The sequence below is a fragment of the Gastrolobium bilobum genome, unplaced genomic scaffold, assembly GCF_033153095.1.
Source record: "Gastrolobium bilobum isolate Gb01-03AN ecotype WA unplaced genomic scaffold, APGP_CSIRO_Gbil_v1 utg34205, whole genome shotgun sequence".
Lineage (NCBI taxonomy): Eukaryota > Viridiplantae > Streptophyta > Magnoliopsida > Fabales > Fabaceae > Gastrolobium > Gastrolobium bilobum.
Window position 1 is genome coordinate 15,990 of NW_026899975.1, and position 57,921 is coordinate 73,910.

At 36.7% G+C, this 57,921-nt stretch overlaps 1 protein-coding gene across 3 annotated transcripts; it reads right to left on the reverse strand.

The window, feature by feature from the left end:
- Window positions 1–6,026: 6,026 nt before the first annotated feature.
- LOC133294602 (GPI ethanolamine phosphate transferase 1) lies at window positions 6,027–45,010 on the reverse strand. 3 transcript variants are annotated; one of them, XM_061493304.1, is made up of 18 exons: window positions 44,583–45,010; window positions 44,105–44,296; window positions 43,858–44,013; window positions 42,631–42,924; window positions 36,136–36,353; window positions 35,952–36,026; window positions 35,667–35,733; window positions 34,797–35,119; window positions 34,111–34,344; window positions 33,851–34,038; window positions 27,714–27,855; window positions 27,511–27,619; window positions 9,847–9,949; window positions 9,556–9,745; window positions 8,729–8,827; window positions 8,587–8,645; window positions 8,004–8,045; window positions 6,027–6,614 (listed from the first exon to the last, which is right to left on the reverse strand). In XM_061493304.1, exons 1-18 carry the CDS (start codon window positions 44,824–44,826, stop codon window positions 6,554–6,556), a joined length of 2,796 nt encoding a protein of 931 aa, XP_061349288.1. In that variant the 5' UTR covers window positions 44,827–45,010; the 3' UTR covers window positions 6,027–6,553. The 3 variants fall into 3 exon arrangements, with proteins under 3 accessions (XP_061349288.1, XP_061349287.1, XP_061349289.1); XM_061493303.1 differs by having other exon boundaries at window positions 7,940–8,045; XM_061493305.1 differs by lacking the exon at window positions 42,631–42,924 and having other exon boundaries at window positions 7,940–8,045.
- Window positions 45,011–57,921: the final 12,911 nt, after the last annotated feature.

A 57,921-nucleotide genomic window follows, 5' to 3' on the forward strand; every position in this document is an offset into this window, starting at 1 on the left:
GTTGTTTTATAAGTGGTGTCCTTTGTTAAACAAGCTTAGATATAGTTCTTGTGAATGAACAACAAAAGAAATCACCACTTAGCTCACTTTGGAAAATTAGTCATGAAAAATTATAAAGTCATATGATATTTGAGGCTTGAAATGATGTTTGATGATGGATTTTTATGTCGTTTCATGATGTAGTGTTGTACCTTGTGACGTGGTGGTTGAGGAACACTCATTGTATAACACCTCGTATTTTGTAAACGTATTATTATATATGAAAATGTGGTTTAAAGGGTAGGATTAGTGAAAATTCTGAAATTAGGGTCAAATTGCATAAGAAGGGTAAAATGGTAAATTGCCAAACACGTAAACCTAGGAAAGGAAATTTGAGTGGGAGGTCTCAAATGGGTAAAATAACATCGGAAATGGATTCAGAACGAAAAATTAAGTGGGTAAGCAAGTTTCAGGAAAATGATGAATATTGATTTTATCGGTGTAAAATACTGCGGCATAATTATTCTGATAAATGAAAAAATATGATCAGTATTTTTAGGAAGTAAAAATATGATGTGAATGGGAAAAATATGTAGGTTATGAATTTATGGATTAAAATAGATGATTTAAGAAAATTAATTGACATGTGGGACCCACTTAAGTGACTTAAGTGAGAGAATAGGAAAAAAATGTCACAAAATCTAAACACTATCTCTCCTCTTTCTCTCCTTCATCGTGGAGCTTCCATGGAAGCATAGGGCAAGCTTTTCATGGCTTAATTTTACCCACTTCCACTCCTCAAATCACAAAACCTTAAACAACAAATCCACTCCAAATCATCTAGTGAACAACTTTCTAGTTGTGGGTTTTCCTTAAAGGTGATTGTGGGGAGAGTTCTTCCTCCATGAGCATTTCAAAAATTTGAGTAGATGAGTAACTTTGGCGTTCTTTTGGGTTGATTAATTGGTGGAAAACCTATCCTAGGATCATTTGAAGACCATTGGTGCTATGTTTGTACACCCTCTTTGAATTTTCATTGAAATCATAAAATGGTTGAGGGTTTGATTATGTGTTGATGAGTTGTGATGGTTAGTTAGGAGCATTAAATGGTATGTCTCCTATGGAATTAAATGCTTAGAATGATAAATGATAATGATTGATACAATAAAAATTATTGGTGAAATGGATTCATAACTTAGGCAAATTTTGATGTGAGAATGCATGATTTTAAGAAATTGGCATGTGATAGGATTGTATGATTAAATTGTGTAGTAGTTACATTGGTTAATTATAGGTTGTATGGTGTGTGTAAGGATTGAATTGAATTGAAAACCTTGGAGGATACTCCCTTGAGGAATTCGACCTATATGGAGGTTTAAGAAAAACAAAATGATGTGATGAATGTTGTGAAATCAATGGTTGATACCTTAGTGCATAAATGGTTAAGTGGTGAGTTAGTTCAATGGTTAAAATAATTGAGATAGTTGAAATAAAGGTGAGAAGCCTTTAGGCCTAAATTGTTAGGTGGGGTATTATTGTGGTAAAAATTGCATTGATCTTTATGCAAGTGTTGATCATCATGATTATTTGATCAATATAGGTTACCTCGCACGGATTCGATAGAGGTGGATTAAGTTTGGAGCTTACGTTGGAGAGCATTGCTTTCGGAGTTAAGGTAAATTCTTGGTACCGGGGTTTATCCCCTTGTGTGTTCCGCCACACCTAGTGGTTGGATTATGTGCTCTTTGACTTTGTATGAAATGTATGTTCATGCATTATTGCCATGATTGTGTGAGATGCTTGGAGCATGTTGTGTAACATATTTGTGATCTCTGGCCAGTACATGTGTGTGGTTTGGACTTCCGCTGGAGATATGCCTTTGGGGGATTCCGGTCGAGTTTTATCGTGGGGCCGTCTCTGGGAGCGGTACCAGGATGATCCAAATGTGGGACTTAAGGAGTTCCAGTTGGGTTTTGCCATGGAGTCGTCTCAACCATGGGAGAGGCACCAGGAAGCTTCCCGAGAGTTATATGATGGGGTCCTTGAATGGAATCCTTGTGTGGATGTTATTGGATGTGAGTCCAGTAAGATGTGATTTTGTATGTTATGCATTTTATATGATGATAATTGTATGTACTTTGAGTGATCCATGGGATGGAGTGATCCTCTAGTACCCTTGGTTTACTGAGATATATTTGTATATCTCACCCCACGTTTGGGGACATCATTTCAGGTTATATTCAGCATGGAGGATCTTCGGGCAAGAGGCCTGCTTAGAGGAGGAGTTGATCATGGTGTGCATATGGTGAGCATAGCATTTTGGAGGATTACATTTGATGCACATAGCATAGGGTTTAGCATTTTAGACTTAGGTTATGAACATATTGCATGTTTATATTGCCATGCTTTTGAGTGTTCATGACTACATTCTAAGTCTTTTGTAATTGAGGTATATTCTATGCCTTTTGCTTATATTGGTATTCTGGTGAGCATGAGACTTGTCCATAGCCACACATTATGTTTTGAGGCATTTGGAGACTTAATGTTGTAAATGAGCCATATGATGTTTAAATGGTAAAGGAAATGGTGAATATTGTAATTGATGCATTGTTTAATGATTATGCAAGATGGAAGGGCCTAGAGCCTACATTAGTAATGGAACTTGTTGTGTAATTAGTACTAAAGTGTTGGAGTAGAATACCTGGTTTATTTTCAAGAGAAAAAGTTGTCATCTGTGATTTTTACAGTAGGGTAATCGATTACCTTCAGTGTGGTAATCGATTACCTGAAACAAGGGACGCAAAAATTGAGCCACTGTGAATAAAAGTAATCGATTACTTTTGCATAGGTAATCGATTACCTAGTTCAGTAATCGATTACCTATGGCAAGGTAATCCATTACCAAAAACAGGGGAGCCAAAAATTAGCTATTGTCTGTTACTGTAGCTTCCGATAATCGATTACCTCAAGAATGGTAATCGATTACCACTGTGCAAATTTTGAAAATGAGTGATTTATAATCATGAGTTAATGGTATTGCTTGGAGGGGTTATAATGAATAAGTTTTATACTTCTACGAGTTTTGCATTTATAATTACGGTGTTGTTTTAATTGATTACGGAAATGATTAATGTTTAACAATAATGATTTATAAAAGAAAAAAGTTTATCCGTAATTTAATTAACTCAATTACTGTGATTATAATTGCGCTTAACACCACATGCAATGTTAACACTACTGGTATGTAATGGGATGTTACACATTACAGGCAACACTTAGTCAGGACTAGAGCTTCTTGAATTATTGACAAGAGGGTAAGTTACGTTTCATGAGAATATGATGAAGTCTAGCCAATAAACTTGATATTTATGTGTTGTATAGTGTATGTGTTGTATAGTGTATGTTTTAATCATAATTCCATATGTTGCTATAGGTTGGTCTTGTGCGGTTGATTGTGATTGAGAGCTCTTACAATAGAGAAAAGCATTAGGCAGAATTATATAACAAGTAAACTTCTGGACCTTGGGGTTAGTCTCCTGGTGTGTTCCACTATACTCTATTGGAGTAATGGTTTCAGTGATATGTTGTGCATAGTAGTAGTATTAGAGCATAATGTATTTCAGTGAACAGTTTATCAGTTGTGCAGTGTACAATTTATCAGTAATGCAGTGAACAGTTTAATGGTATGTATGTAAGTTTAGTTGTCTCTCTGGCCAGTAGAGTTATATATGTAGTTATTTTCCTAGGACATAGCCCTAGTTAACCTCCTTGGAATACACACACACACACACACACACACACACACACACACACACACACACACACACACACACACATATATATATAGTTACTTTCCTTAGACACAGACTGCAGAACCTCCTTGGGGCTTAATGCCTATGAGACATAGCCTTCGCGACCTCCTTGGGGTACAGATACCTAAGAGGCATAGCCCTTTTGGACCTCTCTTAGAAGTTCCATATGACAATAGAACAATTTATTACACTACAATAGTATATCTCCGTATAGCAGCATAAGACAGAATATGATAGTATAACAAAATATGTAACAGTTATGATGTATGCATGTTATGTTTATTTTATTACTTTTGCATAGTAAAAGAACTATAGGGTGGAGTGATCCTCTAAGGACCCTTAGTTTATTGAGATTTTTATCTCACCCTGCGTTGTGGGGGATACATTTCAGGTACCTTCACAGATGGAGTAGGAGCCTCACGTGGAAAGGGGCCAGAAATAGCATGATAGCATATGTTTAGAGATTGATTACTATTTTTTTGTGATGTAATCAAATTATGCAGACAGACCATGTTATATGTATTTTTATCAGTTTATTGTTCAGTTACACTTTTGTATCGGTCCTTTGTATATTTGGTAGAAAACTTTGTATAGGACTTTCGTAATCTTAATTATTATGACATGTATGGAATTGAGGTTATTCGTAGGTGTAATGAAGTTTATGTAATGTTTAAGACATTGCTTGAATGTCAAGTTATGTATTTTGATGGATATATGTATATGTTATGCATTTCTTGAAGCATAAGTCATGTAGTAGGAAAAGAACATGTGTATTGAGACATTACATAAGTTCAAGTCATGTAACATGTAAGATTTAAGGCCTTGAAATGTCTAGGAATGTCACGAGTTATGTAAGAAAAGTCAATTTGGTGAAGAAATGGACTTGGAAGGGGGTTAAACCCCCCTCCCCCCATTAAGCAACAAAACAGGGCTGATATGCCCTCTGTGTAGAGAGTAATCGAATAGGTAATCGATCACTACCCTGGTAGAAATGAACTTATAGCCTCTGTCTTGAAAGTAATCGATTACTTTCAGGAAGTAATTGATTACTTTTCGGGCAGTACTCGATTAATCTACCTGAAGTAATCAATTACTACCTGTGATAGTGGAGTAGTTTGTTACTCCTCGTGTGGTAATTGATTATTCCTGCAGTTTGAGGCATAAGTCCACTTTGAATTAATAATGGTGCCTAAATCAAGGATGATGGACCTTAGGGAAGTTATATAAGCTTGTCCCAACATAATATGAGGTCTTAGAATGATTAGCCATGTCACTTAGGAAAAGACTATGTCACTTAAATGTGAGATGCTTAAGAAAGATAGACAAGGAGTTAAATGCCATATTTGCTTATGGGGGAAATGTGGTTATTAATATTAAGTTAATTAATTATGTTTTCGCATAATGTATGGTTTATAATTAAAGAATTAGAATTATGTGATTACAAAGTTTATGTTTAAAAGAAAAAAAAAACTAAAAAGTTAATTCGTAATTTTAATTCAATAATTTTGATTGTAACTGCGCTTAATATCATATGCAATGCTAACAAACCAGTTTTAGAACAATACATTAGTCTAGTCGAATTGACTAATGCTCTTTCTTGGTGACTTTAGACTAGAAACATATTTGGCAAATAATCAAATAACATACTCAAGTCCTCATGATCATGATACCTAAATATAAATAAGTTTGAACTAATTAAATACTTTCAATGAGATATGATATAATGCCTATATTTTTTTATGTTTATCCTTTTTTAATACCGTTAAATCAAAATCTTAATAGGAGAGAAAAAAAAATATTAATTGAGATTCTAATTTTATTTTATTTTTTTGGTGAGGGAATTGAGATTCTAATCTAACGGTGTCGAAGAAAAATAGAGTAAACACACACAAAAAAAAAATAGATAAAATATCTTTATCTCTACTTTCAATACGCTAACTTAGTCGTACAAAGTACTAACAATATTTTGTGATTTCAAAATTAAATGAGTCCAACTACACTGATACTGAACTTTAGTTTTTTTTTTTAAATATGCTTTTCTTTTATACCAAACGTTTAAATTTATTGAAGTGTGAACGAGAAAGTAATATCTCATTATATAACCTCACTGACAAATCCCGCAAAGAAAAAGGTATGTCAAAGTTGCGTTAACTGCAGTAAACAAGACATTAAACAAAAATTCCATTTTTAGTTGCTTTTAAGACAGGTGAAGCAAGTATATTGAAATCACCCAGACCTGGACTGAACTCAAAGCTCAGCTCTGTACAACTCAAATACAAAGGGGAAGCATATAAAGAAAAAAAATGTTATATGAAAGTTCTTTGTTCATGGGTTGGTGAGGCACAATGATTGATTGGCTTGACCTGAGTTCCTCAGCACTATCCCTCAATCTCAATCTTGAATAATATAGTTGTAGATGATTACAAATATTGAAATACTGTTAATGTGCCAAAATTTCAGCACCAGTTCTATGAAGGTCAGCGAGCACAGGGAAGTCCTTCGAGTCTGGAGCTCATACACAAATAAGAGTTGGCCAGGGTAGAAACATAATACCAGGTTGGTCATAAAACCATCAAAGCCACCACCGAGAATGTGTAGTGTCATTTCAATGATGACAAAGTAGCTCGTTTAGAACGATAAATCCCAGTTTGATGAAACCTAATTTGCCTTACGTGCAGAGGGTACTGCTGAATTACAGTGCATGTCTTTTGTGTATGTATTTGTGAGGGCAAATAGTAACAGAACAAAAACAACTTGGGCACTCATGATACCAAAATGACTGATACTGTTTCCAATTTCCATCCAACTTCCCGTATTCCGAACCTACCAACCAACAAACACAGTGTTAGGGTACCTGCTCTCAAATATATATCCTCGGGTATTAAAATTAGCAAATGACAAAGAACATGTTTACATTAGAAGTTGCATTCTAAAGCGAATAAATCAACAAAGTTTAGACTAGAGGCCGTGTACACACCAAAAAAAAAATGAAATAAAACAGGCATTCAATTAGGTAAACTGATCAATATAAAATAATCAATAACAACCATGTTAATCTCACGTTAAAGTAATTTCAATATGCAATAGCATTAAACATGCACCACAATACCTGTCCTCGCACAACCTTTAATATAAATATAGCTTTCATATTGTGTATTGAGTTTCCTATAAGACACCATCCTCGTTTTCAATTTCAATTTGTTTTAGGCATTCCAAGTTTTCTCGTGATTTGAAGCTTCCAAATACTTGGAGAAGAAATTTCAGTTATTGGTTATGCAACATTTTAATCAGCTATTCAGGCTGACGATCATTCCAACCATCTTGAAAAGTTTCCTTAGGAGTAATACTAGTCTCTCTGAAATCCCCAACATTCCTTAGTCTATTTTCCAGCATGTTTTGTGGAGCCCAGATTGTATTGTCTGCTTATTTTTCTTTTTAAATGGTTTATTTGCAACAACTTAAAAGTTAGAAAGCTTTAACTTGCTGGGAAACGTTAAAATATCTAGAAGATATCTCATAATATCATTACTATATCTTAAAATAGTTTAAAGTATCTTAAATAATCTCTTAGGATCGGTTTCCATATTTTCTTATATTTCATGATTTGTTTTTGTATTTAATTATGATTAGGAGTATACGATTGGTATAAAGGAATTATTGCTTTGTATTTTATAACACAGTTTTCATATCAAATCAATATCCATTCTAGATTATTCAATCTCTTTTCTTCCTTCCCCACTTAAATCCCTATAATTTCAACACTTACCATTCTGTATCACGAAACATTAACAGAAATTTGGTTAACAAAATAGATCATTAGTTAAAGTGAGAGAAAATCATAAAAGACACATCTATTTTCATTAATCCTTCCTTGAATCATAAACAGATATTCACAATTATCAAAAACAGTGGAGCTAGGAACCCAACAAAAAAGAACCGAGGGAAAAAAGACATAAGCTAATGATAATGGAAGAAAAGCATTGCGGCATCTTGGGCATTTCTAACTGTTGAGTGTCACAGTTGATCGGTTGCATTTACTATAATGAAATGAAGGCAACCGTACAGTTTAAAAATCAAGAACTGGATCATAAAAATTTACAGAAGACTATAGAAATCAAATGAAATTACGAAGAATAGGGTGAGTATACCAGGAAGAAGAAGTGAATGGTCATTACGTCTGACAATAATATAACAAGAAAATAGCATCCCAACCTTGGAACTTGGTTCAGTTTGGTTATTGCACTGAATACACATCTGCAGTTCCATCATTTGCAAGTATATAAGATGAAAAATTGTACAAAAGATTCAGAACAAATACAATTGTTAATTGGTAACAATATATTAATATATCAGTATGAAACAGAAGCTGTAATGCCAAAAGCATTATTTATGAAATAATAGAATTTGGAATCTACAGACTATACCAGTGAAACATTGTTTTCTCCTCCTACTCAATTTTAGGAAACAGAAAAAGTTATCATAAGATTTATAAAGTTTTATTCTATATGATTAAATGCAAGAACCAAACATATTCAAGAAGAACAATGTGTAGCACTTAGTCACTTAGCAACTGATCTGACAACTAACATTCAGTCCTTATTTGGATGAATAAATCTATCCTTGAGCAAAAAATTTACCATTCATGTGTAATACAGCTTTAGAAGTCATATTGTTTAGTTGGGATGAATCATCAGACAGAAAGGACTTTTCCCATCTATCTTAGGTGAGTCTCAAAGAAGTAATATTGTGTAACAGTTATAAATGGCGTCACAAGAAAATTTGCAAGTGCACTTACATTACAAGCATGAAGGGTATAAATAACTTGAAGATAAGTAGCGCTGCCATCAGAAATGGCTGCAATTAGGAGGAAACATATCATTCAAAAGCTTATTAAAGAGAGATAAGATAGATATCTAAAAAATTTCAACTTTACTTACACTGAAGATAGTAATGAACCGGTAGACAGATGAAATCTCAAAACTAGCAATACTTGCGAAATTTCCCGTTCCAAAGAAGGCAATGTTGAATAAAACCATCTGCAAGATACAGTGGTTTCTTTACATATCAAATTAAGGACCAATTATGTTAATAGACTTGGAGCTTATCTGAGCATAATCTAGATGTTTTGGTTGGCCTTGAATCATAACAAACACTTTGGCTATCAGAGGAAATCTATTTCATTAAATAGTCTTTTGATGATCTGTATCTTCCATTATACCAATTGTGGAGACAACTTAAACATTCGACCATTGTCAAATCTACATATTCAGCACTACGCCATCCAAACCTCTTTGCACTTCCCTGATCATATACTTAATCAAGCCTACCATTTGTCTTTCTGAGTGAAGATTATCTTATTTTAATTACAAAATTTCACATTTTTAAATATTATAAAAATCCAAATAGATTGACTCTGAAAAACATAGTCATTTCACCAAATCTGTTAGTCCATCATAATATGTCTTGAAAGTAACCAGGAAGAATTGTTGTCTGCGTTTCTTTTTTTGCTCTTGCTTCTTGGATATCTTTTCTTTTGTGCAAAAACCTGCTTAAGGGAGGTGAATATGTAGGTTGTTTGAGGAAATTATACAATCCCATTTTACAGATTCTATCAGTCTAAAGAGGTTAATGGGGAAATCGTAATTTTGACTCTCATTTGTGAAAGCTCAAAATTTAATGTAATTTACTTTACTCAAAATAAAAAAGATGTTCAAATTTAACCCAGTAATGAAGGAAAAAAGAAAATAAAAAGAATAAGACTTACAAAGACCAATGGGATTCTCACATCAGATAGCTGCAAAGATCTATTATCATATCCAAGGATGAGATGATTCGTAACATTTTTAATGGAATCTGATGACGTATTCACAATATTTAACTTGAGAAGTGTATTTTCAAATAGTATCCATGCCATAAGTACAAGAGCAAGAGCAGCATAGAACATCGCTTCATACCTGCACAGGTTTCAAGAAGGAAATGGTAAAAATATATGCATCATTCCATCAAGAAAATTCAAAGAACAGCTGAAAAAATAGTCTAGTGAATAAGTTAATACCCAATGGAGAGAAGAAGGAATGGAGGTGCAAAGCCAAGAAATATGGAAGTAAGTCGGGATAAGAGGCTATTTTCTGAAAACAGTGGGAGTACCATGGAAAAACCTAAAGAAGAGGTGTCAATATCAATATTGAATCTACAATTTTAAACTCTTCATGCCCATGTAATTTAGAAGTAAGCAATGATGTGTATATATATTGTTACAAATATAATAAAACCATTCACGTACCTTTCCCCAACAACATCATATTCATATGCTTTTACACAATAGTTTAAGCTTTCGGGAGACTTGATTCATCATATATAAAATATATAATATATGGGTCAAGATCATTTTACATCAATGTTAATTACACTTTCAATTTTGGTTGTTGATTTCACTTATATCTAATGACTTTCGAGTCATTGGATATAAAGGGATCAATGACCAAGAATGAGTTTAAGACATTTTATTCTTACATCAATTTAAGAATAAGAAATTGATTTTCATACATCTGATGGCTACAATTTATTGAGTTATATCTATTAATTAATTATTAATTACAAATAAGCTACAAGCGTCAAAATGGACAGAAATCAATGGCTGAGATGAGGAGTAAAATTTCTTAATCTCACACTGTAGTCAAAAGATCCTACCTCGTATGATAGAAATCAACAGCTGAGATGAGGAGTAAAACTTTTTAATCTTACACTGGAGTCAAAAAATCTTCTCTATGTGTGTGTAATCAAATCATAGACTATATTAAGGGCAAACCTCAGTGCAGAAAGGCTCCCCAGCTGTGCGAGGCTATGGGTGAGGGTCGATTGTACTCAACCTTAACTTTGCATTTTTGCATATAAGCTGTTCCCTAGATTCAAACCATGAATTTTTGGTCACAAAAGAGAAGTCTTACCACTTGCTTCAAGGCTTGATGATACATCCCCTCCTAAAATGCAAGTCTACTGTAGGCAGAGGTGTAGGAAAAAAACATCCACATGTTGATTTAGGCAAGAGGGCAAGTCTGTTAGAGAAACAGTTAGACACATGATGGTATTTAGGTGAAGGTGTGAGGGGTGGAAAAAGTCAGAAAGGACTTGGGACTTGGTCTTGGAGAGACCAGAAGCTCTCTTAATTCTTCTAGGTGTTACTTGTTCAGGGACTTTATTTCATCCATTGTTCTTGTTTATTTGTTACTTTATGTATTTTCCATTCCATTAAACATCGGTGTAATAGTTGAAACTTTCAATTTCTTGTTTGAATCAATACAAATGTTTCTTTTTGTATTGGAGTTTGAATTCTGAGGTTGAGTTGTTACAGTTTCCCTCAAATCACAAACCATATAGCGTATACAAATAATAACAGGTAAACTAATAGAAAATCCAAATTAATTAAGCTAACCAAATACATAGTTCATATCTAAAAATCCCTATTCCCCATCCATAGTTAGTTTATATAAAAAGAAAAGTGGAGCAAGAAGCTGAATAGGAAAATACTAAATATTAATATTTGAATTGTATTTTACATGGATTCATTCTAATATACAGACCTAACTAAGTGCCTGTTTGGATCCTCTCTTTTTTAAGCTAGAAGCTACTTATAAGCATAAGCTAGGCCAAACATGTTTTGAAAAAAGCTCTTATAATGAAAAGCTCTTTTTTTATAATGAAGAAAAAAGCTAAAACCTAAAAGCTCCTAGGAGAAGCTTTTTTTAAGCTCTTATCTTCTTTTCTTGAATTGTGTGCTTTTTTTATAATGAATAGTTATAAAGATAGAGAGAGAGATAATTTTCTTGAAATATGTGCTTTTAAGTAATTTTTAAGCTAAAAATTTTATGTGATTACCAAATAGCTTTTAACTTTTCTTTTTAAGCTCTTTTTTTTAGCTTTAGCTTATAAGTAGCTTCTAGCTTAAAAAAAAGAGGATTCAAATAGGCTCTAAATAATTACTTCCATAATATAATGACTAAACTATGGTAACAAAATATTTTACAATGATTTACATAGAATATTATGCGATGAAGTACGCAAGAACAGATGTGGAACAATTACAAAGCTTCCCTTCAAGCCGGTGAATGAATATTTATCATACTCATCTTGTAGGTAAGACTTTGTAACCTCTCTGTAGGAAGTCAGTTAACACATTTCTGTAGGAAGTCAGTTAACACATTTGTGAGCCGAACCTCTAAAGAAACATAAGCTATGTTGATCAATCCACTATTTAGTTTCTCTTTTATGAAATGCTGGTCTATTTGAATTTATTTAGTTGTCATGTTCAACCGGATAACGGGATGCTAATGGTTGATTTGCTATCATATTATAACTTCATAGGAGTTTCATACTTTATCCTCAAATCATCCAACATAATCTTCGGTCATAATAGCTCAGAAACTCCTTGAGCCATAACCCAAAACTCAAGCTTCTTCATTTGTTTAGGCAACAATACTTTTTCTTACTCCTCCATATAACCAAATTTAAATCCAAGAACTTACAATAACCACAAGTTTCCTACCAACAACCAATCCTACACTGTCAGCATCTATATACACTTCCATGGACAGATTTTCACTTATTAAGAATGATAATCCTTTGCTAGTTGTCGTGGCTTTAAGATATTGTAGGATCTTGTCCACTATATGTGTCTCAATCTTGAGCCATGCATGAATTGGCGAACAACACTAGCAACGTATAACAGATTTGGACTAGTATGGGCAAGGCATATCATCTTACCAACCAAACTCTAATTTTGAGCTTTATCAACTATGGGACTTTCTTCATTATTTCCCATTCTGTTATTCTGCTCAATAGGATCATCTACAACCTTAAAACCTAGCTTCTCGAATACCCTAAGGAGGTCAAGAACATTCTTCCTTTGAGAATAAATATAAATTGTTTAGAGCAAGCAACTTCAAACCCACAAAAATATTTGAGTCTTCCAAGATTATTTATTTCAAATTTAGCTTCAAGTTTGTCTTTTAGACATTTCCCAACTGAGTCATTACCTGATTTAATAATGTCATCAACAAACTCAAGTAAGACAGTGAGTTTACCTTCCTCTGAAAGCTTGAAGAAAGGAATGCGATCACCTTACGATAGAAACCAACACATATTTCCAATAACACAGCAACTTGATGATGAAGGATTACAATGAAATCTCCCTCAATGATGTAGATTGAAACTTAACATATGACATTATAGTAACAAAAAAATGGAAAGAAATGAAAGATAAACCCAGAGCAGGTTCGAAAGTGCTCTCCCAACCCAGCTTAATTCACAGTTCCAAGCCAAAGGTGCCTAATGATCCTTGCCAACCTCAATTTAACCCTTGTAGGAGCTTGATCCTTGCCTCCAACAGACTAACAACTTGAGTGATATCCTCCTCTAATTTCCTATTTGCTGACTCAGCCAGTGCTAATGATTTCCTATGGCTTTTTTCTAGTGTACACCTTTAGTAATGGTTTTTTGTAAATACTCACCCGAATTTAAGCACATTATCCTCAAGGTGGAGAATAGCTTCTGAAAACCTTCTCCCAAGGTCCCAATGCTTGAAATGTAAGGATTCACTTATGCAAGAAGTATGATTACATCCCCCACGGTCAAAAGCCATATGGTTATAGACATAGCCAAGGCATTTTAGTAGGAATTTTGGGTCGGCAGCTTCGTCCCTATTGGAAGATAGGTACCCTTATATAGCAATTTACGTAGTTGCACTTCCTGCTCTACTACAATTGGAACCCAAGGGCTACTCTTCTGACCCAAATACATACATAATATTTTGTAATTATTGAAAAGTGTCTTTGCTACTTCTTGTAGCAAGCCAGTAGCTGCAATTGATAGATTACTCTGGTTCACATACTTATCTTGTGGTTGACAATAATGAGGTTCATTTAGACTAAAAATGCCCATTCCATTTAGTGTGAACAACCCTTCCCACAGGCTCAATTCCCTTTTCCATACAGGCACCATGAAGAAATAATCTCTTATATCACCAAAATTCAGCTACATCTTCGATAGATAAGGATAATAAGCAAAAATGCTCTGAACAATTTTACTCAAGGTCGGACCCAAAAAATCCCCCAACACTTACCCCTCTCAATAACCCTCAGGTTGGGGTCTTCGTAACTCAATACACCCAAAGCAAAGCTGCCCACATGTGTGTAAGGATCTCAACCTCCTTCATCACAAGCTTAATCTAGCGCTGCTTGTAGCTTATCTTTCTCCGCATTTGTGTTTGCAACCCTCTAGGTGTTCCCCGCGATACTATTCAAAACACAACCATTACCAACCACAACTGGGGAAGGCACTGTCGAGGGCTGCTGTAAGAACCCGCACCGTTAATTAAGAAAATTAATTAGATAATTATGAGATTAATGAGATAGTTCCATAATTGACCCTAATAATTATGATAAGGCTTGTATAATTATAGAAAGGGAGTAATAATGTTGAAAGTCGCTTTTCTGACGAAAAATGCAGATACCGGTTCTGCTACTCGGTATAAATGCATACCGATGAAGTATCCCGGAAAATTGTAATAAGTGCATGAATATTCCTAGAATAATAGGTAGGACTGTGATTTCAAGTTTCAAGTTAAAATAATGAGAAATGGTGCCAGAACTGATACTGGCTATGGAAAAGCGCGTACCGGAAAGGTGCTGCGAAAATTAATATAAAAATATGATAAATCTTGTAAAATTGAGTAGGTTCATAATCCTAAGTTTTGGATTAAAATGCTAAGCGTAGCTATTAATGCTAATACTGTGTGGTTAGTGTTAAGTAGACTATATATAGTCACTTGCACATAACCCTAGGCTGATACTCAGCCATTCTATGCGTGGGTTGTGTGTGTGTAGCTGCTGCCTCCTTCCCTTTTCACTGTTCCATTGAGTTTTCTTCACAAAATCCTTCAAGACACCATTTTTATGAGAGCTAATACACTTTGAACCTTGTAAACACTGAGTAGTTGGCTTTGAGAGTGAGTAGATAACCTTACTCTGAGTTTTTGGTCACTGGTTGGTGGGGTTTAAGGGCTGTTTTCTGAGTTTTGGTGTGAGAGGTCATCTTCTTGGCATTTTGAGCTTCATGGTGCCATTTGGATGGTGAAAGGTCCAAGCTTTTGGTTTAAATTTGTGGCCTTGTGAAGTCAGAACCTTGGTGTTGTGTTGAAGGCTTCCTTTCTGTTTCATTTTTGGAGTTTGGAGCTCTTGAGGTGAGCCATGATCACCTCTTTGTCATTTTGGAGTTTTAAGCTTGTTTAATCGGTTAATAAGTGAAACTTTAACCATTTGAGTAAAAGAAGGTGTTTCTGAGTTCATAACATGTTGGTGCTCATCTGTTTAGGGAGTCATTGGACTTCCAATCGCGTTTGGACCCTTAAAAATGGGATTATGCAGATCACTGTTCGTATTTCTGCATTCTGGTGAAGAAGTATTCGAATACTTTTCGAGTGGTATTCGAATACTTGTTCACTGGTAGTCGAATACTCCTTGCAGGAGTATTGAGATACTTTTCTGGGAAGAAAAGTATTCGGATATCTTTGAAGAAGTATTCAAATACAGTAAGGTTTGGTATTCGGATACTGTGGTATTCGGATACTGGTGGGTAAAGTATTCGGATACTTGGTAGTATTCGAATACTTAAATGAAAGTAATCGAATACTTTCTGGAGAGCTGGAGTATTCGAATACTTCCTGCAGAAACAACATGTAATGAGTTTAAATGTGTAAGAAAGACTTAATCACTTAATGAAATCTGAGCTATGATTATTGATGATTAATTATGGTATGAGCAGATTGTGATTGTGCTGTTTGTGGGCCTTGAGCTTGTGTGGACTCTTGGCATTGGATAGTTAGTTTGCAAGGTAAGCTTTTGTGTCCTCGGTTTAGCCACTGTGTGGTTCCACCATACCCAATGGGGGAATGGTTTATATGCATGATGTGTTACATGCTTTAATATTTGAAATGCTGTTGAGCTTTATGTGTAATGGCTTATAATATGCATGTGTAGTTCCACTTTGACGGTAAGCCTGAGTATGTAGCGTCATACAAGATGGTGAGACTGTGGTGGATGCAAGTAGCGTCTTGCACTATTTGTGGGTAATAGACGTATATAAATCCTGCATTTCTCTGGCCAGTAGAATAATATTGACACACATGACATAATTATCTGCTACATTGCACTATTTTAGAAATGATATTGATGAACTGCTTTTGGAACTTATATTGCACATGTAAGTGAGCTTGGGGTGGAAGATCCTTGAGGACCCCTTGTCTTACTGAGATTTCTTGTTTAGAGATCTCACCCCACGTTTGGGGACGCTTATTTCAGGTTCAGGTAATTTGGGGGCTGATGCCTCTATCGGCAGGAGGCCAGAGCTTAGCTGATTATGATATTATATGCTGACTTGTATGGATGCTGGATTTGGATGCTGTTTATGTTTTCTGCCTTTATATTATTATGTTGTTGTTGTTGAGACTTATGTTGGGCTTGTTGCCTTATTTGGGTGAGCATGAGGTTTGTCCATGCCACTTTGATGTTAGTACTTTTGACTGAGTTGTATAAACTATCAGGGTTGTCCGGTCTACGTGTTGTAGTTCCGTGACTAGAGATATACTTATGTTATTTATGTTATGAGGTATTTCAGTTAGTTGTCTATTTGCAATTTACATACAGGCGATGTTTTGGAAAATGACTAAGTAATCAAGTTGGTAATGATTAATGACATCATAATTAAAAAGAAAAAGATATTCCGCATTTTTTTATTAAGCGCAGCTTAATACGATGATATGATAACATTACCGGATATATACGGGGTGTTACAACTGCAGCTTGTTAGACAGAAACTACTTGCTATTTCGGGCTTAACTGGGTCAACTAGAATCACACAAGCCCAATCTATCCCTAAATCATAAGCATAGAAACCAATTGTTCGGGCTTGGAACAGGTTGATAGAAATTTGGACCTACCAGCCCATTAGGTCAGTGAGTTGACCCATCTCTACAATCTGTCCCCTGACTCATCTTTCCTTTGCTTGTCTTTTGCACACATTCGTCATTGCTTATTCCATTCATAGCTACACTAGAGAAGCTCGTTTTCCTTCTTATTAAGGTTCAAGTTCGGTGGTAGTTCGCGTAACAGCAACAGGTCGGCCACCTCCTCCGAAGGCTGTGGCATCATTGATTTGCATACCACTTCACCCAAGCCTGCCCAATGTTCATGAATTCTTCACCTCCCTCTCTCTTTAAGATCCCTCCTTTAATTCTACCCTCTACTGGCATCACAGTCGCTTTTGACTTCTTATCTTCTACTTCTACATTTTATTCTTTACCTGCCATAGTCTTCTTAGCCTCAGAGACTTCATCTTCATCCACGTTATCATTCTCAAATCCATTATCATCTTTGCCATCCTATTGTATTTTTCTTTTCATGCCACCAACCGTTTGAACTTCGACTACTTCCTTCACGATCTTTCTCTTTCTCATTTCTTTTTATGATTTTAGTCTTCTACAACATAGAATTTCATATTGACTTTGTTTCTGGTTGTGGAGGTTGTGATTTAACCTCCATGTTCTGATTCCCTTTTTCTTGATCAAATCTTGGTGGAAAACATGGTTGAAATTGTTCCGGAGGACTATAACGAAGTCCCACCAAGAAGCATTCTCGTACACTATACTCCACCACCACCACCATAATGCAGCGCATCTTCTCATTATCTTCACAAATTGAGAAAGTTGCTTTGCTTCAGGAGTGCCTTCAGCTTCGAAATGTTGCACAACCTTGATCACCCACCCCCAAACTTCTTCTTCTCCATCAAATTCTGGAATCATCTTCAAATCGGATACCACAACTCCCCAATCGAGAGCTCTAATACCAATTTGTTAGAAACCAACACAGATTCCCAAAAATCACTCTAGCAACTTGTATTGATGATAAAGGATTACAACTAAATTTCTCTCGACAATGTAGATTGAAACTTAACAAATGATATTACAGTGAACAAAAAAATGGAAAGAAATGAAAGATAAACCCAAAGCAGGTTCGAGAGTGCTACAGTGCTCTCCCATCCCAGCTTAATTAATAGTTCCAATCCAAAGGTGCCTAATGATCCTTGCCAACCTCTATTTAACCCTCGCAGGAGCTTGCTCATTGCCTCTGACAGACTAACAACTTGAGTGATATTCTCCTCACATAGGTGTTGACTTAGCTAGTACTAATGATCCCCTATGACTTTTTTTCTAGTGTACGTGTTTAGAAATGGTATCGTATCACTCTGCTTGTATCCCAAGGCACTATTGGCTTTGTGAATCTTCCAAACCATGCCTAGTGGGATCACTTCAGTCCACATAAGGCTTTCTTTAACCTACATACTTTATTTCCTTTACTCAAATAATCATGTTTGTCGTCCGAGTGGAATCTCCATGTAAATTTCCTATTGAAATATAAAAGAATTGTTTTTCTGTATATTGATTCTATGAATAAATTACATAAGGAGTATTTATACAAGAAAGAATAGCTAAGAATGACTCAGCGATGAGTAATCAATCCTATCAATGAGTCATCAGTCCTATCTACTAATTAATAAGAAATAAAAACTGAACTATTTGAATCCTTATTTCCTACACTCCCCCTCAAGTTGGGAGGTAAATGTTGATCATTCCGAACTTGCCAATCAAGTCTTCGAATGTTGGACAGTGTGGGCCCTTGGTAAGGATATCTGCAGTCTGCTCTTTGGTAGGAATATACATCATATACACACTTCCATCATCTAATTTTTCTTTGATGAAGTAGCGATCAACTTCCACATGCTTTGTCCTATCATGATGAACAGGATTATTAGCAATATTGACAGCTGCCTTGTTGTCACAATCTATGAAACACCAACACTTCAAAATACTTGACGTGTCGTGTCCGATACTTCCCGACACTCACCGACCCTTTGACACTTCCTGACTCTCCAATACTCGTTGCAAAGACTCAAAAAAGGTTCAAAGGTTACGTTGCGTTGCATTTTGAGTTCCAACTGTTAGATTCGTTGGATTACGATTACTATTTTATTGAGTTTAATATAAACATTTGGAATATCTTATGTTTCTTTGCAAAATAGATGGGTATTATAAGTTTATCTTTATTTTTTTGTTAAATTATTGAATATTAAATATAATATACACTACATAAATTAAAAATATTATATAATATCAAAACGTGTCCTAACGTGTCGAAATTTAACATTTTTTAGAATTAACGTATTGGAGTGTTGTAAGAACCCGCACCGTTAATTTAGGAATTTAGTTAATTAATTATGAGTTGAATGAGATAATTCCATAATTGACCCTACTAATTATGATAAAGCTTAAATAATTATGGTAAGTAATTATTAATGTTGAAAGTCGCTTTTCTGACGAAAAGTGCAGATACCGGTTCTGCTCCACGGTATAAATGCGTACCGATGAAGTATCCCGAAAAATTGTGAAAAGTATGTATTTGACACTAGAATAATATATAGTACTAGCATAACAAGTTTCAGGTCAAAATAATGAGAACTGGTGCCAGAACTGATACTGGCTAAGTAAAAGCGTGTACCGGAAAAGTACTGCGAAAAATAAAATAAAAATATGACAAATCTTAGAAAAATGGCTAGGTTCAGAATCCTAAGTTTGGGATTAAAATGCTAAGCGTAGCTATTAGTGCTAATACAGTTTGATTAACTTTAAACCGCCTATAAATAGAGCATTTCACACAACCCTAGGCTGATTCTAATCAGCTCTACGTGTCTCCTTGTGCCTCATTTCTGATTTTTGTGTTCTCCATTTTGCCACCCCCATTTCTCTTCAAAACTTCCTCCAAGTGATCACATTTGTTCATGTTTCTTCACCAAAATGGTATAGGTGAGTGAGAGCAAGCTTGAGGGAGTGTGTGATCACTCATTTCTGAGTTGTAGCCTCTGTGTTGGTGGGGTTTTGGAGGCTGAGTTAGTGAGTTGGGTTGTGGAAACCTTTGCATGGCATTTTGAGCTTCAAGGAGCCAACTTTGTGGAGAAAGGACCTTGCTTGATCATCATTTTCGTGTACCCTTGGAGTCGGCACTTTGGGGCTGACTTGTGAGCTCCAAGAGCCCTTGTGCTTGCTGTTTTGAGCCTTTGGGTAAGCACCATCACCTTGCTCATGAGTTTTAGTTGTTTAAAGGTTGAGTCTTGACATGTTAATGAGTTAAATAAGTAACCAACCTGAACACGAACCTAAAAGTGAATAAAAATGCATGCATGGACGTCCTAATGGGTTAAAAGTTGAACCTTCGGAGTGATATCTCGCGAAATACAGAAACTGCATTCTGTCGCAAAATATTCGAATATGATATCCGGATATGGGACTTATGATATCCGGACATGAATATTCGGATATGATATCCGGATATGGATATCCGGATATGGTCCCGACGAATATCCGGATATTCTAAAAATTTCGAGACAGTGACGGTTCTGTTCTGACATAATTGTATTATGGGTTTATGGACCCATGATTGGTTATGTTGAACCTCTGTAATAATTAACTAAGTCAGAATTAAAGTGATTAAGGGCTTATGGCTTGTGAGAAGCCTAAAGACGTGAAACGTAAAAGGAAAACATTGTCTTTATGTCATATGCTTGTAGACTATGATTGTTGATATGATTGTTGGTATAAACAGACTGTGAGAGTGTTGTTTGTGGACTTTGGACTTGGTTGGACTCTTGGTTGGATAGTTAGTGATGGCACCAGAATTTACAGAGCACAACTATGGCTGTTGTATCAACAACAATCACAATAATATACTTGAAATATCAACTTTATTGAATGAAAACAGAATTATCTCACCATCGTGAAAATAATCTGTAGCAGTACAATATAATAAAGGCAGAAATGCAATTAAATGGACGCACAAAGACACCTTCAATCAGCTACCCGATTGAATTAGAGCTCACAGTTCCCACTCACCCCTTTTCAGCAACCGGTACTCTCTTCCCAGTGCCAATACCCTTTACAATTTTCCTCCCCTTCACTCTCTCCCCCTAACTAACTTATATTCCCCCTCTCTCATCAGCCCTCCTCACTACCAATACTAACTTCCCCATTCACAGCTTGCCAAGTGTCAATTTTTGTAACTGACTTCATATTGCCCTTAGCCTTCTCACCATAGGCCTTCCGTATGTATACTTTATCATATAATTGAAGAGGCCCATCAATACCCCCCTCCAAAATCCACCTTGTCCCCAAGGTGAAAAGAAGGCCACTGCTTCTGAAAATCTACCAAATTTTCCCAAGTATTTTCACAATCCGGTAATTCTTCCCACTGCACTAGAATCTCCCTCTGTCCATTCAACAAGCGTCAAGTGCCCAATATGGCAGCCGGCTGGACTTGTAGCTCCAACGAGTCAGTTAAACATTGAGGTAGATCCAATACTGGAACAGAAGGATGAATGGCCCTCTTCAGTTGCGACACGTGAAAAACATCATGTATTTTTGAATATGAAGGCAGCTCTAATCTGTAAGCCACGGGACCAACTCTCTCTAAGACTCCAAATGGCCCATAAAAAAGCGGGCTTAATTTCTGATTGAGCCTTCTTGCTAAGGACTTTAATTTGTAAGGCTGAATTTTCAAGTAAACCTTTTCCCCAACAGAGAACTCTTCCTCCTTTCTATGCTTATCAGCCTGTACCTTCATTCTGTTTTGGGCTTGTTGCAAATTCTGTTTTAACTCATCCAAAATAGCATCACGAGCCATCAGCCACGTATCAACTGCTGCCACTTGGGTGCTGCCTGCTTCAAAAGAAATAAGCACAGGGGGATCTCTCTGTTAGTATATAGGTGTCCTAGAGACAATCTGTTTTATCAGATGAACACCTTTTTCTATTTGGTATTTCATGATTAATAAATTTGAGCAAACTTTATCTTTATCTTTATCATATTTATGTCTCGCCAATATTTTATTGTTAATATGCGTTTAAAAGATAAAGACCCTAGGAATAGAACAGGTTTTCACTCGAGGATCTATGATAGTGATCATGATCATGAGGACTCGAGGACACTGAATGTGTATTACCTAAAATTTGTTCCTGGTCTTGAATCACCAAGAAAGGGTATTGGTGATCTCAATAAGACTAGTATGACGTCATCTACTTGTATGAAGATACAAGGTAAGGACCTCATGGAATGCAGGCATGGTGATGCCTTAGCTGATGTCGTGGGTGGATCTGTTGGAGAACAGATAGCACTGAACTGACCCGCTTAGAGACTCCATAAGGATTCATTACAGAGAGTATCATTGGATTTGAAAAGTCTCTGAACGTTTGGTAGTGCGGATCGTCCTAGACTTTAGGATGTCATCGAATAGAGTTATACTTTGACTGTACAACTCTATCCGCCTGAAAAATGGGGAAACAGTGTACTCTTGGATATAACTCGAATACATGAGTATAGATGGACATGCCGAAAGGACTCACAATCCCCTATAATGGATTAGTCGTTCACAAAGAGCGGTAGGGCTGAGATGACTTCTAGTTGACTCGGGAATCTATGCATAGTAAGAGATATGAAGAGTCATGATCTGTCTTAGAGTCAATAGAAGAAGATTCCTAGTTCCTGTGAAATATTATATTTAGTCAATAAAGAGAGATGATACTCTATCCTTACTCTCGACTAAATGTGAATGGCGATGTGAGGGATAATGCTGGCACGGTATCCAAATCAGAAAGGTAGATCACTTGATCAACTCAATTAGTTCTGGGGCTACAGAGCATTGCTAGTGTATCATGTAGTCATTAAATGGATTGGGCCTTTTAAAGGAGTTTAAATGGTTCAAGTTTATTTATGTCAGTAACTAATTGGGCCTAATGGGTCACACACGAAGGTTATTCTTTATTGCAAGTTATAGCAAGTTTGGACCAATAATGAGTTATTGGGCTTTGTCAAGACTATGAGTCAAGTTGGGTTGGAGTAGGGACTCCAAGCCCACTTGATCCATGCGCCCTTTTGGGGCATTAGTGGTGAAAGAGTTTCCTCCACTAATGGGCCCAAATATGATGATAGGCCAAAGAAGCCTTGGGGCATGAATCCTAATAAGTCAAAGAGTTGACTTGACCAAAATAAGGTTTGGGCAAATTTGAAATTTGAAATTTGAAATTTGAATTTTTGAAATTTGAATTTTGAAATTTGAATTTGAATTTGAAATTTGAAATTTGAATTTCGAATTTCGAATTCGAATTACGAACTTGGATAAGATTGAATTTATATTTGAGTTTAAATTTCAAATTGGAATTTGAAATTCGAATTTGATATTTAAATTCTATGAGGTTAGGTTGTTGAGAATAATTTAAAATTATTTAAAGGAATAATCCAATAGAGATTGGATGAAGATTCTCTCAACTACTCTTTCATTTGAATTCAGAATTTAAATGAATACCGTTGCAACAAAATTTCTGAGGAAAGGAAAGGTATTAAAGGGGCGCATAATTAAAGGGAGTGAATCAAGGAAAGTCTCTCTCATCCTTTTAATGTGTGCGCCTAATTAAAGGGAGCTGATGTGGGGCGCATAATGAGATGGAGAGAATCAAGGAAAGTCTCTCTCATCACTTTAACTTGTGCGCCTAATCATAGGAGGGGCTTATGTGGTTGATCAGTTCTTTTATAAAAACCTGATGCATCATCTCTCCAAGTGTGTGTAGAATTCGAAAAAGAAAAAGCTCCAACCTTTCCTTCTCTCTCTCTGGTTACACCATCACCTAACCTCAAGACACCATTACAGTCTTGATAAAATAATCCAAACACTTGGTAGCCTATTCCTTGCATGCGCCTAGCCAGCCACCGAGGATAAGGAGGGATTAAGGAGAAAGAGTTCTCGCTAGCAAGAAGGAGATAACCATGTGGATCACCGTTGGAGGGTGTCATCTTTTTGCGCCTACAAGTGAAAAGGTAATTCTGAAACCCTATATCGTTTCAACGTAAAGCATTCATACATAGGGTGTATAGATGGTCTATGCTTTCGCTGCGAAAAATTTTTGTTTTCCACCTATGTATGCGCACCATGGTATGACCATGGTGCAGTCTTTCGAACCTTCACTCTCCCATACAAGGCTCGAAAAGGAGTCATTTGAATAGACCGGTTGTATGATGTATTGAACCAAAATTCTGCCCAAGATAGCCACTTAGCCCAACTCCTTGGATGGCCATTCACAAAGCAACGCAAGTAAGTCTCCAATGTACGATTAACCACCTCTGTTTGCCCATCCGTTTGTGGATGGTAGGCTGAACTAAACCTCAACTTGGTGTTGGTTAGCTTGAATAACTCACACCAAAAATTATTAAGAAAGACACGATCTCTATCTGATACAATAGACTTCGGAATACCGTGCAAACGAATCACCTCCCTCATGAAAACAGCCGCCACTTTCTGTGCATCATATAGATGTTTAAGGGTCATAAAGTGTGCATATTTGGTGAGTCTATCCACCACTACCAGTATGGTATCCACCCCCATCAAATTGGGTAGTCCAGTGATGAAGTCCATTGAAATCTCCTCCTAAACTTGTTGGGGAATGGGTAATGGTTGTAAAAGGCCAGCAGGCTTCATATTGTTATATTTCTGCTGCTGACACACACTGCAAGTTCGGACAAGTTCCACCACATCTTTACGTAGTCCCTTCCAATAAAACACAGCTGCCACTCTCTTGAAGGTTCGCAACTCCCCTGAATGGCCCCCCCATGGAGATGAATGAAATTCCTGCAAAATATTAGGAATATGAGGAGAAGATCTAGGAAGCACTAATATGTTCTTAAACCACAAGCAGCCCCTTGAGACTGAGTATCCTGGATGCGAATTGTCATCCAATAATACATCTGTCATTATGTTCCTGGTGACTGGATCCTGAAGTACCTCCTCTGATAATTTCTGCAAATCTGGACTGGTGATTAATGAGAGCACCTTGTAGTCCATAACCCGAGATAACGCGTCAGCCGCAGCATTCTCAACCCCCAGTTTGTATTGTATCTCAAAATCGTACCCCATTAATTTAGCAACCCACCTTTGCTTCCCTTCTACCATAAGTCTCTGTTCTGTCAGATATTTGAGACTCCTTTGGTCAGTCCTAATCACAAAATGGCGACCCAATAAATAATGTCGCCATTTGGTAACAGCAAAAACAATGGCCTTGAGTTCTCTTTCATAGACGGACAAGGACTTATCCGCTTCCGAAAAAGCCTTGCTGAGAAAAGCAATAGGGCATCCCAACTGCATCAAAACAGCCCCCATACCCAAGCCCGAAGCATCCGTTTCCACCACAAAACTGTCATCAAAATTCGGAAGTGCCAATGTGGGCAGCCCCAACATCTCCTGTTTCAGAGCTTCAAACGCCATCTGAGCTTCATCACCCCATATGAATTTATCCTTCTTCAATAGTTGGGTTAATGGTTTAGCAATACCCTTTGACAAAACGTCGATAATATCCTGTCAACCCCAAGAAACCCCTAAGACCCTTCAGATTCTGAGGAACGGGCCACTGCTGCACTGCTGCCAATTTTTGAGGATCTGCCATCACCCCATCCTTAGAAATCAGGTGACCCAAATATTCCAACTCAGTCTTTGCAAATGTACATTTTTTTAAATTTGCACAAAAGCAATTCTGTTTCAAGATTTCCAAAACCACCCCTAGATGATCAACATGTTGTTCCACACTCTGACTATATACCAAAATGTCGTAAAAAAAAACCAAGACGAACTTCCTCAAATACGACTTGAAAACAGTATTCATTAAGCCCTGGAAAGTAGAAGGGGCATTCCTCAACCCAAAGGGCCCAAAGGGCATTACAAGATATTCGTAATGTCCTTCGTGGGTGCGAAAAGGCGTCTTTTCTATGTCTTCAACACGCATACGAATTTGATTATATCCTGACTTTAGGTCCAACTTCGAAAAAATACCAGCTCCATTTAATTCATCCAACAGTTCATCAATAACAGGAAGAGGAAATTTGTCAGGGATGGTTACCTTATTCAAAGCCCTGTAGTCGACGCAGAATCTTCAACTCCCATCCTTCTTTTTGACCAGAATCAGGGGGCTCGAATACGGGCTGCAACTTGGCCTTATCATTCCCGCTTCAGACATCTCTTTCACAAACTTTTCAATTTCCTCTTTTTGATAATACGGATATCGATACGGCCGTATGTTTGGGAGCTCTGCATCTGGCTTCAATATTATCTTATGATCGCATGCCCTTGCTAGCGGCAGCTCTGACAGTGGTTGGAACACCTCGTCGTACTGATGAAGTAATTCTAAAATTTCAGGAATGTCTATCAATGGTTACTCCAACTTCTCGATTGGAGGTCTGTAGGTATGGTTTCTGGGATTTGGCAGAGGTTGGTTTGTGTTTGGATGATTTTTGAATTGGTTTCAACCTTAAGGGTGGCTGATCTAGGGTAGGAACGAACCCGCTCTTGATACCATATTGAAATATAAAAGAATTTCTTTTTTGTATATTGATTCTATGAATAAATTACATAAGGAGTATTTATACAAGAAAGAATAGTTAAGAATGACTAAGCGATGAGTAATCAATCCTATCAATTAGTCATCAATCCTATCTACTAATTAATAGGAAATAAAAACTGAAATATTTGAATCCTGATTTCCAACATTTCCAAAAAACTTACAAACCTTATTATTTTTCTTATTTATTATTTATTTTTCCTTAATATGTTCTTGCTTTTATAGAGGTTCATCAGCTGTCAACCTCAACTAGTTTGGATATAAGGGATGTTTCATAATGAGTTCGTGGTGATGCAAAAGTATATCACTTTTATTTTCTAGATTAAGGTAGAAGGTAGAGAGAAGTCAAATGTTATTTTAATTGATATGCAAAAATTATTTTTTAAAAAAAAGGTACAATGGAATATGCTACTTTGTCTTTTAATAAAAGAAACATTTCTTGAACAGGATGATAATTAAAAATGTACAAAAATGTCATTCAAAATAAAAACGGAAATGACAAACCAATTGTCATGAACCAACTCTATTAAGAGCTTAAACTATTACGTAAAGACACATGAATGGTTCTTATATTATATCTCTAACATGCCCTCTCATGCAAGAGTCCATTGGGCTTGAAGCATGGACAATACATGGGCCCTACCTTATGGTGAAATTCAAATTTTTTATTAGAAGAATGAGGGCGACAAGGATCGAACTCTAGCCCAATTGGTCATTGAGGCTCTGGTACCAACTAGAATTTGCAGAATTGTGTGCCAAATCTGACTACATAAGGTTTTTCTATATATTATAGTGAGGGAATAATTACAAATGATCCTTTTATTATTTACATGATCTTCTAATTGATTCAAATTGAATCCATACATGATTTCCTGTGATTCACATATCTGATAATAATCCAACGAATATCCTTAGAATAGGATATTCTAACACCAAAAAAGTAGAAATATAAATAGCATGAATAGTGTTGTCCCTAAAAATTGTTTAATTTCAGTTCAAGGACCAGATACAAAGAAAATTAAAATGATGCCATCCATATCTTATACGTGGATAGAAAGAGAAAACAAAAAATTGATATGTAAAATGTAGGGCATTTTGTGAAGGAGCATGGAAAATAAAATAAAAATGTCTGAATGGGAGTAAGAAACTCAAGCAAAAGGAGAAGAATCGAAAGTCAAAATTATACCAGCAATGGACCAATTTATCAACTGGTGCACTGCAAGCAACTCTTGCTTTTCAGTTCTGTGAGAAGTTGATAAATACACCATGATCGAAGATAAAGCAACCAAAAGAGCCTAGTGAGAGACAGGAAATGTAATCAGTTGATTTTTCATAAATTATACATAACTGAGTTTCCAAACACAATGGTAGAAAAGTCATGATATGCACCTGTAAGTAAAATAGAGATGAAAATTTGGGACTTTTCAGCTCACAATTGCATATAGTTAGCCAATACTTACTCTTCCCAGCATGTAAATCTAGCCACCTGGCAGCTATGCCTATAATGATAATAATAGCTCCACTACTAACTCTGCAAACACAATAATTTGATATGCTTAACAGTTTTGTTTGGATTCAGAATGAATTACAAATGATGAGACAGAAAACCGAGATGCTATAAAGAAAAAAGCAGCAAAACAAAGAGAGAACCTCAACAAGAGAAAAGTGGAAGTAAAAAATTGTAAAAGATCTTCCTAGTATGATAGTGTTAGAAATAATATTATTTTATTATTATTAGAATAGTCTAGAATAGTCTAGATTGTGGGCTTGGCCCATTAGGTCATCCCATTAGGTCTTTTTAGTCTCTATAAATAGAGAGCCTCCTTGTACAGACTTACACACTTGAATATACAATACATTTCAGATTCAATTTGGTATCAGAGCTCTCGATCTGAGGGCTCTACTTCCGCATATATATTTTTTTTCCTTTCGTTGTACTGCCGTGCATCATACCGGCAAACCTTTTTACCGCCGTGCATCATACCGGCAACCTTTTTCAACCCTCCGAACATTGTTAGACCCTTTTTCGATCTCAGATCGTCATCCTCCTTCATTATTTGACTAGAAAACACTGTTCACATCGCCAGAAACACTGTTCCGTCACTGTTCATCACTGTTCCGGCCACCTTTCCGGCGAGAAACCACGCGATCAGGATCCCCTCACGCCGGCGACCATTTCTGTCTAAGACCCGTCCCAAACGGCCGCCGCACGCGCCTCCACGCGCCACCACAGCTGTCTGCGCGTGGGCCTCACGCGCCACCTCTCTCCGGCGCGTGTGCACTGTTCCGGCCACCTTTTCCGACCAAACCAAGGCAGACAGGCTCGCCTCTGCCTCCTCCTTCCAGATCCAGTGACCGATCGTTGTGGGTCTATTCCGTTCGAGGGTTTCCAGTGCAAAAGTCGCTACTTTGTTCCTTTTTCGCGTAATTTTTATAGTTTTTTGGTTGTCTGATCGCTGTTCCTGATGGAAGGAACCAGTAAACATTCTTCCGGCATCATTTCAAGTGCTATTCCATCTATCACAACTCTGAAATTGACCGGATCTGCCACTTACAAGACCTGGTCTACCTCCGTTAAGATCTGGTTTACCGGTCAAGGCCATGACAAACATCCCACCACTAAGAAGACTGATATTTCCCAAGATCAGATGACTGAATGGGAGAAAGTTGATGCTCAACTCCTCAGTATTCTTTGGCAATCCATTGATTCATCTCTTCTCAATATTTTCATTCCTTTTGAGACCTGCTATGATGTGTGGACGGAAGCCAAAAACCTCTACACCAATGATATTCAACAACTTTATTCCATTGTCTCCCAGATGATGGATTTGCGCAAATCACCCGAAGCTCGTTTGGAAGTTTATGTTGGTAAGATTCGTTCTTTGATGCAGGAATTGTTGGCTATGTTACCTCATGCTGCGGATGCTACAGTGTACAGGACGCAAGTGGAGCGTCTCTTTACGGTTGTGACTCTCTCTGGTCTTCCTGACGGATTAGAAAGTGTTCGTGAGAACATTCTAACCAGTACTGCAATTCCCAGCATATCCCAGACCTTTCAGCGCCTTCTGAATCTTCAAGATAAGGTGGCTCCCGCACACGTCACAGCTACTGACTCTACTGCTCTCTTGTCTGATTCTGCTGCTTTAGTCTCTCGTGGTAATTGGAACAATGGTGGACGCGGTCGTGGTCCTGGCCGCGGACAAGGCGGTCGCGGGCCCATGACATCATATGGCCCAGGCGGGCACGGACAGACGATGTCGTATGGACAGGGTGGCCGAGGACAAAGGCCTCGGTGTAATTATTGCCAATATCTGGGCCACATTGAAGAACGTTGTTATAGAAAGTACCCTCACTTGAAGCCACCACATATGAACTTTGCTCAAACAGATGTTGTGCCGCCCTCTACCGGATCAGTGACTATTTCCGCTGCAGACTATGAGGCCCTTCTCCAGAAGAGTTCTTCTCAGCCACCTGCTCCAGATACTGGTAATCATGTTGCTTGTTTTTCTCAATCGTCTCTTGGACCCTGGATAATAGACTCAGGTGCTACTGATCATCTTTGTGGTAATAAGGATCTTTTTACTTCCCTTACCTTTTCTAATAATCTTCCCTCTGTTACTCTTGCTGATGGCACCAAGGCTCCTGCTCGTGGCATTGGGCAAGCCAAACCAACTCCCTTCTTGACTTTAACCTCTGTTTATTACATCCCTGGCATTCCTTTTAATTTAATTTCTGTTAGTCAATTGACCCATTCTCTTTCTTGCTCTATCACCTTTTCTAAACAGTCTTTTTCTATGCAGGATCCGGGTACGGGGAAGACGATTGGAGCGGGCAGTGAGTCACGAGGTCTCTACTATCTGCATGCACCCTCTGCTCCAGTTGCATGCTCTCTCACAGAGTCTCCTGAGCTTCTCCATAGCCGTCTGGGTCATCCAAGTCTCTCGAAGCTTCAGCATATGGTTCCTTTTTTGTCAGGTCTTAAGTCTTTGAATTGTCAGTCTTGTCAGCAGGGAAAGCATACTCGTTCTTCCTTTGCTAGTAGAGTCAATAAAAGAGTTGCTGCTCCCTTTTCTATTGTTCATTCTGATATTTGGGGTCCGAGTCGGACTATGTCAGTTTTGGGTTTTCAGTATTTTGTAACCTTTATTGATGATTTCTCCCGTTGCACTTGGGTTTATTTAATGAAAAATCGTTCTGAGTTATTTTCAATTTATCAAAAGTTTTGTGCAGAAATAAAAACTCAATTTGGTGCTTCTATTCAAATCTTGCGCAGTGATAATGCAAAAGAGTATGTGTCTCTTGAATTTTCTAAATTTTTGGATACACATGGGACGATACACCAGACTACTTGTCCCCACACTCCACAACAAAATGGAGTCGCTGAACGTAAAAATAGACATCTAGTTGAAACTGCACGTACTCTTCTCATTCATATGAACGTCCCACTTCGTTTTTGGGCAGATGCTATTATCACCTCATGTTTCCTTATCAACCGCATGCCCTCTTCTGTGCTAAATAATGATGTTCCCCACAGTATTTTGTTTTCCAGAGCACCTTCTTATCCTCTGCCTTTACATATTTTTGGCTGTACTTGTTTTGTTCATGATCTTACTCCAGGTAAAGACAAGTTGACATCCAAGGCCTTCAAATGTATTTTCCTTGGGTATACCCGTTTTCAAAAAGGGTATCGTTGCTATTCACCTGATCTCAAGCGTTATATCGTTTCTGCTGATGTCACTTTCCTTGATCAGCAGCCTTTTCACTCTACTTCGTCTCCAGTGTCACAAGTTGATCAGGTCCTTCCTGTTCCTTTTCTTGACTTGTCTTTACCAGCTGCAGGTGCCCCTATTCCAGAGGAGCAACCAATTACCTCCATACCTGCAGATCGTCCTCTCCTCACATACCAGCGTCGTCAGCCTGCACCTCCTCCGACTTTGCCTCTTGATGACTCATCGCCCTTTCCCGTCGGCTCTTCTCCTCCGGATCCTCCATCAGAGACTCCTCCCATTGCCCTTCGGAAAAGTATTCGATCCACTCGAAATCCTCATCCCCTTTATTCTTTCTTGAGTTATGACAGACTTTCTTCACAACATTTTACTTTTGTTTCTAGTCTCTCTTCTGTTTCCATCCCTAAAACCACAGGTGAAGCACTATCTCATCCAGGATGGCGCCAGGCGATGCTTGATGAAATGCAGGCACTTCACTCTAATGGCACTTGGGATCTTGTTCGTGCTCCTCCCGGGAAGTCTGTTGTTGGTTGTCGATGGGTGTTCACAGTTAAAGTTGGTCCTGATGGCACTGTTGATCGCCTTAAAGCTCGCTTAGTGGCCAAGGGATACACACAGATCTTTGGTCTTGATTATGGGGATACCTTTTCTCCTGTTGCTAAGATGGCTTATGTTCGCCTGTTTCTTGCCCTTGCCGCCATTCATCACTGGCCTCTTCTCCAACTTGATATTAAGAATGCTTTTGTACATGGTGACTTGCAGGAAGAAGTTTATATGGAGCAACCACCAGGTTTTGTTGCTCAGGGGGAGAATTCTGGAATGATATGTAAACTTCGGAAATCTTTATATGGCCTGAAGCAATCTCCTCGGGCCTGGTTTAGCCGCTTTAGTTCAGTTGTTGAATCCTTTGGCTTAATCAGAAGCAAAGCCGATCATTCTGTCTTTTACCGGCATAGCTCTTCTGGCCAGTGCGTTTATCTCCTGGTCTATGTTGATGACATTATCATTACAGGCAGTGATCAGATCGGGATTGATCAGTTGAAAGAGCATTTATTCAATCAATTTCAGACCAAAGATCTTGGCAGACTTCGATATTTCTTGGGGATCGAAGTTGCACAGTCTAGGCGGGGCATTTCCATCTGTCAGAGGAAGTATGCATTGGATATCCTAGATGAGACTGGAATGTTAGGCTGTAAACCCATTGATACACCTATGGACCCCAATGTTAAGTTATTACCAGGACAGGGGGAGCCACTGCCAGATCCTAGTCGCTACCGCCGACTAGTTGGAAAATTGAATTATCTTAGTGTGACAAGGCCAGATATCTCCTTCGCAGTGAGTGTTGCAAGTCAATTTCTTGATTCTCCCTGTGACTCCCATTGGGATGCAGTTATTAGAATTCTCCGATATATTAAAAAGGCGCCAGGAAGAGGTTTATTATATACAAATAAAGGGAGTTCAGAGATCTCTAGTTATTCAGATGCTGACTGGGCAGGTTCTCCTTCAGATAGACGATCCACCTCAGGGTATTGTGTTCTTTTCGGAGGAAATTTGATCTCTTGGAAGAGTAAGGAGCAAACTGTGATCGCCAGATCCCAGTGCGGAGGCAGAATATCGGGCAATGGCAAATGCAACCTGTGAGCTCATCTGGCTGAGACAATTGCTGAAGGAACTCCATCTCTGTGAACAAAGGCCTATGAAGCTCATTTGTGACAACCAAGCCGCTTTGCATATATCCTCTAACCCAGTCTTTCATGAGAGGACCAAGCATATAGAAATTGACTGTCATTTTGTTAGAGAAAAGATCCAGTCAAGGGAGATCGAGACAGCATTTGTCAATTCCAATGATCAACTTGCGGATGTATTCACTAAAGCTCTTAGAGGTCCCCGAATAGATCATATTTGTAACAAGCTGGGAGCTTTTGATATATACGCACCAGCTTGAGGGGGAGTGTTAGAAATAATATTATTTTATTATTATTAGAATATTGTGGGCTTGGCCCATTAGGTCATCCCAGTAGGTCTTTTTAGTCTCTATAAATAGAGAGCCTCCTTGTACAGACTTACACACTTGAATATACAATACATTTCAGATTCAATTGATAGCTTGAAGGAACATCTAGCCTTGATAGTAAACAAAAAGAGAATAAAGCAACTTTTTTAAGCATGAGTCCAGGTGCATTTGTATGTTGCCAAGGTGAAAAGATTATGACTTCAAAATAACAACACAAAATAACTAAGGGAAGGAATTATGACTTCAAAATTTGCAACAAAGATTATTAGGGAGTGCATTATAATTCAAAGCATAATCAAATTTGAATATTTGATTCCATCTGAAAATCATTAAAAATTAAGTATTTCAAAATTTCACTATGGTCCCAAAACATGTAATTTAAGAGATAGAGAGGTTCCATGAAGTAATACAGATGAAAAGGACTGTATATGTCAATGTGAGTAGGTTCCTTATTTTTAAATATGTACAAAGGGAAATTATAAAAAAAGAAATTTAAAATCAAATCCCTCTAGTATCTTATCCATGCGTATCCTAAAACTATCTGCCATTAGAAAAAATAAAAATATTGCTTTGTTGTTATGTTAGCATATCCAATGGAAGAGTATAACAATCAGGTATTGCTTGAACATTGAAAATGCAATGGGAAAATTTAAGTATCATGCTTAATAGTTTTAAAGGCTATTCTTTGTGAGTTGGGTTCAGCACGTTCTGTCAGTCTACCATTTTCATAATTAACTTTTGGCTTTTGTTTACATGGTGGTAAGTATTTTGCGGAAATCACTTACACTAATTGATTATTGTCAGGAATTTCTGCCGGCATCAATGTAAAAAGAGACAAAGACCAACATGCAATGCAAACATATATCGGTATACCAGATCTCCAGGGAATTGACTTAAAAAGATAAAATGAAGCTGTCGCCCCAGTAATTAAAAAACACCCAGTATAGAGCTTCCTCTCAGTGAAGCTGTTAACCTGCCAAGCAAACCTTCATCAGATGAATTAGAAACTAACTAGTTTAGAGAATACTATGACAAGTATGCATACCAGGAACTCAAGAATGAAAACTGAGACAGCAGTAGTGGCTAGAAGCTTGGAAATATATATCATTCTTCTTCCAGATAAGAGCTTCCATAATGCTTTTATAAACTGGTATTCACTAATTATTTGAACCCATAAAAATGAAGTCATAATCGTGTATGCGTGGTAAAGAGGAGGAGACTGCTCCAGCAATAATAGCAAACAAAGCATTCCCGTCACCATACATCCATATAGATATATCTGCACAAGATAAGATACATGATTTATTTAATTGATGGCCATTAAAGAAAAAATAACTGATGCTTACACGAAATCAATATGAATCAATTATCTTCCGCTAAGAGTTTTCAAGTAATTCATTCATCTTCATTTATATTTTAGTGTTTGTTTCTCCATGAAGAGAAGAAACAAACACTAAAAGGGGACGAACCGGAGCAGTGGTAAAGCTGTTCTTTCATGACTGAAAGGTTATGGGTTCGAATCTAGGAAACAGCCTCTTTGCAATTATGCAAGAGTAAGGCTGCGTACAAGGATTGCCTCCATCCCACACTCGCTAGTCGAGTTTAACGGGGAGTGATTTTTTTTGGTTTGTTTCTCCATGAAATCTCTTTATTTTCATCAACTTGATGTAACATGCAGCTCAAAGAACTTAGAAATAACATTTTGGAAAGACTAAGCTTACAAAATATTACTTTTCCATGGTTATTTCTCCGAATTGCTTGCTCCATTCCAAAAAGATTTCCTGGAAGTGAAGTATAAGACTGCAGCACATGAAGGACAAGATAGATCATCCAACCAACATACCCAAGGGTAATTACAGACATGAGCATCAGCCAGTCGTAAGTCTGAAAATAGTGAAGTCCTTGCAATGCCAAATTTCTGAGGTTCTGGGATAGGTCCATTGCAGCATCATAATCTCTAGCCAATATCAGACCCTCAATTTTGTCCAATATTGAAGAATAATGAGACAGTGGTTTGAAAGGTTTAAAGTATAAAGAATACGACTGCTTAATATCTGAAGTTGTCAATGAAACCAACATCAAAAGAAATTCTTGGATCAATTTTGTGTCTACATTATCATCAAGAGAAAGAAACATCATTTTTTTGTTATTACTTTCTTATAAAATACTTTACTCATGAATTGGCTCCCTGAAAAACTATATTTTCATATTAATAATTACACCCTTTGGCATATTCTTCTTGTTTACAGAAAAAAAATTAATTTCTATATCATTTCAAGTATAAAACCGAAGCAGAGGATCCCATTCTGAAATCAAAGGAACTGTAGTACAAATCTGTTGGAAAGAAATCCCGAAGTATTATGAGAATCATAGCATCTCGGAATTAGAAGGACTGTGGTCAACTCTGTTTTAGTGTTGTTCTTGTTTTTCTGGGATTTCTAGTTAATTCTGGAAATTGCCTTTTCTTTGTTTCCTTTTTCATATCTTTTTCATTGTTATACAATGTATCTCTGATCATATGATTAAATCATGAGATGGAATAATTTCTCCAAACTCTGATTTTAATTTCACAGATAATAAATCAATGTAAGCAAAGGATACATGATTTGCGAAGAAACTGGTTCAGAATTTCTTTTGTATTGGCTAGAACAGCTTCAACTTCTTCAGCCTGGAACAAATATAAATTAAATATTAGTCAGATCATCTACACATTTATACTCTTCTTCATGCAGATAACTTTCCTACCCTTTCACCACAAGTAGGACAATGGCCAATCCATAATAAATGACATAATATTCCAATGAAGATAGTCAACAAAAGCATGTTAGCCTCCTGTCACAAAAATCAACAATAAGTCTATTATCAATAAGAAATAAAGGAAGATACCTTGGTCATGTTAATGTAATCTAGGGGTAGACTTCCAACTGAATTAACAGGACATGGCAGACCAAGAAGTGTAGACTGTCAAAAAATTGGATAAGTATATCGGATAAATGAAACATAAGGATGGTTAAAGAAATATTCATCACGCTTTCAACATAAATCATCAAGGAAAAATAAATTTTACAACCATGAGTGGTGCAATATCAGCCTGATTGACATCCACCCTCTCTATCCCATGCAAGCCCCATTCAGTTGGTGTTGGCGTGTCATGCACATGGTCATCAACAAACCGAAAACCACAATCAGTATGGTTGCTGCCAGATATTGGCCTTGGATATTTAACACCAGCTCCCCAAGCAACAAGGGGAGTATCAGTGTTTGAAGGATGTCCATCTCCATGGCTTCCTATGATTAGAAATGAAATAATTAAACAAATAATACACTCAACCATTACTATAACCCCTTATTCATTTCAAAACATCAATCAAATAAGAGTAACATAGGCAAAAGAAAAACTCAAATACTTGGAAATGGAAGACTCTTTTTTGTCCATGGCAAGGAATAACTCCAGGCGCAATGATTAAATGCATGTTTCTGGTAGATGATATAGTCCTAACGAGACAGTCAAGAGAGGGAATACATGGTAAACTAGAGATGCGGAGAGAAGCTTTGGAATCACATGGTTTCCAATTAGGTAGAAGTAAGACAAAGTATGTGGAATGCAGGTTCAGCAAGATGCACTCAAGGCGCAAGCACTAGCTTGGAGGTAAACATTGGAGATTACAACATACCACAAGTTTCACAATTTAGGTATCTTGGATCTATCATACATAGATAGATAAATAGAGAGATGTAAACATAGGATTCAAGCTACATGAATGAAATGGAGAAATGGTTTGATAAGAACTAGTTTAGGATCATAAGAAAAAGCAGAAAAGAGTGGGTTTTATGCAATGGACCTCCTCTTGCCAGCAAGAATGAGTCTTGCTTGCAGGAGAGATAGCAAGTTACAATAATCTCCCTCTAACAATCGAACATATATCCAGAGAACAGAATTCTCCGGCCCTCTCCCTTCAACTGATTACTGACCAAAAGCCTACCCTCAATCTGTCCCTTTCCTCTTTTATATAGTTTCCCACATTTATTCTCTAGCTGTCTAACTAATATTACTATTGAAATTATAGGAATTTGGTATATAAGGAAAACGAATGAAATTATACTGATATTATTGTGAGTGATATGATACTAAAATAAGGAAACTAATCATGAAATACAAGGAAATAGCGGAATTATTCCCTTCAACTGATTACTGACCAAAAGCCTACCCTCAATCTGTCCCTTTCCTCTTTTATATAGTTTCCCACATTTATTCTCTAGCTGTCTAACTAATATTACTATTGAAATTATAGGAATTTGGTATATAAGGAAAACGAATGAAATTATACTGATATTATTGTGAGTGATATGATACTAAAATAAGGAAACTAATCATGAAATACAAGGAAATAGCGGAATTATTCCTAACAGATTATCTAGGATACTCTAAACTATTTTATGATATTATACGATCTTTTCTAGATATTCTAACACTACCCTTTGCTTGGAGTAGTGGTAAATCTGCTCCTTGGTGACTAAGAGGTCATGGGTTTGAATTCAAGAAATATTATCTTCACAAATATGTAAGGGTAAATGCTGAATATAAGGATTGACTTCACCAATACCCTCGCTAATTGGGGTTTTATGGGAGTGAGTTTATTATAACACTTCCCCTCAAGCTAAAACTTACTAAATTTTAAGCTTGTTACAAATAAACCCTTTAAATAACATAAATAATCAAATAATACAATCTGAACAACACAAAACATGACTGGAAAGGCAACTCAAGGATGCTCGAGACGTCGGAGAAATGAACATTGATGGAATGAAAATACGTTAAGAACTAAAGCTTCCCTCCAAGTTCATCAAGAATAGCATTTGGAAGATACAAACCACAAGAAAACTAAGCAGACCCTGATAAGACACCCCTAAAGGTATACTTTAGAATACGCCACAAAGGATTTATTCCTCCACCTGTGCTATTAAAGGAGAATGTCATTGCTAACAGAATGCATGATGACAAAAATGTTGTTGTTGTTGCTGACGTGTCTAACAAAATGCATGATGAGGACCTTAGTTAAATAGAGAAAGTTGAATGATAGTAGGCATTTTGGAATTTCGGGCTAATCTTGGGAGGGAATTCAGAGCCCCTCAAACTGCTCTGAGCTTTGGTTCCATTGTCACTATTTTCCCTTTCTTTAGTTATCTTGTTACTCTATCTCTGTAATCTTTCTTTCTCATTACCTGTAATCTTGTAGTAGAATTACGTTGAACTTATTAAATCAATATCAGAACCTGTTTCTTGTTTCTTCATAACATTTCTGATATTAGTTGGTATTTAATAGACCCGAAATGAAAATTGACATTGACGTCAGTGTGCATCACAACCATGATTGTTGGCATGACTTATCAACGAGATAGAAGAAATCACCATTGGTATGATTCACAATGGGAGGTTAATTATTTGTTCATCACTGAATTATAACCACGTTGATGGAACCATACTATATCTGGGACAAATGCTGACAAAACCGAACTACATCAAGGACAAAGTTCCATGAGGCAAGACTATATCTAGGACAAAACCTAAGGGACCATTCTACATATTCTACAAATGGGGCAAAGACCTATGGGACAAAACTGCATCTAGGACAGGTTCGATTAGTATAGAATGTGTCTTCAGAATTTCTCTCACTCAATGCTATGTTGGTATTAGAAAAGAGACACGAGCAGCAACATTATTGGTGGAGGTTGTCATTGAGAAAAGATATAAAGGCACCAACAAGAAAATAAATACTCCGAAAAGATGTATACACCTAAAAAGGTTTCGGAAAAGCTAGAACATTGGAAAAACACATCGAATAAACCAAAAAACCAAAATGATGGGACCTATGGACAATTTATGGTTGAGTAGGTTCGGACGAGTATCGTGCCTATGGTTACAACCAGTAATGAGTTGTCATAGGTGGTGGAGAGTCGTCAGAAAAGACCAAATGCAATGCACAAAGGCAATGCATGTGGGCATGTGAGACGTCGGTTCACTGTGGGTTCGACAGGGATTAGCTAGAAAAGAAGAGTTGCTCTAGATTCGGAGGTCACTGACTAAATGTCAACGATGTAGTTCCCAATCGACTACAAGTTGCTTCCTTGGCACTGCTAACAACAGTGGCCCAAGGAAGCAATGGGTTGATCATTGTTACAATATAAATCTTTTCCCATTTCCTTCCCTTGGCTAAATGAATAACAACTAAACAAGCATATGAATCAACTCTCATTCGCGCAAAAATCCTATCAAGCATTGTGTAATCTTCTCATGAAGTTTGGCTTATGGTTTGTGGAGTTCTCAAATGAAATGGTAGAGAACATGGGAATTGCTAAGCAATCATACTGCCTTTGTAGAGTGGCAATCCATATATGAGCACCAAAGCCATAACCAAACTTAACCTATGGGTGATCGAGTTGGTGCACAATACTCAACATGCTAGGAAGATCCGTGTATTTTAGCAAGCTTGGCTATATATTGTACGTTACAAGAGACTAAGTGATTGTTCCCCTAGGAAAGCAAAGGAAACAATTGAAGTGCACAAGCAAGAACATAGACAACATCTAGAACATAAGAATCAATGTTGTTAACGGACCTTGCTTTTTCATTTGCCTATTTTTCATTTCTTTTTGGATTTCAGATATTGCTTACAAGTCCTCAACAATTTCTTCAGTTGAATAAAATTACCTTCACCTATTGGCTTCTTGCTTACGTTGAATTTGGCTTCATGACTGATATGAGCAATCAAGATAACAAATAAGCAATTAAGATAACAAATACTAGGCATGAAGTAGGCTCTACAAATGCACATAATTATAGGAAAAGTGAAATTGTAAAGAACCAATTCAACTCAAAAGCTTAAACGATTGGGTAAGGCTATATTAATGGTTTTATCTATCTCTAACACGCCCCCTCATACGAGAGCCCACTGGGCAAACAATGCACAGGCCCACCTACCTGTGCTAACAAACTGCACAAAACTTAATTAATTATTGATTAAATGGGGGGCGGTGAGGATCGAACCCATGACACTGAGGCTCTGATAGCATGTAAAGAACCAATTCAACCCAAAAGCTTAAGTTGTTAGGTAAGGCTATATTAATAGTTTTATATATCTCTAACATGAATTAACCATAGTACAAAGTAGAACCTATAACATAAAAGGTATCTTATTTTTTTGTTTTGGTCTCTAGTGGACCTTATGCCATACGAGAGCCCACTGGGCAGACAATGCACAGGCCCACCTACCTATGCTAACAAACTCCACAAGACTTAATTAATTATTAATTAAATGGGGGGCGATGAGGATTGAACCCATGACACCGAAGCTCTGATAGTATGTAAAGAATCAATTCAACCCAAAAGCTTAAGCTGTTAGGTAAGGCTATATTAATGGTTTTATATATATCTAACATGAATTAACCATAGTACAAAGTAGAACCTATACCATAAAAGGTATCTTATTTTTTTGTTTTGGTCTCTAGTGGATCATATGTCATAAGTTGTTGCATACCCTTGGGCATATTCATCAGGTGAGGGCCTCATTCTCCTAACATTGCCATCTTCTCGCTCAAACCCTAAATATTTCTTAGGAACATTGTCTGCCTTCATAACGTCATCCATCGTATAAAGGCCAAGGTCTAGCGATTACGATGGCGGTTGTGAGTTGTTCAGACTTCTCTAGACTCCATATTCTCTAGTCATTGTGGGATATTTTTGTCTTTGCTCTTCACACTCGTACAAGTCATTCACTGTTTATCCCCTTCTTTGTCTCCACTACCAAGGAATAATTATGGTGGCTTCCTTGTTTATGTAATGGTTTATTTCTAGTATTCGCCTTTTTCTGGTGTGCATGCATAGGCAATATTGCCAACAACAAAAAATTAATAGTTTGTCTCCTCTTTGTTGGCCTGTGAAGTAAATGCACTAACAGGATCTTGGACAGCACCCATCTCCTTCTTGACATTGGCTTGCATTTCACGAAGAGTTGTTGCTTCCTCTTCCATATTCTTCAAGATCTTCATCTTGTCCAGTTCATTGACGATGGCATCATCGACAGGGGACATATCCACGTCGAAGCAATCATGGTGAGAGCCGATATCTCCTTCCAACCCTACAACGTCAAAGATCTTGCTGCCATTCACCTCACGTAGTTTGGGAATCTCTAGTTACCTCCATCTTTTCTCTCTCTCCTTTGTTCTTGCATTTTTACTACCATATAACTATCCCTAGATGAATTCAATTGTCGTCCTTCGCCAATAGCCAATAGGTCTTTATGAAAACCCTTGAAAATTTCTTTCCTTTTCTAGAAATAGTATTCTTGGCCCTTTCAGCTCATTGTCAGTCCTCCATCAATTTCATCAAGTCTTTCGAATTCCCTCTCGTTTTGCTTATTGTTTGTCCTCCATCAATTTTTCTAAGCATTTGAATCTTCACTATGATGACTATAGCCATGCTTTCATTATCGTACAAAGTGTGAATGAACTCCCTCAATTTGGGAGCCTTGAGACAGATTGACAGGAATTGGTTTAGAATAGCAAGAAAATGAATAAAAGAATGGGATTTTATTGAATGGACCTATGTTCAACAGCAAGAATGAGTCTTGCTTGCAAAAGAGATAGCAAGTTATAGTAATCCCTCTATAACAATCGAACATGAATCCAAAGAAAAGAATTCCATGTTCCTCTCCCCTCAACTGATTACTAACCGAAAGCCTTCCCTCAATCGGGCCCTTGCCCCTTCTATATAGTTTCCTGCCCTTATTTTCTAATTGTTAAACTAATATTACAATCTATTGAAACAACTCCAACAACTAACAGCCTGTATGCTTCTTACTTCCATAACCTATATTTTACAATTTAGGGGGTTGCTAACATGGTTCTATCGTTTTGTGATTGAAAGGTACTGGTGCCTCTAAAGCACAATAAAATTTTACAACACTTCCATAATACCCCAGCAATGCTTTACATTAATGAAATTTAGAGAGTAAACTAGATAGGATGAAAATGTGTTTCATACATGTCTCAATATATGTAAGTTTTGGTGTTAATTTCAATGATTCTATTCTGGATATATATAATCCTAATAGATTCTACAAAATATACATGATATCACCTAATATATTTTAACATCTGAAAATAATCCAAGTACTGGATTTTGGAAAACCATATCCTCTTTAATTACCCCAATGGCTTCCTTGTGGAAGTTGAGTTTGATAGCATTACATTCTCAAATAATAGCCAGGAAGAAAGATAGCAACTCATGCGATTAGGTTTTCACTAGAATATACAATCTTGTTTCTAACTAAGCTTGGTTATTATGTCTCTTTAGTGGCCATCTAAACCACATACATATGTGTCAGCAAAAGAAAAGACATAAATATCTACCACTTCCAATGCTAGTAAATGGTAGATATTGAGACATCCTTTTAACAAATTCTTGCTTTTGCACGTTTCAACACCTCTACTGATATTAACATATTTTTGTTTATGACATGAATTAAAAGAATATCCAGACATAAATATGGTACAGAAGTATTGCAACCTTTGTCACTCATCCCATGATCCGCTGTAAAAATATATGCTGTACGATTGTCCTTGAAATAATCTTCAAGAAGATTATAAACACTTTCAGCTACATGGTCAACAACCTTAACATTGTTGAGATAGATGGATGAAAAGGGCCTATGTGCATGGCCATTAGAGTCACATCCAAGCAGGTGCAGGAATACAACAAGATTATCTTGGTGCAGTAACCCCTTTAACTTTGAATCTTCACTGGACCTATTAAGAAGGCTTTGAAATTTATCAAGAGACCACATGTCCAGGAATGATGCATCTGCATTAGTAATTTAAGAATACTGATTTGATGACTGTATGAAATTAAGGAGTAAAGAATTTAATATTCAGCATGGTAAATATTTTACATTTCAACCAAGTATACTATCATGTAGGATTTCAAAAATTTCAAATTAGCAGGACCAAGGAAAATTTTCAAGATAGCACTTTGACCACTCACTGTATTAACATTTTTACCCGTAAGAAAGTCTTAATAAGCCCCTAGGTTCAAAACTTGAGCACAGACAATGGGAAAGTGTCGAAAAGTAGTGAGCGCCGGAAAAAGTGTTAAGAACAACAAACAGTGGGACCTATGATCGGAAAATCCCTGAGAAGGCCGAGGATGATGTCATGTACGGATATGTGAAGGAGCGAACATATATATTGGCATATCTGATCAAACCACACACACACACTATATGTATATATTGGTGTGGGAAACAATTACAATTATTACAATTGATGCTACAATCAATCCTAATTGATTCGCTAATAAATACATAATTTCGTATCGTAATCATCTATTATATTTACGCATCTATAGAGATATTCTAATAATTCTAACATAAATACAGACCACAGTCTATTATTTCCTATTGGGTCTGATTTTTTTTAAAAAAAAAGAAAAGAAAACCAACAACAACAAAGATTTCAAAAAATATTAGGAGAGAAAAAAGTTATCTATACAACACTAACAACAAAAGCCTTTTCCCACTAGGCGGGGTGTGCTACATGGATCAAACAATTCAATTATGCTTTTCTGAATTTATTGCTTACTTGTAAAAATGAAGTAGACTAAAAAAAACTAATTGCTGCAAAGGCTTAAGTTATTTGGCTCAGGTCAACAAACAGTTTAAATTGTATCTCAAACAAAAATTATTGGGAAAGATGCTTATAATTGAAACAGTGCATATTGAAAAAATTGCTGTCAAACCAGTTGCAAAGTCTTCAAACTCATGCGGATAGGTATCCCAGGTGCTATGTGGCAAAGCACCACAGAAAATCGGAACTATATCAGGACTTCCAAAAGAAATTGTATGCCGGCTTCTGTTAAACACTGAATCAAACTCAACAGGATTAGCCTTCCACCCTGCAGCATACACAAACCAATAATTTAGCAGACACAAGGCAGTGCAATTCAGCCAACCATCAAGATGACAAACGAATAAATAATACACCACCTTTGGTAACTGCACTGGGGTCTTCATAGAAACCAGCAATTATGGCAACATGTCCAGGCCTCGACTCCGTAGGAGGCCGAGCATGAGATACCCCCCAGCGACCTTGCGTTTTAATTATGTTCCTTAAAAACGGTGCTCTGTAATTCCCTTCGGAATCAGGCTCATAGAACTTATCAGCACGCAAACCATCAGCTGCATTGAAATATCAGGCCTCCCAGTAAGTAAAACCAAGAATTTCGTACACATTTTACTGAACAAGTGAGATCAACCCGGTACTGATAATTGTTGAACATTTATTTACATGTTGGTTATATTCAACCACTTTCAAACAGCACTCAAAAAAAAAAACAAAATTGACTACAACTTATCCTAAAGTAAGGTACAATAACAGCAACCCCAAGAATCACTAAAAAATGCGGCTACATTCGAAAGAGTGAAATTGTCAAACAGGTGGTGTGCAATATTCATTCGAACGTACCAACTAGAAGAACGAGGCGTTTAGCAGGGGCAGTGAAGCGAGGAGTAACAGGATCCATGCCATGGACAATAGGTGTCTTGAAATAAATGTCAAAAATGCTGAGCATGTAAACAGCGTGAAGGATCACGCCAAGTACAACAAGCCATCTCTCTCTTGTCTTCAACCACTTCCTTCGGTTGCTTGTGGTAGCTTTCGCTCCTAGGCTTTGGCCATCTCTGTTTCCTAAGATCCCATCACTGCGCATTTTTACTTTTTCTTTCTTTCTTTTTCTTCTCCCACTTGGATCAAGCTTTGCTGTGAGTGACGTTCGTTCAGTTTTGGGTCACCTACTAGTTTGAATCCCGGAAAATTGGGTAGAGTACTGAGTAGTGACTGCTGAACAGCAACGATGTGCAAGTGAAGGAATCCAAACACTTAAAACGGTTTTTTTTTTCGTCTGCCTTGTTGTGTTTACTGTTTAGTTGGGATTTGCAACGTCTCCCACTATGCGCCTACTACGTTTTTTTGGACCCGACCCGGCTCTGTTCATAGTCTACAGAAAACCGCGGCCCAATACACTCTCCCAACCAGGGAGGTCAACCACACGAGTCGATACTTAAATAGCATATCTTCTTTCCTCCGTTTATAAATTTTATTTTACAAATTACGTTATGTATGATCGGTTATACATTTTTTGATTAAAGTATGATTGATCATACTTACTGTAGTTTATAAACCAAAAATTTATAAATATAACATTTCTTATCTTCTTTTATTAAAAATAGCAACAACAAAAAAATATAAGACCAAATAATAGTAGTTCAGTTGGCGTCATCGAACTAAATAGTTGAGGTTAAAAGCATGTGTTCGATCTTTTCTAATACCGTCTTTGGATAGAGTTTAAAAATTTTAATCTCCGAACCCATTTCGAATTGGACTAATCACTAAGGGATAAGTTGTAAAAAAAAATGAGATTTAGTGGCATTTATTATAAAAATGTGAGTAGAATAAAAGTGTGAGTTGAATAGAATCAATAGATAAAGCCAATTATATTAATTTTTCTAATTTTAATAAAAAAAATACTCAGTCTTAAATATTTTGGTAATATTAAAAATATTTTCCTACTGGACGTAAATGTTGATGAGACTAAAAAATTATTTGAGGTTAAAAATTATATAATCAAAAGCTCAATCATTTTTCTAAAATCATATAATGAAATTACATAGTGTTGAGGATCAAATATGAAATTGAGGAGTCAAATATGAGGAGATTCAAGTTGATCATCATTTTTTTTTCCAATTCTATAAAAAATAAATAAAACCCCATCATAATAGAATATTCGCACCGTATATGTTGTGTTCTAGATGGTTAAGCCAATTTATAATCCTAATTTTTTTTTTCTCATGGTGCACTTACATCATGCTACCTATTTGACTTGACTTGAAAGGTCTTCTCTCACCAATTTTATTTTAATAGTCCTACATTACTCTTTTTTTTTTTGATAAATAATTGTCCTACATTACTTAGAGCCTGTTTGGATCCTTTTATTTTTAAGCTAGAAGCTACTTATAAGATAAAGCGAAAATAAAGAGCTTAAAAAAAGAAGCTAAAAGCTGTTTGGAAATTACAAAAAAAATTTAGCTTAAAAATTACTTAAAAGCACATATTTCAAGAAAATTGTCTCTTTTTCTATCTTTATCACTCTTCATTTAAAAAAAAAGCACACAATTCAAGAAAAACAGATAAGAGCTTAAAAAAAACTCCTCCTAGGAGCTTTTAATTTTCAGTTTTTTCTTCATTATAAAAAAAAGAGCTTTTCGTTATAAGAGCTTTTTTCAAAACCTGTTTGGCCTAGCTTATGCTTATAAGTAGCTTCTAGCTTAAAAATAAGAGGATCCAAACAAGCACTTAATGATGTGTTCTAATGTTTTGTTCATCTTTTTGAGCTCTACATTGAGAAAAAATGTGAAATTTATGTGTGGGGAAAGGATTTAAGCTTTTAATTGTTCTTAAAATATAATAAAATATCTAACTAGGATAGTAGAAGGCAATATAGGATCATTACATGGACAACCCTTCTTCCTTTAATATAGACAGGTAAAACAATTACCAACCTAAACATGCAATCACACGTCCATCCTAAAGTTCATAAATTTCTCAAAACACATAAGGTTCCTTACTCCTCTTTTCTCTCTATATGCAGGGACTCACCTTTACATGAGCAAAGCTACTATGTTCTAGCAACCGAAAATCCAAATAACGAAGTTCTCATGCAAATATGGTTCCGGTAATTATTTAGTGAGGCTTATGAGTTTCCACTTCCACGCAACCTTTAACGAGAAAAATGATTTCTAATAATTATGGGGACAAGGATATATCTTCTAAACCCCTTTGGATTATTATACAATAATCTTATTTTTAATCCCAAAAGGTTCATTAAATTGTCATGAAAATTCCTTGTAATTTCTTTTGATTAATAACATCGTTCATTAATTTGTTAAATAAATTAAAGTTGAAATTTTGGCATGTTACAAGATTTTTTTACCAAAACTATTAAAAATAAGCTTTCAGTTGCAATTAATTATACTCGAAAATATTTCCTATAATTCAAGTTATGACCCCCTCAAAGTGCACTGACTTAATGTGAATGACATAGCTGAGATAAATTTATAGAATTTAGGATTTTTTATGTAACAATTTATAGTTTAGACTTTAATGTAACAATTTTTTTTTGCGTGGAATCCTTGAATATTGGAATGAAGAAAGCATAGCATGTCATGGCGTAAAGCTTATAGTTATCATATTGAGTGTTGTTCAAAGTGACTAAAGTTATGAGTATAACTACATTATATACACACTCTTCATGCATTCATTTACATTAGAGTAGTAAAAATGACCTCAATCATGTGGGTTGGGTTAGGGTTTATTGTTGGTGAGGCTAATATCTTGGTTTGGCAAGGCTTAGTAGGGGATCGGGGTCAGATTGAATCATAATGCTTAGATTGGTACGGGTAAGTAGAAAGAGTTACGCCCTAACTAACAGCTATAACTTTTGACCTAGTGATAAGCACTCGATCCAACACTTGATATCAGAACCGAGATCATGGGTTTGATTCCCTGAGATGACACTTTGTGGTATATATGATTATAATTAATATCAATAAGAGCACAATCCGCTGAGGTGCAAGTGTAACCTTAGTAAGATACATTTTCCTAGCTCAGCATTATAACCAACCATTAAATGATGGGGTTTGATTTTCTTATGTTGCATAAGAATTGAATTCTCATGTTGTGACTCAATTAATGGTGGGTCCCACATTTATTAAAAAAAGAAAAGAAAAAAAAGTTTTGCACACAAATCGAAGGGTCACAACATGATAATTGAATTCTCATGCAACATGAGAAAATATTTTTCCTTAAATAATTAAGTTTCTTAGACACTGCTTTGTATCCTATAGGAGCTCAATAAGTAAGGAACGATATGTCAGCAGGTGATGAGTTTGTTTTCCTTACTTAAAGACTCAGGAAAAGCTTACCACACTTCAGCTCACAAGATGTCACCTCATTCTCCTCAAGAAGTTAGAAACATTTTGAAAAGTTTAGAGCAGTTGGATTTTTTCAAAATCTAAGCAAGGTAATATATTGAAAATGAGTAATGATATTTATGCATCTTCATAAAACTTTTTAGTCATTGTTTTGGTAAAAAATAAAGGGGTTTGTTTTTCTCATGTTGCATGAGAAAACAAACCCTTCCTACACACACCATAAAAAGGTATGCCACTCATTTTTTTTGTTTTTTATTTTTTATTTTTTTAAATAGGTGAATCCCACATTTGATATATCTATAACATGGGATTAAAATTCTTCTACAACATAAGATTTATTTTTCCCAAAAATAGAACATGTAAAGTCTTCCTTATTTTATTATATAAAAAAACAGTATAAGAATGACTTAGAATCTTTTATGTGCAAATATCATTATTGATTGAAAATTAATGAGTTGTTGTGTTGAAATTTTTTTCTTAGAAAGGCTTGTATGAGTTTGGGTGAGAGATCATCATTAATTTAAAGGAGAAGGCGATTCCACTATGGCACCCCTGCTCCACTGCTCCACCACTTACCACGATACAATCCAATACAGATAAAGAGGATAAATAATTGTTCTTAAATGTGGCACTCCTAAGCTAGATTGGGGTATTATAATTTGACTTTGAAATAAGAATAATTTGTTGTCACCAAAAATTTTAATTCAACAACAAATAAAAAATCACGGCCTTACGAGATACGTTGTTACAAACCATGCACGTGCAACCTCAGAAGTTTTATCAAATTCTTTCAATTGATACCCTACTCCAGTGGCGGAGCCACATCTTACCTGAGGATGGCCTCGACCCGGGCTAAATTTTAACAAATTGTACTTATCATGTATAATTATATAATTCATTATAATTTGGCTCGGTCTAAAATTGTAATTTGGCCTGGGCTAAAATTTATAATTTGGCCCTATAAAAAAAATATATATATATATTTGGTGAGAGATTTGGGTAAGTTGTATTAAGTATGTGTTACATTTTCACTTATATAAAAAAATTTAAATATATTTAATAAAATTAAAAAATATTTAATAAAATTATAACTCTTTTTGATATTGTCTGCTCAGGTGTTTTGTATTTAATATAATTTAAATATATTATGATATGAACTAATTAAAATTAAGAAAAATAAATACACATATAATTTTTTGACACAGGCTCCAATTGGAGCCTGGCACCGCCACTGCCCTACTATGCCCATAAATTTATGGATTTGTTATCCTTTATGCTTGTACTTGTCAAGAATAAAATGAGCATTTATAAAATGAAGGATAAGCCCAGATCACAGCTTGTTTCGTACTGCCTCGGGTTGGAAGCTTTTCATGGTGAGCTCTGCTAGGGTTTCGGGAGGTTCAACTATCTTAGGGGAAATGGATAAAAAATCCAAGTCGTTAGAAGAAGATGACTTATTGAGGAGAAGCATAGAGAAACCAAAAGAGAAGGAAGATGAGTCAATGACTGGGATGGAAGAAACGGAAGTGGCCAAAGGAAATGAAGTGGTAAGTGCTGAGTCAATGGAGGTACAGAAAAGTAGCGACAATACAATGGTAAAGAAGGTGATATCCTATAGGGATACACTACTCCAGTTTAATGGTTCCAGGGGAGAGGATGAAGAAGAGGAACACTGGATGGAACAACAGCTACGTGAAGAGGAGAAGGAAGATATCCAAGAGGAAAAAATGAATAAAGCCGAAGAAGATCCTTTCTGCCTCTCATTCATCTACCCGAAAGAGGTCCATAAAGAAGCATGCAAAAAGTGGAAGAACGCACTAATAGTGAAGTTGCTAGGGAAGAGACTGAATGTAAAATATCTTCTAGGATGACTGCTGAAAATGTGGAGCATATCAGGGGCTTATGAGTTTATAGACATGCAAAATGACAATTTTCTCTTCAAGTTCTTGGATGAAAAAGATTATGCTCATGTACTCCAAGATGGACCGTGGATCATCGCAAGGCAGTATGTTACAGTCTAAAGATGGAGACCTCTATTCGATCCATATGATGAATCACTTAAAAAACTCTCCATCTAGATCAGAACAACGGGTATGTCATTAGAGTTCTATACATCCCATTTGCTATGGAGTATTAGCAACATGTTTGGTAGGACGCTGAGAATCGATAAAAATTCCATACGGAAGAAGGAAACTAGCCTGGAGGAGTCTACTAAACGTGCAAGGTTTGCACGAATCTATGTGGAAATGGATCTTTCCAAAAAAAATTTGTCCAAGTTTAAAATAGGAAGCAGAGTCTTGCATGTAGCCTATGAAGGCCTACACCTAATTTGCTTTGGGTGTGGTGGATATGGACACAGGAAGGACAGGTGCCTAGAAGTGCATGGAGAAAGCGCATTGGATAATAGTGAGGCTTGTGAATCGAAGGTTCAATCCTCTAACAAAGGGAAAGGAAGTAAAAGCCAGGAAGAGGAACCATTCGGAGAATGGATGATTGTTCAACGTTCGACAAGAGGAAAAAAACTAAAACCAAATCAGATGAACAACAATGACCCAGGAAAAAAGAAGGCGGTTGTTAGTGATGATCCTGGGAGGAAGAAGCAGGTAGAATCTGCCAGGAATGACAAGACAAAGCATAGCGATGGAAGCTTCCCTGCCAATTTTTATGCAGCCAAAGTAGGGGGCTCGAGATTTGAAGCTATTAGAGAAACGTGTGAAGCTGCAACTTAGCTCAATCAAAGCTCTGAGAGAGCTATGATAGGAGCAGATAGAAAGGCTAGCGCTACGAAAACAGCAAACACTGTTGAAGACAAAAAGGACAAGAATACTGGGACAGCCGTTGATGGAACATAAATCAGGAACATGACCTATGAGAAAGTAATTGAGGTTACTTGTGAAAAGAATAAAACCGCTCTTGGTAAGACCTACCATGCTGAGAGGATGAAGAGTAGTGAGTTGCGTGCATCTGAGACAAAAGAAAAGCCAAATCCAAAAGGACCTAAGCCCACTAAACAGGGGCCCATAAAGCTGAAGCCTGAAAGGGTTATTAGTAAACCAGCCCAAAGAATCAACTTGAACCCAAAAAAACCTTCGTCTTTTAAAAAAGTTTCCAAACATAATGGTAAACTTGAAAACATAGCAGACAATATTGTAGAAGCCATGGGGATGGTAAAAGGGGTTGAGACGCAAGGAGAAGACAAGGAGAATGTCAATCCTAAGTCACAACTGCCTGACGCACTAGAGCTAAAGAGGAGATTCTCGCAATCCTCAGAAGGAAAAGAGTTGGATGCCAATGTGTTTACCGGGAGCGATATGAAGGTTTTCTCATAGATCAGACAATGACTCAGGTTTTTGAGTGGTTTGGTTCTTTAAAATCTATTAGTTATTTAATGATCGTTTGTAGCTGGAATGTTAGGGGAGCGGGTAAGAAAGGCCTTGCCCCATTAATTCAAGACATCACCAAGAAGTTCAGAATCAAAGTTCTCTGTCTAATGGAGACTCGTATTAGTGGGGATAAAGCCAATCGTTGCATTGCAAAGTTGGGTTTTAGCAACCATTATATTCAAGAAGCTGTAGGTTTCTTTGGAGGTCTATGGCTCCTTTGGAATGATGAAGAGGTTAATGTTCAAGTTATATCTGCGCACCATCAATTTATCCATACCTCTCTGGTCTAGAAGGAGACAAGGAAGGAAGAGTTGTTCTCTTTTATTTATGCGAGTCCTAGATGTATGGAGAGAATACCCTTATAGGAGAGTCTCCAGAATCTAAACATAAATACCAATAATGTGTGGATCACAATGGGTGACTTCTATTCCTACTTATGGGAAGAGGAGAAATCTAGGGTGCTAAGCCTAATTGGAACTCAATAAGAGAGTTCCAAGCCATTCTCAATGACTGTAACTTATCTGATATTGGTTTTAAAGGACCTGAGTTTACTTGGAAGGGGAGGAGATTGTTTGAGAGACTTGACAGGGCGTGTAGCAATGATAATTGGAATATGAGGTTCCCAAATAGGTTCCTTAATCATCTCCCTTTCTATAGCTCTGATCATAGACCCATCATCCTCCTGAATGGATCTCCCTCTCGTGGCAATAATAGCACTCGCCCTTTCTATTTCATGGCTTCTTGGTTGACTTATGATTCCTTCCAGAATATTATAAACAGATGCTGGGGTGGAGAAGCAAGTTAGAGACCATCTTGTGAGAAGTTCCATTTAAAGGCTTAGATTTGGCATAATGATACGTATAAAGAAGCCAACATAAAGAAGTTTAGCATACGTGCGATACTAAAATGGATTGACAACAATTTAAGAAGATTCCATGATCCTATTTTGGAAGATCTTCAAAATTCCTTGTGGAAGGATCTAAATGATATTTACCTTCGGGAAGAGATTCTTTGGTTCCAAAGATCGAGATGCAAATGGCTGATGTTTGGAGACAGAAATTCAAAATTCTTCCATTCCACTACAGTAGCTAGAAGAAGAAGAAACATAATTGACTCCTTGAAGAATGAGAATGATGAATGGATAGGAGAACCAAGCTTATTAAGCAAAATGTTATGAAGCTATTTTGAGAAACTCTACCGTGAAGAGGAGTATAACAAACCTAGCTTCCCTGTGAAAGGAGCGTTCCCCTTGCTTCGAAACCAAAGTCTAAGGATGCTAACTGTTATGCCATCGGTGGATGAGATAAAGCAGGTGGTGTTCCACTTTGGAGCCTTTAAGGTGCCAGGAGCAGATGGCCTGAATGCTCTATTCTTTCAAACTCAGTGGAATAAAGTGGGGAAATCAGTTTGTGAGGTGGTTAAAGAAGATTCCTAAACCCCACTAGTGTGGCTTCCATAAATGAAACGCTCCTTTGTTTGATCCCCAAAGTGGAATGCCCTGAATCTGTGAGACAACTTCGACCAATATGCCTGTGCAATGTGATATACAAAACCATTACCAAGCTGATCTCTAATAGATTAAGATACCATATGAATCACTTGATTATGTCTAATCAATGTAGCTTTGTGAGAGGTAGACAAAGCTCTGACAATATCATCATTGCCCAAGAAGTTTTCCATTCCATGAGATTTAAAAAAGGCAAAAAGAGATGGATGGCCATCAAAGTGGACCTGGAAAAAGCTTATGACAAGCTTGGCTGGGATTTTATCAAAGATACTCTTCAAGACAAGGTTGTTTGGACAGAGACTAATGATAGCTGCTTCTTTGTGAATTATGCCTATAGAGCTCTAAAGAGTAGTGATGGAGAACAATCGAGAGTGAACTGGAAAGCTATTTGGAAGTGGGACGGACCTAGTAGAATCAAATCTTTCCTGTGGCTTCTTGTAGGTGACAATTTAATGACAAACTAGTACAGATTCATTAGACACTTTGCTCAAACAAATATATGCCTCGTTGCCAAGCTCAAACGGAAAGCTCCCTTCATGCGATTCATGATTGTGTTTGGTCCCAAGGTGTGTGGAAAGCTCATGTGTATCCTACTAAATGGCCCTCTTTCTGTTTGAATCCTCTAGACGACTGGGTAAATGGGAATCTACAACTCAAAGTTGAGGATACAAGCAACAGGAACTGGGCACTTCTCTTTGGTGTGGCTTGTTGGTGCACATGGAAGGAAAGGAACGAGTTCATATTCAATGGGGTGAAACCGGACATTCAGATAAGTCTCAAATTCATTCTTGGGCAATATGATAATTTTACTACTACTAAAGGTTTACTGATGAGAGGAGGTCTTCAACAAATCCCAACTCAAAACCAAGTGATCAAATGTAATCCTCCACTCGATGGATGGATGAAAGTTAATGTGGATGGAGCTAGCACTTTTAACAACTCCAAATCTGGCTGTGGTGGAGTGATAAGAAACTGCAATGGAGAATGGATACTAGGCTTTGCCAAAAATCTGGGGCAGGGTAATTCATTTAGAGCGGAACTTTGGAGTATCCTGGTGGGTCTTACAGTTGCTTGAGATCAAGGATTTTGAAACATCATTACGGAAGGGGACTCTACCCAAGTCCTGAAATTCATAGAGCAAGCTGACCAAAACAACCATGCACTAGCTCACATTGGAAACTCTGTGCGTGTCACTCTGGAGAGGAATTGGTCGGTCCAGATTAAGCATACTCTTAGGGAAGGGAATGTTGTGGCTGACTGGTTGGCACATGAAGCTTTATCTATTGAGAAAAATGTTCAAATTTTTTTGACCCCTCCTGTGGGGTGTAACAATTTACTGTGTAAGGATAGTTTGGGTGTTGGGACTCATAGAGTAGTTTGTTAATCTATGTTATTTGTTTTTTTTTAAAAGCTTGTTTCTTTATATCGCCTCTAGGTATTACCCCTCGAGCTAATTTCTAAAACTACACTCGGCGCGCACAAGCACACACTTGTACACGTACCTACATGTGCACTCCAAAACACTAGCAAGCGTGCACACACACGTGTGAGCCCAAAACACTCAAGATTTTTAAAAATTCAAAAATTAATTAATTAAATGGAATCTTTTAGATGTCATTTTTACATTTTCCTCTATACATTGTGGGAAAAAAAATTAAATATTATAAATTAAATAAGAAATTATGAAAAAGTAATGTTTTTTAATCAATTTATAAATCTATAACAACTCGTCGTGTCCAAAATTGAGTGGGACTGTCCAAATATTAGTGGCTTGATCGTGTCTCATTTTGGATGAGACCAGTTGCATCCTATTTCAAGTGGACCTAGCTCTGATGTGTATGTTACTAACACTGCAAGTTGCATGAATAATTCCTATGCAGTTGGGGAGCAAATATGTAGTGCTTTCGACCCAATGTACCCCCAAAGAGAGAGAGGGAGATGTAACACCCTGTGTGCACCCGGTGTATTAAACATACGTATGGTAATAGCGCAACTTAATAAATGCGGAAGCTAACTTTTTCTTTTCAATTATGAAACATATTATATTAACCAAGTGGATTTACTTATTCTTTTTCAAAATAACGCCTGTATGTAAATTGCAATAGAAACTACACTGAATAATCTCAATATATAGATAAGTATCAAGTCACAAAACTACAACACGTAAACCAGACAACATCCTGATGCAATATTACAACACCAGTCTGAAACAAACATAACTTATACCAATGTGGCATGGATAAGTATCTTAGTATGCTATATTCTAACAGAAGATTTGCATAAGTAAGCTATGACAGAGTTTTGATTCCTTCAATATCTTAGTATCCACATTCCTTCACAAATTCCAAGTGCAAGACCTCTAAATTCAGCTCGGCACTGCTCTTTGCAACAACAAGTTGCTTCTTGCTCTTCCATGTTACCAAGTTTCCCCATACAAAGGTGCAATAGCCGGTGGTGGACCTTCTATAAATCGCTTGGCGACTGTTTTAGGCCATATAATGATTTGCAGAGCTTACACACTGTGTTCAAATTTACTTTTATATCAACTCCTTGAGGAACTTTCATGTAGACCTTTCCTCTAGATCTCTATTTAAAAAAGCATCTTTTTTACATCCATATGGTATAGAGGGCAATTTGAATTCACAATGATTGACAAGAGAACTTTAATGGTGTTGAATTTTGCTACAGGAGAAAAAGTTTCTTGATAGTCAATGCCATAAGTTTATGTGAAGCCCTTAGCAACCTACCTGGCTTTCTACCTGTTAATACTACCATCGGAGTTATATTTTATTGTAAATATCCACTTACAACCAACAATTGACTTTTCGACTGGTAGGTCAACCAAGTCCCAGATATTGTTCATGTTGACTATAACACCTCGTAATTCTAAATCACATAATTATAGATAAAATATGGATTAAAGGCAAGGATTAGTGAAAGTCCTGAATTCAGAGTCAAAATACGTAAAAAGGGTAAAACAGTAATTTGCCAAACACGTAACCCTAGGAAATGAAATGTGAGTAGAAGGTCTCAAATGGGAAACTAACCCTGGAAATGGATTTAGAGCGAAAAATTGAGTGGTTAGACAAAAATTTGAAGAATAATGTTTTTACTGGATAAAAATACAGCGGTACAGTTGCACCGAAAAATGTGCCGAATAAATTTTGAGCTCTAGACTTGGAAATAAGTTGGAAAAGGTACATAGGACTAAGATTTATGAGTATTGATGAAATTTGATTAAAATTAGAGTTTTAGGAAAACGTGTCCACAGTGCACATAACAACTTAAAACTGTGATTTCACCGAATGACCGAAAAACTCTGGATTCATCTGTTCAAGTATAATTAAAGGACTTTGGTGAATATTAAATTTTGGATTTTTTGGATAGTTCATGGATTAATTGATAATTAGTGGGTTAAATGAGTAGTTTAAGTGGTATTTCGTCTTATTAGAGCTTATGTGGCAATCCAAGTCACTTGAACATCTCTCTCTCTCTCTCCTCCCTTCACAACTAGCAGCGCCTCCCTCCTTGTGGCTGCAAAAGTTCGAAATGCACCATTCAAATGGAAAGAAAGAAAGCTTGAACAACCTAAGTCCATTTCTAGACATCTTTAGGCAAAACATTGAACATGAAACTTGTTAGTCTTGAGCTTGTGAGTATCTTTCATGTCTTTAACTTTTGATGAAAATGAGTGTGCGAGGAGATCATTCCTTGGAAGGGAGGACAGTTTTGGTGCTAAAGGTGGTGATTGAAGGTGGTCTTGAATCATCTAAGACTTGAAACTTCATCCTTGGAGCAAATGCAACACATTGGTGGTGAGTTTTCCTAATTTGGTTGAGTTTTCATGGAAATCTAATTTTGTGATGTGTTCTTGAATCTTTGAATGTGATGGGGCTGTTTTGGTGGATCTCATGACTATGCTCCTTTGAAAAATAATGATAACATTGACAAATAAAAGGTAGAAATCAAATAAAAACTTTGGTGTGGTGGATGATACTTAGATCAAAATTTATGATGGCAAAAGTGATGAATTATGTAATGAATTGATATTGAGATTGTGGATTAGTTTTGATGATGGGTTATGTATATTTGGTATAATGGTGTTGAATTGCAAAGGTGTTCTTGATGATTGATAATTACAATTATAATACTGAATTTTCTGACTGAACATAGTTCAGATTTTCACTCATATCTTGAGCTATAGACCTTGGATTTGAACATGCTTAGTGTTTTGAAAAGCTTAGAAATGTCCCTACAACTTTCATGTAGAGGTCAAAATCTGATTGGGTAGTTAAGGAATCTTAATCGGAGCTCCATTTTTCTATAACGGTACTGTCATGGATTCTGGCACTGCTTTCGAAAGTTGAACGTATCTGGAGTTACAGATATGGGATTCATATTTTCTCAAGTGTTTTGGAAAGATAAGACCCTAGGCTAAAACTTTTGTGAAGAAGTATAAATCAAATTCTGATCTTTGAGTAGAGTAAATTAGCCATGAAATGAAGACAAAGGTGCAGTCATAGGCCTTAGACAACAAAGATGATGCTGTAGTAAAATGGGCATAACTTGAGCTACAGAGCTCCAAATTGAGTGACGCTTGAATCTATGTAAATCTAACTCAAAGATGTTTTATTCTAGAGAATGGTAGAATTTTTAGATGAGTGAATCGATCCCAGTTTATTTTTAATATTCTGCCCTATTTCTAAAAATTGATTTTTGGAACATATTGATTTACTAAGGGCATAACTTGGGATGTATAAATTCAAACAAGGCTTATAATATACCGTTGGAAAGCTATTGACATCTAAATTATGTTGGTAAAATATCAGAATTTTAGAAGAACAAATTAAGTATAAATAATTTTACGGAAAGTATGGAAACTAAGGTTAATCTATTAAATTAGGTTAATTGTCTATTATGTATGA

Excerpts from the sequence above, each read along its gene's own strand:
- LOC133294602 (XM_061493303.1), bottom strand. The coding sequence starts at position 44,826 with ATGCGCAGTGATGGGATCTTAGGAAACAGAGATGGCCAAAGCCTAGGA. Across the intron at positions 36,354-42,630 it reads TCATGGGATGAGTGACAAAG|GAAGCCATGGAGATGGACAT; the intron begins GTTGCAATACTT and ends TTCTAATCATAG. Across the intron at positions 27,856-33,850 it reads CCTGACAATAATCAATTAGT|AGTTAGTAGTGGAGCTATTA; the intron begins GTAAGTGATTTC and ends TTGTGTTTGCAG.